At 35.1% G+C, this 72,089-nt stretch overlaps 5 protein-coding genes across 12 annotated transcripts; 2 read left to right on the plus strand and 3 right to left on the minus strand.

The window, feature by feature from the left end:
• The first annotated feature begins 3,961 nt into the window (after positions 1-3,961).
• Positions 3,962-4,480, plus strand: LOC104909083 (uncharacterized). Its single transcript, XM_010698272.1, has one exon. It carries the CDS (start codon positions 3,962-3,964, stop codon positions 4,478-4,480), a length of 519 nt encoding a protein of 172 aa, XP_010696574.1.
• A 5,555-nt stretch (positions 4,481-10,035) lies between these two features.
• LOC125492318 (uncharacterized) lies at positions 10,036-13,943 on the minus strand. 4 transcript variants are annotated; one of them, XM_057391164.1, is made up of 4 exons: positions 13,667-13,943; positions 13,069-13,582; positions 11,925-12,018; positions 10,036-10,325 (listed from the first exon to the last, which is right to left on the minus strand). In XM_057391164.1, the coding sequence occupies exons 2-4, from the start codon at positions 13,310-13,312 to the stop codon at positions 10,220-10,222; spliced, it is 444 nt and encodes a 147-aa protein (XP_057247147.1). In that variant the 5' UTR covers positions 13,313-13,582; positions 13,667-13,943; the 3' UTR covers positions 10,036-10,219. The 4 variants fall into 4 exon arrangements, 2 of the variants coding, with proteins under 2 accessions (XP_057247147.1, XP_057247146.1); XM_057391163.1 differs by having other exon boundaries at positions 13,069-13,943; XR_007268887.2 differs by lacking the exon at positions 11,925-12,018 and having other exon boundaries at positions 13,069-13,943.
• Positions 13,944-31,873: 17,930 nt separating this feature from the next.
• Positions 31,874-39,558, plus strand: LOC104909058 (U-box domain-containing protein 34). Of its 3 annotated transcripts, none has more exons than XM_010698241.3 (9): positions 31,874-32,212; positions 34,592-34,713; positions 34,845-34,966; positions 35,146-35,267; positions 35,357-35,658; positions 36,568-36,672; positions 36,837-37,265; positions 37,789-38,538; positions 39,072-39,558. In XM_010698241.3, exons 1-9 carry the CDS (start codon positions 32,056-32,058, stop codon positions 39,264-39,266), a joined length of 2,304 nt encoding a protein of 767 aa, XP_010696543.1. In that variant the 5' UTR covers positions 31,874-32,055; the 3' UTR covers positions 39,267-39,558. The 3 variants fall into 3 exon arrangements, with proteins under 3 accessions (XP_010696543.1, XP_010696544.1, XP_010696545.1); XM_010698242.3 differs by having other exon boundaries at positions 36,571-36,672; XM_010698243.4 differs by lacking the exon at positions 31,874-32,212 and adding an exon at positions 34,298-34,489.
• A 2,589-nt stretch (positions 39,559-42,147) lies between these two features.
• LOC104909059 (hypothetical protein) lies at positions 42,148-46,562 on the minus strand. Of its 3 annotated transcripts, none has more exons than XM_010698246.4 (3): positions 46,346-46,562; positions 43,154-43,519; positions 42,148-43,040 (listed from the first exon to the last, which is right to left on the minus strand). In XM_010698246.4, exons 2-3 carry the CDS (start codon positions 43,517-43,519, stop codon positions 42,336-42,338), a joined length of 1,071 nt encoding a protein of 356 aa, XP_010696548.1. In that variant the 5' UTR covers positions 46,346-46,562; the 3' UTR covers positions 42,148-42,335. The 3 variants fall into 3 exon arrangements, with proteins under 3 accessions (XP_010696548.1, XP_048490620.1, XP_010696546.1); XM_048634663.2 differs by having other exon boundaries at positions 43,154-43,523; positions 43,915-46,562; XM_010698244.4 differs by having other exon boundaries at positions 43,154-43,523; positions 46,346-46,560.
• A 17,870-nt stretch (positions 46,563-64,432) lies between these two features.
• Positions 64,433-69,372, minus strand: LOC104909084 (fructan 6-exohydrolase; the record flags this gene model as incomplete). The annotated part of the gene is made up of 5 exons (XM_019247180.3): positions 64,433-65,088; positions 65,185-65,275; positions 66,049-66,287; positions 66,643-66,801; positions 68,485-69,372. Coding segments are annotated over 5 exons (1,581 nt in total), but the record flags the coding sequence as incomplete, so codon positions are not given.
• Between the last annotated feature and the right edge of the window lie 2,717 nt (positions 69,373-72,089).

The following is a 72,089-nucleotide window of genomic DNA, read 5'->3' on the forward strand; positions in this document are numbered from 1 at the left end:
AATGGTGATAAGGGAAAGGAGAGTACAGAAGAGAACAGAACGAAGGGAGATGTGCTAGAAAAGGATAATGAGGAGATTAATGCTACGAAATCCGAAGGAGAGGTGAAGGAAGGAAGTATCACCCAGACTAATGTGGCTAGCCAAGGAATTGTCAAAACCTTGGCTAAGAAAAAGAAATGGACGAAAATTCTCAAAGATGGATATATGTTCTCAGAAGGCGAAAACACAATATCAGGGGCAGTTAGGAAGGGAAGGGATGGTGATGACAGTGGGGGTGTGGAACAGACCCCAAAAAGAACTAGGAAACGAGGTGCGAGTGATAATAATGATACTCTAGAAGATATGCAGGTTGATGAATCGGAAAAAGTGGCGGGCCCCACATCATGGGCCCTCGGTGATCAATGTTGAATGTCCTCTCATGGAACTGCAGAGGTTTAGGGAGCTCCTTTGCAGTCAATGCGCTTAGGCGTATTGTATTTACTGAAAACCCTTCTTTAATTTTTCTCCAGGAAACTAAATTGAACTCTAGTGAAATGGAGAAGATTAAAGTGAAATTGAAATGCTCTGGAATGATAGCTGTGAGTTGTGTTGGGACGGGAAGAAAGCGAAGTGGGGGTTCAGCCATGTTGTGGAAAAACGGGTGGGAGGTCACATTGAAATCTTTCTCGCAAAACCATATGGATACCATAATCCATGCTACGGGTCATGATGAGTGGCGTTTTACTGGCTTTTATAGGCACCCGGAAGACGAAAATAAGAGCAAAACGGGGGAGTTGATGGAGGCACTAAGGGAGGAGCAAGTGATACCGTGGTTATGGGGTGGAGACTTCAACCTTATGGTGTGGTCGACGGAGAAAAAGGGGGGGTAATGACTTCAAATTTGAGGAAGCAGCCATATTCCAAAACGCGACTCACTTGTGCCAAATGCTTGATCTCGGTTATGTTGGCTATGATTTTACGTGGTCTAATAATAGAGGAGGTGAGGATAATGTGCAAGAAAGGTTAGATCGATTTATGGCAAACCAAGAATGGAAGGACCTCTTCATGGGGTCATATGTAACGCATTTAGAGAAGAGAAAGTCGGACCACCTTCCTATCCTCCTTATTATAAGAACCTCCATTGAAGAGACAATGGAGAGATGAAGGAAAAGATGTACCGTTTTGAGGAGATGTGGTGTAAAGATGCGGAGTGTGGATAAACTATAAAAACTGCATGGGAGAGTGGTGATAACGTGACGGTAAATTTGACGAGGGTAGCACAAAAACTTACATCATGGAGCAGGAGGAAATATGGTGACGCTGCGAAGGAACTACGTGAATGTCGGCAAACAATGGGGAGGCTTATGGAGGAAGAACAATCTGCCGAAGTAATTGCAGAGATGAGAAATGTAGATGCCCGTATGAATGAGATAGAGAGTAGAGAAGAAGTGTATTGGAAACAGAGAAGTAGACAAGAATGACTTAAAAGCGGGGACAAAAATACGAGATTTTTCCATGAAAAAGCTAAGCAAAGGCGTGAAAGGAATTATATAAACATCATAAGGGATGAAGCATGTAATACTTATAAAGACGAGCAACATATTACTGAACTTTTCGTTACACATTTTGAGGCTCTCTTTGGTACGTCTAATGATGTTGACCCGGACCCAGTGATTGATAAAGTGCAAAAAATGATCCCGACGGAGATGATGGAGATGTTAGCTGCGCCATTTAATGGGGAAGAAGTCTCAGACGCACTGTCCCAAATGCATCCAACGAAGTCCCCGGGCCCTGATGGTATGTGTGCTTTGTTTTATCAAAAATATTGGCCCATTGTTGGCCCTGATATTGTTAAAAGAGTGTTGGGCATACTAAATCATGGTGAGGAGATAGAGTCTATAAATCAGACACACATTGTTTTAATTCCGGAAAAGAAAAAATGTGAGTCCCCTGGTGATTATAGACCTATTAGTTTGTGTAATGTGTTGTATAAATTGGTTGCTAAAGTCCTTGCAAATCGAATGAAAAAAATCCTCCCTGATATAATTCATGAGTCCCAGAGTGGTTTTGTGCCGGGTCGATTAATAATTGATAACATTTTAGTTGCTTATGAGTGTTTCCACTATCTGAGGAAAAAAAAGAAAAGGCAAGAATGGTTTCTTGGGTTTAAAGCTAGACATGAGCAAAGCGTATGACAGGGTGGAGTGGTGTTTTTTGGAAAAAATGATGACCAAGTTGGGTTTCCCAACATCGTTTGTGGAGTGCTTGATGAAATGTGTAAGTTCCGCAGTGTTTTCTATATTGATTAACGGACAACCGTCCCGATAGTTCTCACCTTCTAGGGGGCTACGTCAGGGGGACCCTTTTTCTCCCTTTCTTTTCATTATATGTGCAGAAGGGCTGTCTACTTTACTGAGAGATGCTGAAGAAAAAAAGTTGATTCATGGAGTTAAAATTGGAAATAAGGTAGATCCCATAACCCACCTGTTCTTTGCAGATGATAGCTTGTTGTTCACCAGGGCCAATGAAGAAGAAGTCGAGAAAATCCTGGAAGTTTTATCTATTTATGAAGCTGCTTCAGGGCAGAAATTGAATATGTAAAAATCGGAGGTGTCTTTTAGCCGAAATTTGGAACAACAAAAGAAGGATATGCTTCAGATGAAGTTGTCATTTAAGGCTGTTGAAGGGCATGAAAAATATTTAGGTCTCCCAACCCATCTTGGAAGCTCTAAAAAACGAGTGTTCCAAAATATTCAGGATAGAATATGGAAAAAACTGAAAGGATGGAAAGAAGGCTACCTATCTCAAGCGGGACGAGAATTCCTTTTAAAGTCCATAGCACAAGCAATCCCGACTTGCAGTGCTTTAATATACCTGTGAGCATTTTGGATGAAGTGGAGCGTATGTGCAGGAATTTTTATTGGGGGCAGAAGCAAAATGAAAGGCGTATGGCATGGGTGGCATGGCATAAGACTCAACAGTCCAAGAAGGCAGGAGGGCTGGGAATGCGTGACTTGCGAACTTTCAACAAAGCGCTTCTCGCGAAGCAAGCATGGAGGATATTAACAAATAAGAAATCCTTGTTGGGCCGCATTTTGAAGATGAAATACTTCCCCAATACTGACTTTATGAAAGCAAAAGTAAGTCCGAATGCGAGCTTCACTTGGCGCTCGATATGTTCAGCCAGAGACATAATTGAGAAGGGGGCCATGAAGGTAGTTGGGAAAGGCAACACAATCAGCATCTGGAAGGATCCGTGGGTACCAACTCTACCAAACTTTCGGGTGCTTCAAACACAGAATACCGAGAACGAGGATTTAAGAGTAGTTTATGACTTGATGCAAGGGGACAGATGGAATGTTGAGCTGCTGAACTCAACCTTTTCGACATGGGAAGCACAAGCTATCATGTGTATTCCAGTGACGAGATACGCGGAAGAAGATGGGTGGACTTGGCATCTCACAAAACATGGGGATTTCACTGTTAGAAGCGCTTATTACAAGGAGATGGAGACACGAAAAAAAAACAAAGCCTCATCCTTGAATCAACACAGGGAATGTAAGTGGAAGCGACTATGGCAAGCACGAGTTCCACCAAAAATTAAAAATTTTGGGTGGAAGGTATTACATAACGCAATCCCTGTCAAACAGAATTTGTGTGCCAGGGGAATAGAGGTTGACAAGATGTGTTCGATGTGCGGAAGCGAGGAAGAAGAGATAAGCCATGCCCTGATGAGATGTGAAGAAGTGAGGATTGTGTGGTACACCTCCCCCCTTCGGCCGGAAGTCTCGAGCGAGGGTATGAGGGATTTCAAAGAGTGGTATGAGCAAGTACACTGAGAGTTCATGGTGGAATATATTCTGGAGCCTCCTATGGGGGATTTGGTTAAAAAGAAACGTTTGGGTTTTCAACAACCACAAAATGCAGCTGGTAGAGGTAGTAGCAAAAGCGGTGAGCATTGTTGGCGAATATGATGTAGCAAATGAGACGCTACAAGGTGCCCAAGTTCCTAACTCAAAGGTGGGAGCCGCCCCTGAGGGACTATTGTAAGATAAACTCAGATGCAGCCTGTTTTGAGGATGGAAGGTATGGTTTGGGTGGAATTATGCGAGACGAAGTGGGCGATATTATGGTGGCAACATGTACGGTTGTTAATGGAAACAAAAATGCTGAAATTGCTGAAGCTTTGGCGGCCCGACACGCACTCACAACGGCCATTGAAGCAGGTTTATCTAGAGTGATATTAGAGGTGGACAACATGAAAGTCTACGCTCATCTGAAGAATGGAACGAAGGAACAGTCGTGCTTTGGTTTCATTATGAACGATATCCGAGCACTGGCAAGGCAATGCAGTGACATTAAGTTCTCTCATGTTGGTCGTAACGGAAATGTAGCAGCCCATGAACTAGCAAAGATGAGTTGTAATTTTGAGGGGTTGCGTGTTTGGATTGAAGAAGCCCCTCATGAGATTATTAGGACTGTAATTGATGATTGTGCCTAGTTGTTATTAATAAAGCTCATTTCCCTTTCAAAAAAAAAAAAAGAAATCATATGGACTGCCCTCGCACAGTGCCCCATCCACATTCGAAACAAATACTTGGGATAAGAATGAAACCCTAAACTTTGCTAGAAAGATGGAAAAGCTCAGCACGTACTTGAGTGAACACAAATTGCTAATTAAATGTCAAAAGATACATTGATAGAATTATTGCGATAAAATTTTGTGCATAAAGTGTGTATAAAGTTTTATGGTACGCATAAAGTTTTATGTAGTACCAACTCTAGTATAATTATGTATCATTAAAGATTACACCATATATGCTTTAAAATAAGATTTATTTATCATCATGTAGTTACTGAACATATAAAAATATTATGTCATTAGATGAACAGTAAAATAATTTAACTTTTCATTTTTAACCCTCTCACTGGATTATATAACAATAAATTAATTAATAATTATGAAATATAGTAGGTTTATTAGGGTCAGACAAAGTATTATTATAACACTAACATATTTTTACTATTAACCCGTGCATAATATGAGTTTAATAGATAGCTGGTTATCTTATTATGATTATTTCTATACAACCAAAGATTAGCCCGGCTTACGTGGGCATTTTCCATCAATAGAATTTTCCTTCTAGGGTTTTTCTTTGAAAGAGTTTTTTCTTTCTAGGCTTTCTCTTTGGGGTTTTTTTTCTTAGCCTTCATCGCTAGGTTTTTCTTCTTCTTTTTTTTGAAGGTTTTTCCTTCATTGTTTAACCTTCTTTCTCTTTCTCTTTCATCTCTTTTCTTCTTGTCCTCAATTACGAATCTTTATAGGGGTTTTACTGGTGTTCGTACCCGTGGTAAATTCCAAAAACTCCTTTAATTGTTTCCAATAAGTATATCCCATCCTTAAGATGGTATTTATTTTAGAGTGTTTCTTTTTCTGTTCGTCTAATGGATGAGGAATATCCAACAATATCTATTCTCTATAAGAATCTAGAAGACCACGTAAATATTTTCACTAAAACGACTATGCATTAGCGGAAGTTAAGCCGAATCAGAGCGAACTCACAAATTGTATTGCTTCAGATGAATTTTTTTATTAAGGTTATTTTTAATCAAATATGTGATCTATCTAATTCTATGGTGTTAGAAATTTGTATTGGACTTTTCGATTTTTCAAGATTTGATTGTAAGTGCCATTTGACTATCATTTATAAATGAAATCTTTTTTTTTCTTGTCTTAAAAAGCATAGGTTCACAGTAGACCATACCCATATAAAGTTTTCTTTACAAAAAACTGATGTGCGTCGTCATTGTGTTCTAAAGACAATTTGCATTGCAAGAGACCTGTTAACTTCGTAATGGGGTGAATAACATATAAAGGATTGATATTTTTCGTGACTCGAAGTCAAGTCAAATCAATTCGAAGACAATATTGTTCGATGCTCTTATCTACGTAACTTATTGTAAATGATGTGTATTATACTTTCTCTCACCTATTCAATTACAACACCTTTTAATTTAGCACAATTTACAATCATTTATATAACCCGCCCTTGTATTTCATATACATGGAAAAATATAATCACGTAAGATTGTTTAATTCGTCTCAATATATGTTTTATTAATAACTTTTATAGTTTTTACTAACACATAATTACAGTATTAATATATAGTGTAAATTGTACAATAATAATGAGTGTGAAAATAAAAATGTTGCATTTAAATAGAAGTGCAGAAAGTATGTAACAAGAACTAGGCCGTGTCATATTTAAGACACTACTATTGAATGTAGACTAGAATTAGCTGGTGATCCTCTTAATTTCTTCTAGTAAATAGATTCCTTTTCTCAATAAACAACGATCATGATTGTATGAATAGGGTAAAATAGAATTTTCTTGGGTGAAAATAAAGGCCACCTTTATTCATGTATTCTCTTTATATTTTTTCGAAGTAAAAAGCAAAAGAAAAAAAATTCAAGTCCTCATCATACAAATCCGCCCGGAAGTTCTGATTCCGCCATGGTCGAAGCATATGAAATTCTCGGTTCTACTATGGTAAAACCTCCCGAAAATTTTAGTTTCACCATGATGAACCAAAAATTTTATCCGAGCGCTTCCAGGTGAACTGTAAAATACTCCCTCTGTATTTTTTTTTATCTTTCCTACTTTGACTTTGTACGTTTGCCAATGCACTTATTCTACATTAAGGTTGCGTTCTGTTCAACTTAAAAAATTAAGTTCCAGGTTCAATAAGTTCAGATAAGTTCAGTTAAGTTCAGATAAGTTGCAATAAGGTCTAATAAGGGCAATAAGTTCCAATAAGGTCTAATAAGGTCCAATAAGTTCCAATCAGGTGTAATAAGTTCCAATCAGGTGCAATAAGTTCCAATCAGATTTAATAAGGTATAATAAATTCCAATCAGGTCTAATAAGGTCCAATAAGGTCCAAATAGTCAATGTATTGTCCATTATTTTGTTATTCATAATTTCATATCACTATTAGCTGATTATGTTATTATTAGAATTTTAATTAAAGTACCACAATGATTATATAGTATTATACTTGTATTAGTGTCTATTATTTTATTATTTATTTGTATTATGTCTATTATTTTATTATTCATATTACTATTAGCTGATTATGTTATTATTAATTTTTTTTATTAAAGTACCACAATGTATAGTATTATACTTGTATTATTGTCTATTATTTGATTATTCATATTGCTATTAAATAATATTATAATCATGGTCAAATAATTAAGGTTAACAATAATAATAATAATAATAATAATAATAATAATAATAATAATAATAATAATAATAATAATAATAATAATAATAATAATAATAATAATAATTACAATATTTTGCAATTTGTCTTTAAATAACTAGAGATAACATGTTTTCCTTACTAATAATAACAATGAAAGATATAGATGTTATCAATTGGTTGCTTCATTATCATCACTGGAGTATCTTTCTTCATCTTCTACACCATCCTCTTCAATCAATACGTTTTCTTCACCAACATCCAACCATATTTCATCTGCAATTTTCGCCCGAGTTATCTCCATATTCTTTGTTCTCGTCTTGTCAGTCAGATTTAAATCAGCAAAATTGATGGGTGATTATGATTGGTGAGTTCGTGTTTGTGTCTCTAATGGAGTATTGGAGAAAAGCAAAAAAAAAAGAAAAAACAAAAATAAGAAAGGAGAAGAAATGAATGAAGCAATGTCATGCAAAGCTACGGTGATTTTGACCATTTTTTTCTCTTTCTTTTTGTTTTCTTTTTATCTTCTAGTGCATTCACATAAATGAAAGGAGAAGAAAGGAGAAGAAATGAAGGAAGGAGTTAATGCTATCTACTTACCTTCACATTAATGAAAGTGAAGTGAAATTTTTTTATATGTGCCAATTTTAACTTTTTAGCAATAAATGTTAATTAATTTTTGATTTTCTACTAGTGTTTTATAAAATCAAAACAAGACTATTAGATATATTAGTGGTGAAAGTTATGTATAGGCAAATATATAAATAGTAATTTTTTTTGTTAAATTAATTATCATAAGAGATAATTAATATAATTATTTTTTAAAGGACGAATTATAATAATTATTGCTCCATAAAAAAATTTGAGGGGTAGTATTTACGTTAGTGGTAATATTTATGTTATTCATGGTCAATGTTTTTGTCTAATAAGGTCAAATAAGTTTCAATCAGGTCCAATAAGGTCTAATAAGGGCCTGTTCTCTTCGGCATAAAACAGCTGAACTGAACTGAACTGAACTGAATTGAACTGAACTGAACTGAATTGAACTGAACTGAATTGAACTGAACTGATCTGAACTGAACTGATCTGAACTGAACTGAACTGAACTGAATTGAACTGAACTGAACTGAAATGAATAGTGATATGTGAGAGTAAAAGTATTGTCAAGAGCTGAACTGAACTGAACTGAACTGAACTGGTCTGAACTGAACTGAATTGAACTGAACTGAACTGAACTGAATTGAACTGAACTGAACTGAATTGAATTGAACTGAACTGAACTGAACTGAAAATAAGCTGGGGAGAACAGGCCCTAAGTTTCAATCAGGTCCAATAAGGTCTAATAAGTTTCAATCAGGGCCAATAAGGTCTAATAAGTTTCCATAAGGTCAATAAGTTCCAATAAGGTCCAATAAGTTCCAATCAGGTTCAATCAGGTCCGATAAGTTGAATCAGGTCCAATCAAGTTTAATAAGTTCCAATAAGTTCAGTTCAGGTTCAATAAGTTCAGTTCAGATAAGATCCAATAAGTTCAGGGCCAATAGGTTGAATAGAACGCACCCTAAATATCTTTCATTACATATTAGTAAAAATTATAATAATTGAATATTAATAAAGTACTCATTGAGACGAATCAAATAAGATTTCACATGACTATATTTTTTCTTATATATTGAGAAAAATCTAAAAGATTCTCTCTAATTGTGAATAGTGTCAAGATTCTAAGTGATGAGAAAGATAAAAAAAATACTGAGGGAGTAATATTTAGCCTTTCAACTTGAAAATGGTGGGGGGAAAGAAAAAAAAAAGAAAGAGGAAGAAGATCAAGAAAAAGGAGGAAAGAGGACTAAGATGAGATAGGAGAGTGGAGCAAGAAGAAGAAAAAGGAGGATGAAAGAGGGAGAAGAAGAGGAGGAGGGTGGAGGAGAGAGAAGAAGAAAAGTAACAGTGAAGTTGGATTAGACTTTAGAGACAGGGGAAGAAAGATGAAATATACGGAATATAAAATACATACGAGCGATTATAGTTAAAAGGAAAGGTACTGCTTTTACACTTTCCTTTTTTATCTGTCCCGTAATACTCTTTACATTTTTATTTTAGAATATTACTGACTATTATTTTAATTATTCTACTTTTTTAACTATTGGTTCACACTTTCTCTCCTCCAAATAAAATAATATCACTCTTATTACCTACCAACTCTAACCATGGCCCACATTCTCTCTCCTTAAAATAAAATAATAGTACTTTTACTAACTACTAACTTATATCACATCTACTTTTCAATAAAATAACAATTGATAACCAAACAATAACACTACTAGAAAAGGAGTGTTGTGAAGACGCTTTTTGGCCCAATTGGCGACGCTTAAAAGCGTCGCGAAATTTGCTCTCGACGCTGCCAAAAAGCGTTGAGCAGAATCAGTCGGCAATTTGCGTCTCCAAAAAGCGTCGCCATTGGCGACGCTGTACAACGTCCCCCTTACCTATATAGGCGTCGCCACATTGGTTAGTGGGGGTGCCATCAATTAATTTATAAACGCTTTAAAGTGTCCTAATTCGAGACGCTTTTTGTCGACTACAATTAGTCACGACGCTTTTTAGTGTTGAGAGAAATTTGGCTGGAAAATTATTCTTATATTTGTCATAAGTTTTTGACAAGGAAAAGCGTCTAGATTTTGTATGGACTCTTTTGATACGTTTTTCATAATTAATTAATTAACAAATAATTATATATAATAATACAATAATAATATAATATATATATACACACACACTAAGGTATAAAAAAAAAAACTTTGATCAATATATTATAAATATATACTAAGATAATTAAAATCCCTACAAATATTGCATATTCACCAAAATCCTAGCCATATATGTATTTTTCTATAAACATAATTGCAAATTGTATGTCGTAGTTAAGTCTAATTAATAAAAATATCCAAAGTGAAATAACCTTGAAAATAATCTAACTAATAAGATCTAGCGCGCTAGCAAAATAGATGACGATACGATGGTAGCTACTTTGAAGCCATCCGTTCTTGATCTGTTGCACCTTCATTATTTTCGAGTACCTTCAAAAGGAGATAAAAAAGACAAAAAAATATAATCAATAATGATAATATATATAAAAGTTTAGATTAGCAAGCTAAGAAAAATGGCTACAATTATGCACCAGCACGCATGAAACTTTTTAAAACAAACGAAATTTCATTATGTTAAGAAAGATAATCATAGCAATAATTCAATAAATAGCAATCAACATTCTATGTATTAGAATTACTCCTAATCATGATGATCAGTAAAAGCACAGTAGACATTACCATAGGAGCAATGAAGAGAAAAGACTATAATCAACATATTTCCAAAGAAAACCATTAAAGCTAATTAGAAGCACCTAAGCTATCACAGAAAGAAAGTATTCAGCCCGATCACCCCTCCTTTCTCCAGTTTCATGAGTACCAGACATCTTCTGCCTCTGATGAGTAATGCCATAACCAACAAAATCGAGACGTGAAAGAAATTTAAATACCTTTCTACCATCTCCCAACAGGAGCCTTGACACTGTGACCCAAGTAATTTTCTCTGTGTTTATCAACCTTTACATCATCCCAAGTGAATTCTGAAAATGAAAGATGATTATCAAAAGATACCCATAAAATATGAGAAAGGAAAATGAACACAAGCCAAACAATAACAGAAATTTACAACATTCCTAATACCAAATCACAATTCCGGAGAAGAAAATGCAATAAACCATAATTCTATCACAGCATACCAAGAATTATACAATTAGAAAGAGAGTTCAGAGAAGAGAATGCATTAAATTATAAGCTAATCACATCATTCCAAGAATTATACCTTGATTGTGTCTTGTACAGTCACTCTTAGCAAGAATAGTTTGTACAGTCACTCCTAATCATGATGATCAGTAAAAGCACAGTAGACATTACCATAGGAGCAATGAAGAGAAAAAAAACACATAGCATCCTCAAACCAAACCCAGTAATATCATGTTATCTCATATATTCTCCCCATATGTTAGACAAAGGAGCTAAATAACATGAGAAGCTAACTGCTCTTTCATTAATCACCCAAGCCCACAATCAATCTATTACAGCTCCCTAATGATGTAAATGGCTGACCCTAACGATCAAAATCTTCAGACTACTACAATAGATTATGCTGTGATATTCTTTCATCCTTGCTCAATGGTTCTAATAAACACTGTCTTATCAATATCAGGATCAAAATTAGCTGGTCCTGACCTTTGGTCATAAGCACTTGAGAGCCTAAATCTATTTTAAAGACTAATAGCTGCAAAAACTTCTCAGAAACATCAAACACCTGTACCAGGCACTTTGTTTGCCCTCATTCTAGATTTGAGACTTAAAGCAACCTGTCCGAGTAGTTCTATTGAAATAAAATGCAATACAAGAATAATAAACCTCGGCACAAATATAAACTTTTCAAAAAAGATTCAAATTGCAGAATCATCAGTTTCCAAAAACTGGCCCTATTGTAAATCATAATGCAATGACTAGCTAGAAAATAATCATCAATACCATTCTTTGAAATTCGTCGAAACAATCTCATCAACAATACTGAAAACTGATATGCATAATGGACGGAAATTAACTGAATAAAAAAAGAGAATTGCAACAGAAACTGACCGCGAGAATAACAACTCATATCTAGCTTCGCATACATATAATGTTATGTTCATTGAACTCAATGAACCACGACATAAAGTTTCTGCCAGCATCTCTGTGATGTTAGGTCAAATAATTAGAAGGCACTTTATAAGGGACAGGTAAAGTAGGTGTCTCGATTAAATGATGTGAAAACTTCACCAGAACAGTGTACTTGATAATTCAAACCCGAGGTGGGTTGTGTTTGCATCATTGTTCTGGGTGGTTTTTGTATAGGGCAGCAAAAATAGAATGTATGTCTAAATTTAAGCTGTTCATCGTTGTACAAGGGTATATTAGAATAAGCATAGATGCCATATGAACATAAAAATTGCTAAGATTTTGAGATCATCCAGGAATAACATACTTTATGCTTATTTAAGTACAAAAAATAGACAGCCAAGTCAAAACCAACTGCTGATTATTCAAAAGAAAATAGCAGATGCAAATTTTTCTAGATGCATCTATAGCACATTAATAAATATATAATTGTATATAGCTAAATTAAGTTGTTGGGTTTTTAAGCAAGTGATTCATACATATATCTGGGTTATGAACACTGATTTTAGGCTTGATAAACACTAATTCATTATTGTACATTTTTACTGTGATGCTGTTGAGATTATCCGGGTTTGTTGAAGAAGGATGCAGAATACACAGCTCTTTGGCAGATTAGGATCTATAACAGCTGCTCACCACATTAATCTTCCAAAAGAAATAGTGACACTTTTAGCAGGCCTAATCCCATCCTTATGCAGCAAATACTTTATATTTCTACTATCTAGTTAATTGTTTCTATTTCCTAAAATATTGCTTCGTAAACTCTTAACACTTATTACACATAATTTCCATTTTGTCCTTAGTTTAACTTGGACATACCATTCTAAATATAACTCATACAATATAAAAAACTTTAGTGAATACTTATTGTCTATAGTGGGCATTAGCTAAAGTTTTGTTACTAGTTGGTTAGAAACGAAATAAGAGTTGAGCTTAGTTAAAGAAAGAAAAAGTCACATTTAACAAGTTTACCTTCTAGCTACAATTACTCTATTACCAAGCACTTTACTACATCTAAATATAACTACAATCTATAGAAATAAGAGAATTTTCAGGTGGTAATTACCTAAACTGAACCTTGTTACGAACTCTGAATGATCACTAGAACAATGGGTGCCATTTTTCAGACTGTTGCCATGATGTCCTTTTGGGCAAGAGCACTTGTAACCACCAGGGGAGTTGGTACATGTATGAGAGCAAGGGTTGTTTGGCCCAGCACACTCATCAACATCTGCCAGAGAAAAGATATGAGAGAATAGAGATGATCTCATTATAGTAGTTACTGAGTAAAAGAAAGCTACCAAAAGCATTAGTGTAAAAACAGATTAAATTAGATACTTATATATGGAAACAAGAAATCACTCGCTCGACTATGTTAAATACTGCATGGAAATTTCAAGAAAATTCGATGTCAAATTGCAGAATTTTTATGGAAATTAGAAAATCGGATGAGAATGTTACAGAATTGCAGAAAAAAGGCAATCATTCGAGACAAACCTGCTGACGACTTGCATTGAAATTTCCATAAATTCGTTGTCAAATATTTCAATTTCGCGAAAATCTTCGCAATTGCTTTAAGACTGATAGGAGGTTGAAGATGAACAATTTAATGAAGAAATCGAAGAAATGAAAAAAAAAAAAAACGGTAAGAATTGGAGACATACCCGCTGGGCGCACGAACTGGAGAGTGAATTAGGCTAGATTTGAGACTGAGATTGAATTGTGAAGAATTAGGGTTCGTGTGTGCGTGGAGTACTGAAGTGGGAAGTTAGGCGGTTTCACTTCTTGACTTCTTGTATAGCGTTCCTAGAAGGTGAAGCGCTATTTAACATAACACGTGAACTGCACGTGTCCTGAACGACGCCTAAAAGCAATGAAGCATCTTGACGACGCTTTTAAGCATTGAGGATAGGCGGGAATTTGCAAACCCCCCAACGCCTATATCCACGCGTCGAGGATAAAGCGTCTCGAACGTATGGCTTTTGTAGTAGTGTAACTTATCATCTAAAACTACGTGTCTTGATAAGTGTCAAGAATATTTTGCCACGGGGGGAGTATTTAGTTTTAGGATAATTTGCCAAAAGGGATCTTCGAATTTTTTGTTTTTGCGAGAAGGGACCTTAAAAAAAAGTTGGCATTTAAAGGCCAAACCGCAAAAAAATTGTCGATCACGAAGGACCTTACCACCGGTTTCCGACATTGACCAATCTTTTCAGGCATTAACTTGCCTCAATTTCTAAATGGCACTCATATTCTAATTTTTCCCTTTTTTTTGCCCTACTTTGACAAATTGCAACAAAATTTAAACCCTAACTGTTGATCAAATTTAATACCACAAATTCTAGAATTGACAACGAAAAAAATGCGAAATTACCTTGAATTTTGGATTATTTTGTAGTTGGGAATCCTCCTTCTTGCTCTGCTTTTCCCCATTTTCGAACAGTTTTGTGTTAGTGCAATGAAGAGATTAAAGATGAAAACTTTAATAAAGGATAGTACAGTGAACTTACCAGTTGCAATTAATCAGTTGGATGGCTTTCAATATTTAGCAGCACACCATCATTAATGGTGGTTTTCAAATTTTGGAGAGAGAAAGAGAGAGGGAGAAATAAAGGAGTTCAAGTGACAAGGAGTTGGGTCTGTTTTTGGTATTTAGATGGAGTGCAGTTATAAAGTTAGGGAGTGTCATTTAGCAATTGAGGCAAGTCAATACCTGAAAAGATTGGTCAACGTCGGAAACCGGTGGTAAGGTCCTTCGTGACAATATTTTTTGCTGTTTGGCCTTTAAATGCCAACTTTTTTTTAAGGTCCCTTCTTGCAAAAATGAAAAATTCTAAGGTCCCTTTTGGCAAATAATCCTTAGTTTTATACAATTTTTTTTGAGAATTTTTCTTTTTCTAATATAGGATAGGACCCACCAAGAACCCTTAGGTTCGATGGTATAGCTTCCTATCTCCCACATGGGAGACCAAGGTTCAAATCTTGGTGGAAGCAAAATTTCAATATTGTTGGGAGGAGGGGGATTTGCAGGTTGTTGGACCTCTGAGTGTGGCCTTGTGCGATGACTGTTTATGTTAAATTCTGCACAGGCAAAACTTAGATGAGGATCTACAGCTAGACGGTATACAACTAGCAATAGGAAGGATGGCTAGCTGCGGAAAGGTAATGCAATCCCAGGAATAAGGGTGAAAAACCGCAGGTGACAACGAGTCCACCAATCCACTATTTCAAAGTGTTACAACTTAGTCTAAATACTTTTGTAATGTTAAAGAGAGCAAGAATAATGCTGAATGTAAACTTGTGTATGTCTTTCTTAGATATTCCCCTCTATATTTATACAAGTGAATTTCTACTTAACGTTACTAGACTTGCCCGATGGGAACTAACTCCTTCTCTTTCGCCATGTTCTCCTAGAATCAAGGGAGTAGTTCCTTCTTCTACTCGGTCATGGGCTCCGTCCTATTTTATAGACTTGACTTGTTACAACATAACATCTTTTTGACTCAGTCTTCTTTAATAAGTGCGTGCTTCTTTGAAATATTTGCTAGACTTCTTTATGTATCCATGATCGCCATCTGACTTTCCTTAGCTGTCCTCCCGGTAGCTGCAATAGAGGTCTTACATGCGATCACTAGCTTAGGCAAATATTAGGACATAACAATGACAGCCCACAGAAAATTCATCTTACTACGGGTTCTCGAAAAAGGGCCAATATATATATATAGGATAGGACCCTAATTAGACTAGGTAACTCAGTTATCTTGACTATACATACATTTGTAATCTTATATAATTAGATAAACTATTTCACAATTAGGGCATTTTTATAATTTAGTGTTTTCTTATCTTTTAAGTAAATCTAGTACCCTTGGACAAGAAATATATTAGTGTTGACATGTAGTACATATTTTTTTTTTTATCTTTTGTTTATGAAATAAAATTAATAAGTATTATACTAGGTCTATTGTGAGTTTGTGACCACATTATCATCACATTCATGAATGAAAATAATGATTTTGTTTCCAGCTATATATTAAGCTAGCTAGATGCCAGTTTTGCAATTATTGATTCGTAAATCTTCATTGCCTCACAACAGTATCTGTCTGACAGAATGGAGACAGAAAATAACGGAAGCTGTAAGTAAACCCTATTGACCAGGTCACCTTAATAATCACATAAAAGATACTCTTATTTGTTCTTTTCGTGCACACTTCATGCCTGATGCAACGAGTCTACGACTCTATGCAGTTGAGTAGTTGACATTAAACATATATTATTAATCCACATTATTATATCAAGCTTAAGAATAATTTTATCCTCTTCTATCAAAATATGGAGATAAAATCTTCTCCTAAGTCCAGGAAATGTAGATTAAGTCGCAGAACTAAGGGCCTTAAGAAGGTGTCGTTATCGTATAATCATATGGCGTAAGCATACACAATTATATAAAACAAATGACACCATTATTTCATTTCTGGCATCCATATTGCAAAAGCAATTTTTATTTCTCGTTTTGCTTCAAAGTTGAACTTAATTTCTTGCATACTTGTTGAAACTAATTGAAAATCCACTTATGACACATTGGAAAAAGAGGAGAGAATAAACCACTTTATAAGATTAGGAGTTACTCCTCCTATCACCAATTGGTTTTAGAATGGAATCTCCTAACTTGTAAGTGGGCTAAACTCTCCTCCTCCTTATTGGGTTACCCAGACCCATTTTCATATAGTCTACAAATTAACATGGTATCAGAGTCCGGGTTGTGGGTCTCGTCTAAACTGGGTATTTGATCATTATTGGATAAGGATTTATCTCGATAGGATGTCCAGCCCCTGAGAGGATTATTGCTCTGACCTTTCCTGTTAGCTCTGAATTTCTAAGGACACTCACAAGTGAGGGGGTGTGTTGAAACCCATTGAAAACTCACTTATGACACATTGGAGAAAGAGGAGAGAATAAACCACTTTATAAGATTAGGAGTTACTCCTCCTATCACCAATTGATTTTAGGATGTAATCTCCTAGCTTGTAATAAGTGGGCTAAACTCTCCTACTCCTTATTAAGTTACCCAGACCCATTTTCATATAACCTACAAATTGACAATACTCCATGGAGGACTTGATGCAAGAAGAATTTTTTTTAATAATCGCTAAAGTAAAACGTTAACACGAGTGTTATGAGCAGTTAACTATACATAAAGCCACTACTGTTATTAGCAGTTAAAGAGGGTGAATCGCTACAGTGATTAGCCGTCAACCACATATAACCGCTAATAACAATAGCGGTTTAGTGCTGCTACATTTTGCTGCTTGTTTCTCATTTTTCAGCATGGCTACCGCTACTTTGAGTTGCGGTTTCAGTCATCAGTTATTTTATGTTTTGCGAAAATTAGGAGCCAACTACTGCTGGGGGATATAATAAAACGCTACTCAGCCGGTTATGTTTAGTGAAACTGGATGTAGCAGTTTATTTTCGACTTAATTACCGCTAATAACATTAGCAATTATCTAAGGTGAACCGTTAGTCTAAACAACAGTTTTAGTTAAAGAAATTTTTTTAAAAAATTGCGTCCAATCCTACATGGATGGTATGCAAGGAATTAAGTTGAACTTTGACGCAAATGAGAAATAAGAGTTGCTTTTGCAATATTTGATTAAAAGTGCAACATATTACTTCATCTGTTTCGTTTTCAGTGACCATGTATCCTTCTAAGAAAATGTCACAATAAGGGACACATAGATCAAAATGGTAAAAAAAGTTCAAATTTATTACATTATTGATGTTACTTAATTTTCTTACCTCTTTAATTCATTCAATAACTCCCATACTAATTGTGGATGGGTCTAGGTGGCCTTGGATTTGGTCCAACTAGGTGAAGGAGCTCCCGATACTGGGTCGGGTGGTGGTTGCATTGGGTGAATTTGAATCAGAATGGAATAATTGTAAAATCGACGAAATCAGCTCTCTGGTGGACTTTGGTCGGAACAAATTGACTTTTGGAAGGACTTGGGTCGGAACAAATCGCCTTTCGAAAGAGTTTGGGTCGGCTCTAGTTGGTGCCGGATGGACTTGGGTCTGAACATATTGGCTCTCGTAAGGACTTAGGTCGTCTCAAGCCAGCGCTGAATGAACTTGGGCTGGAACAAATCGGTTATCAAAAGGACTTGGGTTGGCTGAAGCTGGCGTCGAATGGACTTGGGTTGGCTCAAACTGTCTTTTCGAAGGATTTTGGTCGGTTCAAGCCGACATTGGGTGGAGTTGGGTCGGATTAAGTTAGCTTTCGGAATAACTTAGGTCAAAACAAATCGATATCGGGTGGACTTGGCCGCTTGGGTCTGTTGAAGTCGACTCTCGAGAGGGATTGGGTCAGGTTTGAACTTTGATAAACCTGGGTCTCTTCTATACCGGAGTTTAGTTTTTATATTATTGCAAACGGTTTATATAAATTATAAATTTTGTTAAAGAATTATCGATAAAATCATAAAATACAATTGTAATTAGTTTTCATGTATATTAAATTACAAAATTGGAAGTTATGATTAACATGTGATTGGAATATTGGATAATTTGATAATAGAATATACATTGATACATATATTACTAATTTTAAAAGTTACCAAACTGAAATAAGACTTAACTTAACTTGACTTAACTTAACTTATATTATTGGCTAATGGCTATTGGGTTATTGACTTTACTGCATATATGCTTTCATACATATACATTAAGGATTTATATATCAAAGTGATTTATCATTAATGAATAATCTTATAATTTTGACTTTTGGAGTTTGGACATTTGATAATCGAAATAAAAATACTTTTGTTCTTTACTTCCTTGTGAACACTAAAGACTTAAAAATTAACAACCATAATCTATAAGTCCACTCTCCATATTGATTAATGATTATTAGACTATTAATAAAATCATTAAACTTAGCTACTTAGTTAATTACTGACTTACTCACTCTCACTGGTCATTATATAACAACAAAAAGAGTGAAACTGTTAAAGATGAGAATCGAAGAATTAAAGATGAAGAACATGAGAATATGAGATTAGAGTATGATTGTATCAAGATGGAGACATCGAGACTGCGAGACATGAAGTAGTGAAGTATGAACTTATGAAATTATAAATAGGAAAGCATGAAAAGTATGAAGTTTATAATTGGAAAAATTGACAAGAATAATCCAAACTATCACTGTTCCGCTCAAAATGATCCCAACTATGGGTTATTCTAGAATAATCCAAACTATTGGGAGTACTTTCTCAAAACAATCTAAACTTTTATAAAAAATGAAATGAAAATGAAAATTTTATAAAAAGTCAAACAAAAAAGGGAAAAAAAGGAAATAATTAGAAAATCATTAAACAGATCACGTGAAAGTCATGTGATCTCATTTTACCTGTTATAACAGGTTACCAGGTAATTAGAACCATTTTTGAAATATTGATGCAATGGTTGGGATCGTTCTTGGATTTTCAATAGTTGAGACTTTTTATGGAAGATGGTCCATAGTTGGGACTGTTAGTATTCATTTTTGCTATTAATCAATTGAAGTTGTTTTATATATTTTTTTGTAAAAAGTATTTGTAACATATCATATAAATCTGTAGTAAGCTGTGTTGTAATCGTATTTTAAATATCTGACTTTTCCAAAAATAAAATATTTTTTAACCTACACTTTTTGCTGCGGTTTTGGGACACAACTTATTGTTGCGGTTTTAAAACCGCAATGATAAATTTATCTATTATTGTGCCTTGATTTGCAGCGGTGCAAAAAACACCCCAATATACCAATTAGAAATCGCAACAATATAAAAATTTTCTACTAGTTCCCTAAGCCCTAATCCTAGACCTAACCATAGACCTAATCCTAACATTGAATGATATTCAATGATCATAAATGCAAATTTGTTTTTCAGTTAAAATGACATTGGACTCAATTATATATTGGGTCCAATTTTGTTAATGACGAAACCCTTTCTTCCCAAACCCACGACCCTGCTGTGTTTGGGAGACATACTGTCAAGGTTTGGCAACACTTCCACTTGTATAAGAAGGATGATATTATACTTTTAAGCATTGCAATGGTAAGGCTGAGGGAACTCAAGCTAATAATAACCAAAATAAGCATTTAGAAAAATGTGGAGCTTACATGAAAATCAGATGTGCTCAACTTGGGGTCATTTGTGTAAAAAAAACTTTATGTCGTATGTTTGTTGAAGCTATTATAGGTCATGCATATCCACTGTTGATGTTTGAGCATAGTAATATACTAGGGCTTTACTTTCTTACTTGAATCTAATGTGAAGCATATTACTAGGAATTAGAAGTGATCAAGATTAATCTGGCTCGTTGGCTTGGCCCGATTTTGAACGGGTTTTAGGAAAGTTTTTTCGGCATGCGGTCGGGCTCGACTCGATTTTTTGGGAAAAAAATTCGGGCTACAAGCAACCTGGATTTGGAAAAATAGGCCAATTTCGGGCCGACCTGAAAATATTCCAAAAAGCCCGCTAGGCCCGACCCGAAATACCGAGCTTTAATGCAGATTCTTTGGCCCGAACCTTGGCCCGGCCCGGCTTGCGGCTTTGGTCCGAAACGGGAACTTTTTTTTGGCCAAAGCACATCCTGTCCCGACCCATGATCACCTTTACTAGGAATACCATGCTTAAGCATACACTAATCTGTTTGTTGCTTTCAAAGCTCAATTAAGAAAACTTTAGGTAGTATAGAAGGGAAAATCTGCTTTACTTGTGATTTGTGGTCTGCAATTAATCATCATAGTTTCTTTGTTTTGACTGACTATTATGTTGATCCCTCTTAGAAGTTGCGTTATAAAATTCTTGTGTTTAGAAATTTTCTTGGGTCCCACAATGGTAGGAATTGAGTAAATTCTATTGGTTTGCTTGATGAGTGGAATGTTGGAGAAAGTATTTTCTTTGACTTGTGATAATGCTACTACAAATGATGTGATGGTTCAAGTGATGGTTAGGGATTTGAATAGAAGTAATGTGTTTTCTTTTTTCGCTAAGTTCTTTTATGTTAGATGTGTTGCCTATATATTAAATCTGATTGTTGAAGTTGGTTTTAAGTTTTTTGATAAAACAGTTTTGAAGTTGCGAGAAGTTGTTACCTATATTTCCTTTTCAAACCCTAGGCTTGAGAGGTTTGAAGAAAGTACGTTAACACCGTTTTTTCCTGGATTTCATTGCTTGGTGATGTTCGTACGCGTTGGAATTCTACTTATCTTATACTATGTAGATGTTTGGAGGCTATTGATAGGTTTGTTTTACTTAATCATGTTTAGATGTGTACTTAATCGCTGATGAATGGAAACTCTCCAAAATGTTTGTGATTTTCTCGAACCTTTTTATGAAATCACTTCTCTTTATTCTGGATCTAAGTACCCCACTTTCAATTTATATGCCGCGAACATTGTTTTGATCGAAAGCTATCTATTTCATGTTTAAAAAAATTCCAACTGATTTTATTCATCTTATGGCTTCTCCTATGTATGAAAATTTTAATAAGTATTGGGAGAATTATTCTTTGATTCTTCAATTGCTATCAATGCTTGATCCCCGTTACAAAAAAAAAAACTTCGTTTATGAGTTGTTTGCTACTGTTTATGAGCCTTAAGATTGTGATGTTAAGGTCAAAGAGGTTGTCGATGCCTTACGGAATTGTATACATACTATGCTATTCTTGTTCGCATGTCCAACCCAGTTCTACTACATCTTCTATGACTATCGAATCTGATTCAACTCCAAGTACTTCAAAGTCGATAGACCGTCCTTAAAAACCTTGGCTTTTTTCTATTATGTTTTATTGGACATATTTTTTTGTGTTGGTTACCTACTTTGCGATGCTAGTTTTGTAGTTTGTATTTTAGTATTTTGGTGCCAATGTTGCTGCTAGTAAGGGCAGTTAATGTGATATTGAATCATATTTCTCATCCCCTCTTGCTCCAGCTGACGAAGATGACCACTTTGATTTTATTGCCTATTGGGAAAACCATGCGTTTCTGGGTTTGTGTTTTTCAGTTTATGTTTTGGGTTTATGTTTCTGGATTTGTTTGTGTTTTGGGTTTGTTGGTTTAGGGTTTAACCCTAACCCTAACTCTAATCCTAACCCTAACCCTAATCCTGCACAATAAACCCTAAACAGAACTTTTGGGGTTGGTTTAGTTGTGCTATATCCTTTTGCTTGATAATTGTCTCTTGTGTAAAGATCGTTGGTTGTTTGGGACTCTTTTTGATTGGCATTTACCTTATACATATATGGTTTGCCTAAGTGTCATGATGCGGAGTTACTTGTATTTTGTCTAAATGAACATGATATGCACTTCATTGTTTTTGGTACTTTTAGAAAGACAAACAATTGTGGATGCACGTATCACTTTTGTTGGCTTTTTTGCTTGTATAATTGTGTTGTCGATGATGAGGTGAAATGATTTAATTTTTTTTGAAAGAAGAGATATGAAGAAAAGGGTGCATGGTATGCTAAATGTGGTTGTTTGTTTTGTTTAATAAATGTCCCTAGTGCAAAGATTATTGGTTGTTTGCTATTCTTTTTATTGGCATTTAACTTTACGCATATGGTTTGTTCCAAGTGTCACAATACAGAGCTACTTTTCTTTTTTCTAAATGAACATGATATGCACTTGATTGTTTTTGGTACTTTTAGAAAGACAAACAATTGAGATGCACATGTCACTTTTGATGGCTTTCTTGTTTATATAGCTTGTTGTTAATTTGAGTCGAGTGCTCGATGATGAGGTCAAATTTGTACATGAGAGCCATATAGTTTTAAAAATAAAATTTCTTTTGTCTTTTTTGTTGCCTTGCTTTGTTTAAAATTGACACTTATAAAATGAAAATTTAGTACTTATAAATTGCTAATTTCAAATTTTATTTATATTTTTCTTTGTGAGATTCTTGGTGTTTTCTACCATCTCCTGTTGTTTTGTTGTTGTGCTGCCTGGTCCTCTCATGGCCTATCCCTTGCCTTCCCTCCCAACACATCCAAATCTCTCTTTGCCTTTCCCTCACTGTTAGGGGTGTAAGTTATTTGGTTAAAAACCGAAAACCAAACCAAACCAAACCGAATTAGTAATTTGGTTTGGTTTTTTTGGAAATTCGGTTTGGTTTGGATTCAAAAAAATTATTTTTTGGTTTTTCGGTTTGGATTGGTTTTGGTTTTGGAAAACCGAAAAAACCGAATTATTGTCACTTAACATACGAATGTTGTCTATTTTTTTTTGTGTTTCTTTTTTTTAATATTAATTACGAAAATACAAAAATATTGTCACTTAAAATACAAATTATCAGAAAGTTTGGTTTAAATTCGGTTTGGTTTTTATCTTGGTTTGATTTAATTTCATTTCGGTTTGGTTTGGATTTTGGAATATGAAAAAAAATTGGTTTGTTTTGGTTTAGATTTTGAAAGATAAAAAAAATCCGGTTTGGTTTGGTTTGGTTTGGTTTTTTGGTTTCATATTTTGGTTTGGTTTGGTTTGGATTGAGTCGAATTTCGGTTTGGATTTGGTTTGAAAATTTCAAAACCGAATTTATTTCGGTTTGGTTTGGTTTTGACCTAAAACCAAACCAAAAACCGAACTTGCACCCCTACTCACTGTCTCCAACCAGTTTCGACTTCTCACTTCGTTTTTCTGCCCCCTCCTTGATCTTCTTCCCAAAACCACTTGGCAAAAAAGAGTATCATCATCTTCCTCCCTCGAACTCAACCCACTCTCATTATCAGGCCTCTTACTCCACAAACCAACTCTTACACTCGGCCCAACACCAAGGTCGAGCTAAGGCTTAAACCATTAACACCATCCTCCTGAACTTTATCTTCAAGATTAGGGAAAAAACCATAAGATTTGAAATTTAAGGGTTTCGAGTAATCAACCTTCATAATAACTTCCCCTTTTTCTCATCTTCTTCTTTTTCCCAGAAAAGGGGTCATCATTTATATCAGAATCTGAGCTATCAAATGCAAATACACTATACAATATATCATCTCTAGATTGAACTGCCTTTTCTTTACGTTTTTTGTAGAAAAATTCATTCCCAATATACTGACCACCCTTGAAATCTTTATCCCTACTTGTTGTTGTCGTCGTCTTTGCTGAGGTGGTGGTGGATGTATTGTGGTGGTCATGATGGTGGTGGTTGTAATAGTGGTAATGGTCGTTGTTACAGTGGGCGAGATGGGGGCAGGGGGCACATTTGGGTTGTGGGAGGCGGAGACGGGGAGTGGAGTGAATAGGGGATTAAGAGCGAGTGGTAAAACAGGAAGGAGAGAGGAAAGTAAGAGGAAAAGTAGAAGTTATGTTGGTGAGTCTGGGTAGGAGAGAGGTTAAGGAGGTGGCGATGGTGGTGGGGTGAGAGAGAATGGAGAAGATGAAGTGATGAAATAAAAGGAGGAGAGAGAGAATACTTTTGGTTGGTGAGGTTTTGGGGTGGGTTTTGTAATTTGGGTGTTTTCTTGGGGTGGGTATTTAGTTTTGGGCGGGTCTATGGGTTTAGTAGAACTCTATAGAAGTGAAACTTGCACCTAATTAAATGGTAATCTAGCCTAATTAAAGTTAACCAAGTTACAAAGTGAACTTGTATAGAAATAATCAAAAGATAGACTTAAAATGGAAAGACCACACCAATGTTGGCTTAAACTAATCTTATATGCCCATTATGCGTGCGTTAATTTTAAAACTTATTCTTCATTATATACTTATCCATACTATAGTTATGATGACACTTAAAATGTGAAAGATTAATAGCTAAATGAATTTAGATTTATTAGTTCGCTAATGTAAAAAACTAAAAAAAGTTGTGAGTGATTTTTAATATTAAATTTTTCTAAATAATTTCTTTTTTTGAAAAATAGACACGATGAGTTGGTTTATCTGTGTAAACTTGGTGTTAAGTACACAATAGGGTACTGAACTTTGCCTTTTATTTCAGTTTGGGTACTGAACTTTAAAAAGTTCCAGTTTGGATACTCAAAACTATCATCTGTTAGTTTGATACTGAACTTTGATAACTTATCGTTATCAGCACCCAAAAAAAGGAAAAAGGTGACGTGGCTTAAATTACATTGCTTAATTTTATAATTTTTAAATAACTTTTATGGAAATTTGAGAACACATAAGCATCAAATTGAACATAGTAACATATACATCAGCAAATCTAAATTCCAAAGTAAACAGCGGAAATTAAGTTAAATTAACAAAAAAAAAGAACAAAAAATTTGCTTGTTAACTAAAAAAAAGAGAGATTTTCAAGTGATTACCTAAAAATCAAATCACTGGAACATTTCCTTGAAGAAATCGCCGCAATGGAAGTAGATGCAACATATGAGCATCTTCTGCCCACTTTTGGTAGAGTATGGTAGAGTAAACAACGACAAAGAAGCAGACATAATCATGAATTATATAACTAGTACAAAACAAAGATTCTCCAATTTACAATGAAAATTAGCGTAAAAATCGAGTCAAATTTCAGTAATCAATTTATAGAAAAAAAAGAGAATCATGCGATTTCGGCGAATTTTCTGAAAAAAGTTCCGAAGAAAGAGAGAGAATCAAACAAAATGTTACAATTGTCACAAGAAGAAGAATGCGAAAATTCATGAAAACAATCAGCAACAACAAACAAAGATTAAGAAGAAGATGACGATACAAAAGAAAAAGAAAAAGGTGATAATGATGATGATATTGATAGAAAGCTCAATTCCATTATACAAATACAGTAAAAATAAGAAATTCTGAATTTGATTTCTTGTGATTTGAGTCAAAGAGAAAACATTCAAAATGAATTTGAAGAAGAGAGAGAAAGTGAGAAGATTAGTCAAAGATCCTTTTGTTCACGGTTTGATTTTAATTTTAATTTTTCAATTGCCCATCTCCTTTTGACAATGTTTTTTCATTAAAGATCCTTTCTTGCTATGGGATATGACTTCATTCATTGTTTGATACTAACTCTTGTAGGGTACACAAACTGTAAAATTAAAATTGCCCAAACCTGAAGTGTAAGTCTTGAGTTTCAAACCCAAAAATTTAGAGATTGATATCTACACACAGAAATTCAGAGATTGAAGAAATATAAGATGACATTTTAGAAACAAACAAAAAAGAAGAAATGGCAACTGAGTTTGAGTAGGGAAAGAGAGATAATAGAGGGGAGATGAATTAGAGAGAGAAAAAAGTTTGTCATGTCACCTTTTTCCTTTTTTTGGATGTTGATAATGGTAAGTTATCAAAGTTCAGTCCAAACGAACAGATGTTAGTTTTGAATAATCAAATCTATACAAATATATTAAAAGGCATGCGAAAACAAGAAACTGTGCCACGTGAAAACCTCAAGTACATATGCTAAAGTTGTAACCACTAGGCTAAGTTGTATTTAGTGTTATTATCATAAAGTATTAATTAATAAAAGAATTTTTTTTTCTTATGCGGGTATAACCCGAGCCTATAACTAGTTAAAACTTTTAAAAGTTGAGTGTACAAATTGAAACAAAAAACAAAATTTAGTACCTAATTGTGTACTTAACTCTGTAAACTTGTGTGTAGTATTAAAAGAGATGGTCGCTGTCGCGGATAGTCTCCGCGGCATATTCTTGCATTCTCGATTTTTGATTCTATGCAGCCAAAATAGCATCACAAGCGCTATTTGACGTAGTGTAAAATATATTCTTGGACCCACCTTTTCATTCATGTTTATTGGCTTCTTTTTTTTTTAATGATTTTTTAGAGAATGTTTATTGCTTTATAATAACTATTATGGACGTTGTTTGTAGAACTTATCAGGGGAGAGGGGGAGAGAACCAAAAGAAACTTAAAAAATGGTTATTTTTATCCCATAAGTAATATATTAATGTAAAAAGCTATTTTACAAAAGGTGAATATAGGAGAAGATATCCCCTCAAAAAATATATAGGAGAAGATAATCAGCGTTAGTTTTTATCAAATTTTTCATTATTAAATAATCTTTAGCCTCTAAAAGGAGATTTAATTAGGTGTAACCCATTTATTAACCTTTCTCTTGTATCTCTCTTAGAACACCTTGACTTTAAAGTCCTTGATACATTCTCGAATGTTATTATACATATTAATGGATAAAATAATACACTGAATTCAATATTATATTTCAAGTGAATAATTCGTTAGACTTAAGAACTATACTTAGAGAGTAGCAGGTGATAGTTTAGTGGTATTGACATTACCCGATTTCAAATATTTAGGGATTGAGTCTCACCCCTGTAAGAAGGGAACTCCAATTAAGGGACTTCATCTACCTTTAAAAAAAGAATTATAATTTGAAAGTTGTGAAAGTAAAATAGCAATAATATATCGTCAAAAAAGGAGATAATATACATGTTAGAACTTGTTTACAACAGTTTTATAGTGTCTCGTCATAAAAGCTTATATATATGTTTAATAATTACATATATATACTTCATGTAACATTATATTATGAATTTTTATATAAAAAAGTACCTTAATAATGTATATTTTGATGAGCTGCTAATTTTATTTTTGTCAATTAATACTTTAACTTTGAACTCTTTTATAAACTACTGTTGTACCTTAATTTATATTTTTGTCAAATACTACCATAAAATCTACCTCTTGATTAGATTCCACATTTTTTGAATCTCAGGAATTCGTCTTTCGTTTGTCCCTGATTTTTTGTTGTGTCTTGCGTGTTTGTCAGATTTTTTTTTTTTTTTTTTGAATTATATCACCTTTTTTCTTTGGAAAAATTGACAAAATTAAGCCAACCTTTACCCGGTCTTCCACATTTAAGTCAACCTTTTGAAAATCCAGAGATAATACAACCTTTGCATCATTTAAGCCAAATTTAGGTCAGATTACCTGTAACTTGTTCGTAACCGGTGACAAATATTTTTATTTTTTTCCTTTTTTCTTTAATTAATCTCCTCCCCCTCTCTCTCTCTCCTCCTCCCACTTCATTCGACATCACCACCACTTCTTAATCTCCTCCCTCTTTGTCTCTTCTCCTCCCACTTCATTCACCGACACCACCACCAACCACTGCCATCAATTTATTCTCTCTCTTCTACCTCAACCACCATCATCACTGACTTCTCCTTTGTAATTTTGGCTTGGTGCAGTGGGTGGAAAATGGTGGTTTCGGGCTAGGGGTTTGGGAGGTTATGGTGGATTCCAGATTTGGGTTTGTGTTGGGTTTTGGTGGTTTTGGGCTGGGGTTTGGATGGTTTCCGGGTGGGGGTTTTAGGGTTTAGGGTGGTTTTGGGATGGTTGACAATGGTGGTGGGACTGAATTGACAGGGTGGTGGGGCTGAGTTTGGTGCTGGTGGGGCTGGTTTGTGGTGGTGATGATGGGGTTGGGTTAATAGTGGTGGTGCGACTGGGTTGGTGGTAGTGGGGTTAGGTTCAATGGTGGTGGGGCTAGGTTAGTGGTGGTGGGGCTGGGTTATATGGTTGGCGGTGGTTGGTGGTGGGGTTGGGTTAATGGTGGTAAGTGGTGAGGTTGGGTTAGTGGTGTTAATTAATCATATGAAAAAAAGGAAAAAAAAAATAATTACAATAAACCTGCTGCAACCTGTGTTAGCAGGTAACAAGAGTCCCCTGTCCTAATATTGGTTTAAATGATATAAAGGTTGTATTAACTCTGGATTATCAAATGGTTGGCTTAAATGTGGAAGACCGGGTAAAGGTTGGCTTATTTTTGTCAATTTTTCCTTTTTCTTTCTCATTTTTGACATTCATCTGACGGTCATCTCTGTATAGAGATGGCAGTGGGTAATGGACCCTACCCGGATCCGTGGATCCAGATCCATTTTTGACGGATCTGGATCCTCAAATTTTGGACCCTATGGATCCGGGTAGGATCTGGATCCTCCTTGAAAAATATGGATCTGAACCGGGTCCTAAATAATTACGCAGATCCAGATCCGTTTACCCGTTTTTATAATATTATTATAATTTAATATTATATTTTGATAAAATTAGTTATTACATGTAAAACGGATTTTCGCTTGAATTTTGGATTTGTTCCAATTAATGTGCGATTTTTGTGCGAATTCACTGGATAGTTAAGTTCGAAAATTGGGTTGATAACTAATCTACATTTTGATACTTGAATAATTATAAGTAATTACAATGGTTATTTTTCAAAAATAAAATGTATTTTTTGGTTTATATTAGATGACTTTATTGTTTAAAATCTTTAATTATTGTGAAAATTAGGATAGTTTGAAGACAATAAGCAAGGATCCGTTTTGGATCCATTTAGGACCCGGATTCGTAGGATCCATACGGATATGGATCTGGATCCTCATTCTTATTACCCAGCCGATCCGGGTAGGATATGAATCTTTGCCTAAAAAACGGATCCGGATCTGGATCCTAGAGGACCCTGTCCAGATCCTACCCATTGCCATCTCTATCTCTGTATCATTATTTTTGCCTTCTCTTCATTCTTGTTTTTTTTAATGATCTGGCTTTCACTCTCCTGGTTACTTTGTAAATTGTATGTATAGTGGTTGGTATGTTGCTACTTTTAGCAATGCACTTACTTGCAAGCAGCTTTTTGCAAAGATTTGAGAACCAAGTCAAACTTGTTCTAGCACAAAGGATTGCGTTTTTTTGGAAGTTCAATTCTTACTGGAGACATTATGGGAGGGGATTTAACATACTCATCGGAGTTGGGTTGACCTACGAGATATTTCGGCTAGATAGAACCCTTCAGTTTACCTCTTTAACAAAATTCTAAAATATGAGAGGTTTCACTACTTACATGGTATTACTATTTCACTAGAAAGTTCATATGAGATAACTAGATAAGGATCCTATCTAAATTTATACTTCGGTTCCCTCCTAATTGCTAATTGTACGACCTCATAAATAATAACACTCTATTTATCGATTAAATTAATTTGAAAATTGATATTGGTTTTTTGTTTGAATGTATAAGAACTTTCATATATATTAGTTAGAAAATCAAGTAAATTGGATATTACCTAAATACCTAATTGACAATTAACTAAATTCCTTAAGGGCAAATATAATTTTTTTTTACTAGAGTTTGGATCCAAAGATGGGCAAGTGAATCATGAAATCAGATAGAATCCTGATCGAAGCTATTCCCTTTCACAATTAAAATAAAAATTTCGAAGCACTTACGTTATCACTCATGTCATAGTTTTAGTTTCGATCTTTTGATTTAGAAATTTAGTAATTTGAAGTATGATAGTAGTTATATGATGGAGTTAAAATTAATCAAACTTTTAATGATCGTGTTTGTTTAGAAATTTTCAACATAAAACAAGAAATCACTTTTTAAGATTTTACACACACATATATAGGATTTTTTAAACTATAATAATACAAATTTTTAGCCGTCGCTCACAATAATACAAACTTTTGATTATTATGTAATATGTCAAACTTTTTTTAAAAAATTTTCCATTATAGGTCAATAACGATTGTTAACTTGTTGTAGCAGGTTACTATGACATGCACGTGTCATATTGTATTGGTTGATTTTTAAATTTTTATTTCAATTTGAAAAACCAAAAAACCAACATTTTCCTTTTTTCTTTCTTTTGTTGGTCCCCTCCACTCTTTTTCCTCACCCCTCCCATAACCAGACCCTCCCTCAATTGTTGCTCTCTCTTCCTCCTGCTCTCCAGCCCCTCCCTCAATTGTTGCTCTCTCTTCCTCCTGCTCTCCAGCCCCTCATCAACCACGAACCATTTCCCCAGTCCGTCCGCCCATCCCAAAACCACTTCCCCAGTATCTCCCCTAGCCCATAACCACTTCCCCAACCCCTCCCCTTCCGAAACCACTTCCCCGGTAGCTGCAGACTCTCTTCCTCTCAGTCATTCTCCCTTCCGCCATCGCATTTTCGAATGTCGAAAACCCTTGGCCTAATTAGTTGAGCATGAGTGATACTTTCGCGGTTTCGTGTGGTTGGGGGAGAGGAAGGAGAGAGAAAGAGGAGATGGAGATTACTGAAGGTTAGAATTTGTGGGAGGCAACAAATTCGTGGGGTGGGGTATTGGTGGTGAGGAAGGAGTTGCATGTTATGGTGGTCATAAGGTGAGGGGTGGTTTCTTGGTGGGAGGGGCTGGTGGGATCAGGATGCTGGTGGCAGTGAAGAAGAGTGGCGATTGATAGGGTCATGAGGTATTGGTTAGGGTGGTTTGGGTGGCTTCGGGATTAGGGTGGGGTTACGGGTGATTTTTAGGTGATTGGGGGTGGCTTTGGTATTCGGGGTTGCCTGTTATATATGGTGGTCGTGGGGTAGGGTGGTTTCTTGGTGGGAGGGGCCGGTGAGTTAAGGGTGGTCCAACTGGTTGGGGGAGGGGGAGGAGAGAGACAAAGATTTTGGTTTTCTTTTAAAAAGAGTTAACTTGTTTTATAGGTTACAAGTCACATTGACCTACTCTAGTAATTTTGATATAAAGTTTTTTATATTACATAATAATCAAAAATATTATTGCAAAAAAACGACCAAAACTTTGTATTATTCTAGTTAAAAAACACCATATACTTTTTGCTCATTATACTTTTTGCTCATTTTACAATATTTTGTACATTTTATGCTTTTTTGCTCATTTTATAATTTTTTGCTCATCTTAAGAAACTTTTATTCATTTTAGAACAAACATCCATAAGAATTATATTTTATAATATCTTACAATAAATTATTGTAAATCACGGTTCTCAGCATAAAAAAAATTCTCGTTAAAACTCAATCCTATATGTTATAACACACAATACAACATTATCCTGCTAACTTATTAAAAAAATCAGCCTTATATAAGATTTTATGTTTTCGCATATATGTCAATTCCTAAAAGTCAAACTACTCTTATTGCAATATTACGTGCTCCTCTCTTCGCTTTTTTCCTCTCAAAATAAAAGTTGTTCATTGCATTTGGCAAAGTTGGCATAGTGAGCTCTTGCAGGATCACCTCACCTGAGAGATAGCAAGCCGGCCATACACAGCCGTCCGCCTGCAGTACGAGACGAGCTAGCAAGGCGGCGATGACCATCGTTGCGGTGGCGGTGAATATAGGCGGGAACAGCCGCGGCAACGGAAGCAAACGTGCCGTGAAATGGGCTGTTGAAAATTTGTTACCACAAGCTGATCACTTTGTCTTAGTTCATGTCATGCCCATCATCACCCACATTCCTACCCCATGTAATTCCCCTCTCTTATTCCCTCTTTTTTTGTGCCCTTTTCTTTTTCTTTTAAGGAATTTTGTGCCCTTTTTTTATTATGTAATGAAACATCATCATCTTATAATTTATATCTACTCATCTTTAATTCTTTATATAGCTTTTTTTGGTGGGGTGTTTAGATCCTGCAAAAAAAGTAACAACATATAATTGGGCATATTATTTTTCTAAGGGTCTAGTCATACTTCTCAGAATTACTATACGAAGTATATTCATTAAAAAGAAATTTGGATATACAAGGCTTGATCATATATATTGGAATAATGAAGAATATATGGAGGGGATTGAGAGATAATAATGAACTAAATTAGAAAAAATGGGTTTTTTGCGCGTCAATGTGATCCTAAATTAATTTATGTTCCAACAATAATTCGTTCGAAATGTCAGCTAAACATTTTTTTTATTCTCGATTCTTTTATCATATGAGATTTTGATGAGAAAAACCCAAAATTCTTAGTTTTATTGACTGTTTCTAATCCTTGACATTCTCTTCCTTGGCTAGTTTTTGATGAGTGACTAGACAGTTGTACATATACGACAATTATACTACTTCTTCTATCCTATTTTATAGTTCCCATATTTATTTTAGGTGTCCCAAAATATTGTTCCCCATTTCCGTTATTTCCATTTCTGAATATTACTTTTTACTCTCTCTATACTTTTTCACATGGATTTTTGACTCCATTTAATGTTCTTTCAACCTTATTAGTCGGTATAAAAAAACACATTTTTTAACTTTCTCTCTCCTCTTTTCACATGCCCACCTTTTAATGTGTTTTTTTCTTCATTTTTTTTATGACAATAATTTCAAAAAACACAACTCCTAATACATGTACATAATAATCATCTATACAAATATATTAAAAGGCGTGCGAAAACAAGAAACTGTGCCACGTGTCGCTCTCCATCGGGAGTTTTAGTTCATGTAATCCATGTACAATAAAAAAATTAAGAAATTGCGTAGTATAAGGTTTGATCTCGAGACCTCAAGTACATATAATAAAATTCTAACCACTAGGCTAAGTTGTATTTAGTGTTATTATATTAATAAATGAAATTTTTTCTTACCCGGGGCATTGCCCGGGCCTAATAACTAGTTTTTTTTTCTTAATTCCCGTGCCCAAAATGAAACAAGAACTATAATAGGAAAGGAGTATTTGTCTATTTCCATCCTCAAATAATTTTCTTATACAATATTTCAGTTACCTTACGTGAAAATCTTACCTCACTTAACCTACTCAACACATGTGATGTGCGCATATCATAAAATTGACTTACGATATGTCACACTCTCTCTTTATATCCCATAATTCCCATGTGATATGACCCATTTTTATGAATCGGTATACATAGGAATTTAATTTCCATGGAAAGTTGAAGTTATTTCCCTTATATAATTCCTTGAAAATAGACTAATATGTTTGGTTGACATCAAGGAATTTATACTTATCATTTGAATGACTAAAGGGAGTGGGTGAATAAATTTCCACGTTTTGTGAGAATCTCAACTTCCTAGAAATTTTCAATTCCCTCATTTTCCCCACTACTTGTCAACCAATACCCAAATCAAGAAATCATGGGAATTTCTATTGCCTACATAATTTCTTGTATACCAAAAATCTACCACTACTTGCTTTTAATATGTACTCTCTCCGTATTCTTTTATATTTCTCATTTGGAATCATGACAATGGTCACAATTAGAGAGAATCTTATACTTTTTTCTCAATATATAAGGAAAAAGATAGTCATGTGAGGTTTCGTTTGATTCGTTCCACTAAGTACTTTATTAGTATCCAATCATTATAATTTTTACTAATATGTAATGAAAGATACTTAAGGTCCGATAAATGCAATTGGCAAACATACACGGTTAAAGTAAGAAAGATAAAAAAAAACTACAAAGAAGTATGTCCAAACTTATCAGTACAATTACTCATGACATGAGTATGTTAATTTTTTTTTAAGATAGTATTTACAAATGATCTTGATGTAGTACCACATGTTGAGTTCACAGGAGAGGCATACATAACTCTATAAAAAGGCCTGCAATATTTAGAAGTTCAAGGGTTTTTCAAAGTAAGAGTGGAAGTGCTAAGGGGAATTTGGGAAGGAAAATACATGTTTGGAGATGAAGTTTCATAACCTAAGTATTGGCATGAGAGTTTATTTATTCACAAAATTATATATAAATACATTATGGTTGATGCAACTTTTGTTTTGAGCATCATATCTTTAAGGTTGTATTGTTTGTTCTGTTTTTTTTGGAATGAAATATAATTTGATTTGCCAAAAAAATGAATTAATTTTGCATGATGCTCACTATTTATATTATGTTTCAGCTGGTAATAGTATCCCCATCACAGAATTAGACAAAAAAGTTGTGGCAAAGTATATGGAGGATGTTAGAGAGAAAACTCAAGCTCTCTTCCTACAGTATAAAAGACTTTATAGACCAGGGGAGGTAATACTAGTAGTACTCTTGAATCTCCCTCTTTACCTCTATTCTTTTTGTCATATCATTTCAACTCAGTATAAGCTCATGTTTTTTTCGTTTTTGTTAATATGTAATGTAAACTATCTCTTATCTTTCAGTTGATGTTCGAGACCTTGCTGCTTGAATATGATAATATTGCTGCTGGACTTGTAGATTATATAAGAAAGTCGAATGTCAGAAGCTTAATTCTGGGTTCTGAATCATTGAACCGCTTTTGGAGGTAAATGTGGTCTTATGATAGAGTATTAAACTATTCGTGGGACTCCAATCATCAGCTTAAGCTTTTGGTTGAGTTGGTCCTTTGACATCTTAGAACTTCCTAATCATGAGCTATGAATTCATGTAACTTGGTTCACTTGCATGTTCTTTGAGCTAACTTTTAAGCATTTCAATTACCAGGAAGATCAAAGGTCATGGAGTACCACAGTTCGTGTTAAAAGCTGCACCTGATACTTGTGACATATTCATTGTATCTAAACGAAGAGTAAAGACAAAGCTCGCTAGTTCGATGATCTCAAACAGTATGTCTAGAATCCTGTTACTTGTGACTGTTTGCTTTTGCTTCATTATGTTGATTGGATAATATAATTGATTTTTAATCCTCTGTCAGTGATCTTAACTGATAGAGAGACCTCGTCAACAGAAACTGATAGTGATAAGCTGCCTATAGTAGTGACAACAGGCCAGACACCCGTGCACTCTTCTTCTTCAATTGAACCAAGTACTGGAGTTTCACCGATTTCAGATCATTTGAATCTATCAAATTCATCAGCAGATACACAGGAAGGGTCTAACAATGATGATTATAATGCTAAAAGCAATGCGAGTCATAGTTCTATGGCTTCTACCTACACTGATCTTTCTTCATTCGGCCAAGCGTCCATAACTGAGACTCAAGTGTCCTATGAGCAGGTGTGTTATTGTTGTTTCTTCTTAGAGTTCTTATAAAGTCTTTTGTTCCCTAGATGACTTTCTAAACTTCTTACTTGATGCGGAGTCTTCTATGTCAAACTGAATGTCATCTTTGGCTTTTTGCAATTTTTCAGACTATAATTTACACCAATTTATCAAATATTTTCTTTCTCAATAATAATACTTTGACAATCAAGCATGTTAGAGCAAGTTTCAACACATAGAGGTAGTTTATGGTTGAAAAGAAATCACAGTAAAACATAAAACAGTATTTTTTTTCAAAATTTTCTACACCTTGTGTAGTTATGGAGTACTGTACATAGGTCTTGAAATCATGTATACTTGTTTGTTTACTCTCGCAGAAAAACTTCAGAGAATTGCATGTAGATCTAGGTATGTTGAACCTATTCATCATCAACCATGCATCATTTTAAATACAAATACTGTGTAAAAAAAATCTCATTTCATTCCTAACTAAAGCCATTTGACCATCCTCATCACATCAGTTAAGTTTCAATCTACAGCACCTTTCGTATGAATTAGGAATCATACCTCAACCTAGAAGTCCTGGCTTGGCTGATAGCCATGTATCAGTTGCTTGACAACAAAAGTCACAACAACTATACATATCCTCTTCTAGTAGTTTCTTCATTCGTACAACTGTGTAACCTTCCTCCATCCTCTCTTAAGGTTGTTCTGCACCACTACGAGCCTGTATCTGTAGTATGTTTCACTATAATTACTCATCACATATAGTGGAAATCTATAGATATTATGTGTTTTTGACTTGTTAATGATTTGAGTGAATTGGTTATTTATGCGTCAACAGAAGCATGATAGATGGTGTATAATATCAAAATTGGATCAAGTTCTTTCCTTCTTATAAGTTTGCAACTGTTCTTTTGTTAGCAGTTCGACTTGCAGAATGATGTAGAACTACTGCGCCTAGAGTTGCAAACTACCCTTGCTTTGTATAATCGAGCTTGTGAAGATCTAGTCTATGCTCAAAAGAAGGTATGACTTTGAATTTTAATAGTACAACTGCATAGTTAAATTCTCCATCATGTCAATATGTAAAGAGGCATGTAGTCATAAGCTATGCTGCAAGAGTAAAAGGAAGGAGTCTTGGTATTGAGTATATCAGAGGAGATTGATTGATTATGTGTTGAAAATTGTAGGTGCGGATTCTATCTTCAGAATGCGTTGTAGAAGCTGAGAAGGTAAATGCTGCTACAGAACGTGAAGAAACTCTACGAAAAATTGCAGAGCAAGAGAAATTAAAGCATCTGCAAGCTGCCAAAGATGCCCAAGTAGCTAAAAATTTACTTGCTAAAGAATCCTATGAAAGACAGATAGCAGAACTTAATGCTTTAAAAGAGTTCAAGGAGAGACAAAAAATTGTTGATGCACTCATCTCAAATGAAAGGAGAATTAGAAGGTACACCCCAGATGAGGTTAAAGTGGCTACAGATAACCTTTCCGAGAAAAAGATTATTGGTGAAGGTGGCTACGGTAAAGTTTATAGAGGTACGCTTGATCATACGCCCGTTGCAATAAAGGTGCTTGAGCATGATGCAACTGACAAAAAGGAGGAGTTTCTTAGAGAGGTACGCCTCCACATTAGTTGAGCCTCATGCCGTATCTCTGTTATGCACATATGAGTTATCCTATATTGGACAAGAAGGGAAAGTAACCACCTTACAATCTTAGAAAATTATTGCCTATCGGTTTAATTATGAAACCTTACTTACGCTTGTCAGTGGTTCAACTATTCTCCTATTCCATGAGTTGCTGAGGTCCAATATTTCGACTTCATGCTCTATGAACTTGGGAATATAGAGAGTTGACATATCGAAAATATACTTTGAGATGAATCCAACATTATCTTGCGACTTGCATACTATAATAATTGAGTCAAGTTAGCATATGAATAGTGTAAAGTCAAAGTGTTGCAGTTAATAAAAAGAAACCGAGGATGTATCTTCTAAAAAAACAATTTCATTTTCAACTCTTATCATCCTTCGAAATTTCAATTGATTTTACATAAAGAATTTGTTATTGACCTACCCCCTGCAAAACACTAATCTTCTGAATTAACTATATCCTCTGCTGTCCATTTATCTTCTGCAGATTAGAATCTTGAGCCAATTATGCCATCCAAATATCGTGTTACTACTTGGGGTATGTTCTGAAATGGGTTGTCTTGTATATGAGTACATGGAAAATGGAAGCTTAGAAGAACATATTTTCCGCCATCATGGAAGAGCACCTCTTCCTTGGTTTGCTAGGTTCCGCATAGCCTTTGAAGTTGCTTGTGGTCTTGCATTCTTACATCGCAGAAAACCTGAACCAATTGTGCATCGTGATCTTAAACCTGGGAATATTTTGTTAGGAAGAAATTATGTAACCAAAATCAGTGATGTTGGGTTAGCCAAGCTCGTATCAGATAACATTCCAGATTCAGTTACCATGTTCGGAAACTCCTTGCTTGCTGGAACTTTATACTATATAGACCCAGAATATCAAAGAACTGGTACTGTCAGACCAAAATCAGATTTGTATTCTTTTGGTATTATACTATTACAGTTATTAACAGCTCGTCGTCCAAACGGCCTTTTACTGGTCATGGAGAACGCGATTGCCAGTGGTTCATTGCCGTATATATTAGATGATTCAATCAAAGATTGGCCACTTGCTGAAGTAGAGGAGTTAACTAAGCTTGCATTAGACTGCTGTAAGCTCAGATGCAGAGATAGACCAGACCTTGAAACAGGAGTTCTTCCAGTTCTGAAAAAACTTGCTGATGTTGCAGATGCTAGTATGAAAGTCGAACGTAACAGCATCTTTGCACCTAGCCACTACTTCTGCCCTATCCTACATGTGAGTTTCATTCTCACTATTCATCTGCTATTGACAAGAGGAAACTGTTTGCTATTAGTTGATTGCATCAAATATTTTTCAATTAAACTGATTTAAGGCGTTGTTCTCTTATCCCGAATATTATTAAGCTGAACTGATTGAAACTGATTGAAACTGATAATTGATAAACAATGATTAGAAATGATTTTTAGAGATTAAATACCGAATTTACAGAATATAACCTTTTTAAAGTAGAAGAGAACATGACTTAAAACACTGTTTTGCTGATTCATTAGTGTTTTTGTCCTATGTAATCATTAATTAAAACAATTTTTAGGGATCACAATTGAACTTCACTTCTGTTTTTTTACTGAAATCTGCTTCATAAGCTGAGGAGAAATAGGATCTAAAGATATAGTAAGTATGAACAAAACAGAAACTAGCTGTGCCAACGATCTACCTGAAAGAGAAACATTTTCAAGCTCTTGTAAACATTGTAGCAATGAGAACAACCATATATTAGATTACCACTGAGCCTTTAAGATATGTTGCAGGAAGTTATGGATGATCCACATGTAGCAGCAGATGGTTTTACATACGAGCGTAGAGCAATAGAAGCATGGCTCGAACGATACGACGTATCACCAGTGACAAAGCAAAGAATGACTCATTTTAATCTGACTCCCAACATGACCTTGATTACAGCCATACAAGAGTGGAAATCTCGTTTGGCTTCTAAACATTCTTGAAGGTGAACCCAAAAAAGATTGTATAGTTTCATGCAGAATTCAGTTTATTTTCTGGGTATCCTTTACCTTCTGTCAACCTTTAAAAACTTCCCTCCTACATTTATACGCACACCCTTCTGTATATATAAGCAGGAGGGCTAGTGAGTTTATCACTGAGATAAACTTAATTTGGATGTCACTATTCGCTTTCGAATGTATATCAACAACTTTAAGTGTATATTAAATCACATCGATTGTATATTGAAATGAGGGGTCTCACCATAGTTAAATGAACAAAATGAGATGAGAAAAACTGTGTATGTAAAATTTCTGTCATGATTGTTCTGTTTATAAAGTGAGAATTACCCTGTGAGTAGCAAAGGCAAATGGTATCGGTGGCTGAAAAATGTCCATAACTATTGTTTTTCACTAAAAGTTATTTTTTTTTTAATCTATATGAGCTGCGAAGGCAATACAAAGTATAAAGAAGGGGGAGGGGGATTCGAACTTGTGACTTCACTAAAAGTTATGATCTTACATAAATTATGGTCAAAGTTCATTCTTGGAGACTGTACAAGTCAAAGTAGAAACAATAATAAAGAATAGAAGGAGTAATAAATTTCCTTTCAGTAGTAAAGTTATGAGTTATAAACCTTACATTTAGAACAAGTTTTGCTTGGTTGCATTAGTCCGAATTGTGCATGTATATTACATAATGAAGGCATAACCTAACACTCAAACCACCAACTCCTAAAATTCATTGTTATCTCTACCCTATTAGGAACTCCATTGCGTGTAAGGATGTCACTTGGGTGGGTTCTCTCGAAATACTCGGGATTTGCTATTTGACGCCCTAATATTTTCTACTAATGCTCTAAATACAATATTTTTATGCTGTATATTTATACCTCCATTTCTTTCTCCCTTCTTCCCTTTTCTTCTCTTTCCCCTTCCTCTTTTCCTACCACCACCAACACTGGAGCCGCCGCCACCAACACCACCGCCACCACGGGCCACTTCCTCCCCTTCCCCTTCCCCTTCCCCTTCCCCTGCTTCCACACCACCACTAGCGTCCACCACCAAAAAAAAATTAAACATGTATACAGAGCAGACTAAAAGTAAAAACCCAAAGAACTAGAACATTCACCTACTGTTTAGCCATAAGTGCAGTAGATTGCTCAGCTTCCTTCTTCTTTTACATGGTTGGGTTGGGAAGGACACTTTTAATTTATTTATAAAAAAAAACATGGGAGGGGTCCATCATGGACGCCGGCGGAGGCGTTTATGACAGGCACCTCACCCTGTGGTAGAGCGCCTGCCATAGACGCTTTCACTGGTGGTAGGGAATCCATGGTAGACACCTCCTTTATTTTGAATTTTTTTTAAAAAAATATGGAGAGGCGTCCATGACAGGTGCATCACCCTGTGATGGAGCGCTTTTCATGGATGCCTCCTTTTTTTTGAATTTTTTTTAAATAAAAAAACTGAGGAGAGGAGGAGAAAAAGGATGGTGATGGGAGTGAAGATGGTGATGGTGGGCAACCATTGTTAAAGATGGTGGTTGTGATGGGAGTGAAGATGGTGGTGATTGGAAGGAGAAACAAAGAAGATGGTGGTGATTGGAAGGAGAAACAAAGAAGATGGTGGTGGTGATGGGCCTCCATTTAATTCTCAAGGGTGGAAAAGTACTCTTATGAGCATTATGAAAGGTGGTGGTGGTAGTGGTGTGGAAGAAGAAAGGGGAGGGGGAGGGGGAGGGGGAGGGGGAGGGGGAGTGATGCCTTGAGGGAAGAGGGATAAAGTGAGAAAAAAAAAAGTATAAAAATTTAGGGCGTTAATAGGAAATTATAGGGCGTCATTTACCAACCCAGAAATACTCCTTGCATTTGCCTCAGTTAGATGGGTGGATGTTTGATTAGAGGTGGGATGGTAATAACAAATATAATCGATGCAAATAATGGGAGATGTGACTGTATGAGGGTCTCCACTTTCAATTTCGAAGAAAAATATGGTTAAAATCCAGCGAATAATCTCAATTTTCACCCATCTTTTCAAAATAATTTCAAATTCAAATATTGCAGAATAATCCCAATATGCGACGAGACCTTCTCAAAATAAGCCAAATTATCATTTTTTTTTTGTCTACACTAATCTATTTTAAGTCTATAATATATTGAAAACTAATAGTTCGAATTATTTTGATAAAATATCCCATAAAGTTAAAATTATTCTAAAATAATTCAAAGTTTATATTATATTGAGAAAATTGGTAAAAGTTAGGATTATTTATGTTAATATTTCCAAATGTAAAACTTATTTGAAGCTAATATTTGTATGTAGATTTATATAACATAAAACTTTAGTTTTGTATTCTGATATATTAATTGATTAATTTTCATATTTTTGATGGTGACCCCACATATTCTGAGTTTTATTCTTTTCCAAGTTTTTCTTCAAAATTCATTATTTATTTGTTCAAATGGGTCATCGCCTTATCAGGCTATACTAGATGGTGGGGCATTTATACCCATCTTAAGTGATAAGACGGGATCACGGGGATGAGGATGGGGATTGGGGATGAAGGAGCACTCTTTGCATTTACTTCCCTTAATAATATTAGTATTGCATGTAGCACACAGGTGTTTGCATACGACTTACAAGTAACAACATAACATCACACGACGGTTTCCTACGCGAGGTTGAGGTGGTGGATAATGGTATCACTTCCTATTTCATATCCCCAAAGCGTAGGGATCAAACCTCTTGGGACTCATGTGAGAAATTCCCTTTATCCTCCTCAAGTGAAGTTCCTCCATCCTACCTTAAAAAAATGACGTTTTCCTACACTAGAATTACATCCCGAAAAAAAAAAAAAAAAAAAAAAAAAACAGTTGTCGCATGCTCTATACAATGCAATTTCATCATATTGCAAAGACCTAAATAATATTATAATACCACACTACAGAAAGCTGTCTGCTAAATGCCTAAATCAGATTTACAATCTGATAGTAATACAACTTTAGATGCACTGATTGCAATCAGACAATACTCTGATTTCATACTTCCTCAAGTCAAGCTATATTCAGATTTTCATTTATTCCCATGCTTCGCATACAAGAACTTTATCCATTGAAGTCTCGAGTAATCATCTGGTATGCCATGAAGTATTGTCCTCTTTTGGGGATCCTCAATCAAGGTGCATGCAAAACAGAATTCAGGACTACCATGGATTAAGTCGGGCATGGCCACTACCTTTGCTAAAGATTCAACAAGTGTAGGAGAAGAAACAGCAAGTGTACTTGCTCCAAGATTCATGGACTCCATCTCTTTATTGTTCCTCTCAATGACAACTCTCATAATAGCATCAAGTTTCTCCATTATGGCAAATTCAGTCTTACATCTCTTAGTATTCTGTGAAGCATCATTCTCTGAAACTCTTTTGCTTTCCCTTCCTCTGATACCATGTTCAGCACATCTTAAAGGAGTGGGGCAAAGAATTGGGCTGCAATCATTCGAAACTTCTTGCCATTTCATATTAGCCTCGCTGGGGGCTTGAACATTATTCTCGCTAATTTCTTCATCAAAATCGTGTGGTTCATTGTCAACAGTTACATTACGAGGTGGGGAAGAGGTAAAAATTGTTTCCTTTCCACAGTGAGCAAGTTGCGCACAATCTGTGACCGGAGTGAACTTGTGCACCCTTTGAGCAAGTGAACCTCCAAAAAGTTGTTCCATCTTGATGTCAAGTTCGGGTTCAACCCCTTCATCTTGAAATGCTTTAAAATGCATATTTTCCTATAAAAAAATCTAGAAAAAATCAAATTGGTTTTCTAAGAGCTCAAATGAACTTTATTTTATTTCATTATCTAGCAATAAGGTAAGAAATTAGTATGGGTAAATGAGCTAACCTCAATCTTTTTCTTCCACCACTCTTGACTAGCGCTTATTGTTCCTTTCTCATGATCCCAACCTAAGTCTGTTTCATTTCCTTTCAACGTTCTCCAAAGGATCCATTTATTTCTCATCCAATCCCACTTATTTTTAAGCTTGTTTCTGTCATACGCTAAGTTTGTCCTTTTATGGAACTCCACTTCAAGTATCTTCCATGGCATTCTTTGTGCGACCAATGCACCACGTTTTCCCTTGTTTTTTTCAGCATATTCTATACACAAATCACAAAATAGGTGTAGAATTTCTTTGGACCAATTAGCCCGATTTGAATCTTTCACCCCACCTTCACTTTCTTTATTCTGCCTTCCGTTGTTTTGTGCCATCTAACTATCAATACCAGAAAATAAATCACATCCTTCAATATTTGGCCTTTGTAGGAAAACATAAATCATGAGATGTTATCCGCCACATAGCCACATAAACAATTCTATGGTCATGAGATACTAGCACTGGAAATACAAACAGCTAATGAAGCAAAATGGAAATAATATAAGGTCGATATTACTACAAAGCATCACACTTAGTAAAGAAGAAAAAAGTCCAGATACTCAGCAATATTCATTCAAGTCCACTGATAATATCAAACTATTCGAGTAAATCATTATTCTTAGAAACAAATGAGCCACTAGGCCTTGGAGCTAACAAAGAAGTAAAGATTTCCAACTAACAGTACATGTACATCAATATAGGGAAGGCAGAAAGTCACATTTGTATGTACCTGCAAATGTCCAACTGACAGTATACCCCTTTCTGTTTTTTGGAAATTTCTACCACTTAGCCAATTGGTAAGTACCAGCACGAGGTGGGAAAATCCCTGCTGGAAATTAATCCTGGCATGGCTAAACTAATCCAAAGTACAGAACCGATGGAATTATAACAGGTGATGCCAAAGAGTTAAGTGACAGGTTCTGCTAAGAATCAACTTAGCTTGGACATATTTGAGTGCTAAAATGGAGAAAATAAGGGAAGAAGATGAACTTTGATTGATTAATAACAGAAAATATAGCAAAATGTAAAGATATTCAAGCTTCCGAGAGGCTTGAGTCTCTCCCAATTGAACTCTTAGAAGCTCACCCAAATTTTCATCTATTTTCAACATGCTTTTCACATTCTATGTAAATCTACATTTATACTACTTTCCTAATAAACAATCCTTATTCCCCAAGTAAACTAAAGTGATAATTTCTAAAATACCCTCCACCCTACAATATTAGTACTTAGCAGGTTCACAAAAGTAGACACTTCAGTTCATGATGACAAAATATATCAATAACGTCCATTCTAAGGACGTACTTATTGGAATTAATAGTTTAATAATGTAGTATGGCTTTACCCTTAGTTTCGAAAAGAACCTACTACTTCACAAGCAGGATTTCAGATTACGCATTCTGCAACACTTACATGCTAAATCATACTATTCACTATGTCGAGAAGCTGAACTCTTGTAAGAAAGTTCTCAATTGTAGTCATAAGGATAAAAGAGAGACTAACGGCCTGTTTGGTAGACGATAATAAATGGCAGTAATGATAATAAATTTTTGTACAATTAGTTAAAAAAAATCGCATGCCAATGTCCATGGTATGGGAACCCATCCTCAAACTTGTGTTTCTCTTTATAAATTTTCAATATCATCCACTACCAATTAAGAGGTGATATTGCATGGGAATGGAAATTTTTGATCAAAATCACATGTTTAGGGATGAAATTTCATTATCATGGTGATGAATAGGTGATATTCCTTACAGATTACATATGAATATATGATGTCATTGCTATCACCCCCATTTAGTGCCACCTACAAAACGGGCTCTAACAGCCCGTTTGGTAGTTGGTTATAAATGGTGGTAATGAAAATGAATTTGTGTGTAAATTTGTGAAGAATATCATTGTCCATTCCCATGGTAATGCTAATTATCCTAAAGTGTCCACTCTTGAATTTTCATTCCCATCCAATACCACCTTGTAGGTGGTAATGAAAATTGCTTCCCCTTGGAGACAAAAACACAAGTTTAGGGGTTATATTGCTTGCCCATGGAGAAAAAATGTCTCACTATGAAGATTTTAAGGGTGCTTCCCTAATAAAATTACACTTAAAATTCATTCCCATTACCGCAATTTATTAACGACTACCAAACGGGCCATAGGGGTAATATTGAAGAAACTTAAATTAATATGATGAGTTTGATATATTTAAGAGGCTGAAATTCAGATAGTTTTGTAGAGCTAAAAAAAGGGTTACACCACAATCAAAGATCCCATCACCTAGACACATGAGTCTTTAACCACAGAAAACAAAATCATATGGGATTACAGCCGGAACAGTTTAGCTAAACATCTTAGAAGCTAAACATATATTCATATCAGTGTCCATGATTATGCTTGTCCATCTCCAAATACATCTTTTTTTCACAGGTTTGCATTATCAATCATTACCAATATAGCAGTGATAACACAAAACCATGAAGGTGAACACATGCTTGGCAATGATGTCACATTACAATAAGCATTCGCAAAGGACTATCTATACGAAATTACATACGAATTCACTTTCATTACCACCCTTTATTACCGACTAGCAAGAAAGTAACAACATAATTACATGTAAGTTTAAACCAATACCCAAGTCTTAAACTTTCTAACAGCCTTAACCACTCTTATGAAAAAGACCCAAAAGAGGTTACTGTAGTCTGCTATAGAACCCATATAACATAATTTCATCAGGAAAAAGTTTAAGAATTTCTTATTTGGTAAGAATAGCATTAATTTTACACTAGCAACCTAAATAAATCATAAAAAAAACCTTTCCTCCCTCAAAACAAACCAACATACATTGAGGAATTTCATCAAGCATATTGAAAGGTGTAACATAATGATCCAGAAGATTAAATTTTTCCAATTTTATGGTTATGCAATTTTCTACCAAAACAAACCACAATCAATGGTACAAAATACAAAATTAATGTTCCTAAATAAATAAAAAAAACGAGTATAAGTCAATATTTAACATAAAAGATACAAAACACAATATTAAGAAGACAAGAAGGAGGGAGATGAGTCTCGGTCGTCGGGCCCAATAATTGATAACGTTTAACGAGTTTCTCAATTGAACCCAATTTTGCGAAAATTGCAGAAAAAATTGAAATCATACCTAAACCAAATTGTAGATTAGTGCAAAGTTTCAGTAAATTGAAGTTCAATTCTTGAATGTGAGCGTGTGTATGGAGGAGTAGCGAGGAGTGAGAAAGGGGGTCCAGGAGAATCGAATATAATTTTAATAAAACAGGAAAATCATAGGGAGGGTGGACTAACTGTAAGGAATTTTGGGAACAAACTTAGGGGAAAATAGGGAGGGAAGAGTCTAGATCTCTATAATTTTAATAAAACTATACCCCCTCTAGTTTTTTAATGCCCGTTTTGACTTTTAATACTATTCACATATGTAACTTCTATTATCTTTTGCAATTTATATTTAAGAAAAAAATAAAATTATGTGGTATCTTGTTAGATTTGTAGAAATTCATATTTTCATAATATCGACTTTTTGTAATTTTTGCTTATTGATAATTAGATGTATAAAGGTTTAAAATAGTATATTGGCATATGTACCAAATGAAAATGAGTCAACTAAAAAATCAGAGGTAGTATAAGGTAGAGTTGTATCTGAACTATACATTTTAAAATTAAGGGCTTATATTGATGGGGAGGGGAAAATTAGGGGGTAAGGTATGTGAGTGTTTGTGTGCATTATAAATTTATAATAAACTTCATTCGTTCCATAATATGTAGAACATAAAATTTGGGTACAAGATTTAATAAACATCACTTTCAAAAGCCCAAAAGTCATAAATACCCTTTACAATATCAAAAGGATGAGAGAAATGTTGTAAAATAATAAGTGTTTCACTTATTATGTAACGGATGAAGTATAAATTATCAAAGTTATAAATTTTGAATTTTTTAAGTGGGGTTAGGATTGTGTTAATGACTATCTATGAGGTTTTTTTTGGGTAACCGAACAATGTTGGTTTCTGTATATGTGGGTGATGGAAAAATCGACTTGTACCTCGATCAAGATTTATGTAAGGGTGAGTTTTATTCAATTAACTGTAAATTTTTTTGTTAGAAAGATGTTATTCTTCTCGTATTCTTTTTACATATTAAAATATTTATTGGTGAAAATAATAAATGTTTAAAGAAGATAAAAACATTTTTTTGGAAGACAAGCTCACCCATTAACCTAATCTATCTAATATGGTCATGCATGATGGAAGGAAGGATGCAAAGACGGTTCATGTGGGTGTAGCATATATCGATTGGAGCGGATAAAAACGGGTGACGGATGCGGGTAATAAAAGATAAAATGAATCACCCGATCAATCTTCCTCCTTTCAAAATCTCAACTTGGTATCATAGAGGAACTTCCTCCTTCCAATATAAATCTCATAAACATATCTCAACTCTTTCAATAAAAATATCGAGAATAATATAAACACTAGTGGAAAAATGAAGAAGGGTTGCGCTGAAAATGGCCTGTAGGGCTGCGCTTTTTGACAGCAGCCCTTCGCTTTTTAGTAAAAGCACAGCCCTTCTTAAGCTTGAAGGGCTGTGCTTTTTTCAACAAGCGCAACCCATCTAAGCTTGAAGGGCTGCGCTTTTTTCAACAAGCGCAGCCCTTCTAAGTTTGAAGGGCTGCAGCCTTCAGGAGCCCTCCTACTATGAAGGGTTGCGCTAGTTGAAAAAGCGCAGCCCTTCTAAGCAAAAAGGGTTGCGCTTTTTGAACTAGCGCAGCCCTTCTACTCTAATCTATGAAGGTAATGATTCAAACAACTTGTAGATTTCATATATAGCTAAATCATATTGCGTTTTCATACAATCTCATATCAATAAATTATAATATACATTATAAAAAATACATATATACATCAATAAATTATCAACTTTGTCTACATGTTAAACTATCTAGTTACCTCTTAACACCAACGACGAGCAATAAAGAGAAAAGAGATACATGGGACTTTATTTGCCTTCCTTAGCATCTTCTTCCTACAATTGACAAAACCCACATTGCACATTAATCATTTAATTCAATTAAGAAAAACAAAAGTAACTTAAAAACAAAATTAATTCATACCTAATTAACCACTCAAATGGTGGAGAAGAAAAAAGAAGGGTAGTGGTGATGGTGGAGAAGAGAAGAGAAGGGTTGCATGTGGTGGGTGGCGCACAAGGTGGTGGCGGACCAGTCGAGTTAGGTCGTGCAAACCCACTGTACTCGAAATTGTGGTGGGCGGTAGTGGTGGGCAGCAGTGGTGGTGCACTCGAATTACGTCGCGCAATGTGGTGGTGGTGGTAGTGGTGCACTCGAATAAAGTCGCCAATGTGCAGTGGTGGTGGTGGTGCACTGGAATTAGGTCGCAAAAAATGGTGGTGCACTCGAAATTTTTTCGCTCATAATTACTCTAAGTGAAAGAAAGAGGGAAAGTGCTCTGGATACTGTACATGCACGCACTAAATTCACTCAAAAAAAAATTAAACGAAGGGCTGCGCTAGTAAAAAAAAGCGCAGCCCTACATTACAGAAGGGCTGCGCTTTTTTTTACTAGCGCAGCCCTACTAAGTCAGAAGGGCTGCGCTTTTTTAAAAAGCTCAGCCCTTCACTTAGTAGGGATGCGCTTGTAGAAAAGCGCAGCCCTTCCTTTTTTTCCCCTAGAGGAAAAGCGCAGCCCTTCCTGCACAGCCCTTCCTTTTTTTCCCCTAGTGACATCTCGAAGTATAAACTTCATAAAACAATATCGTTGTTAAAATAAATTTATAAGCAATGTAAAATAATTTATGAACTCATCTGTACAAGCACAGTAAGAAATCTTACCTTATCAGCAACCACAGTTAACAAATCTCAATCTCAAGTCAAAAAGGGTTCTTCTACGAACCTGCGATCTACAATGTAATATAATATGGTATAAATCACTTGACTACAACATTTACATAGTTTACACATAAACGACATAACCTAGTTAATGAGCCTTGACTACCTTTAAAAACAATTCACTTTAAATTTAATCCAAAAAAAATACACCAAAGTCAAACTGGTCAACAAAAGTCAAACTGTAAATACTAGTAACTACATGAAGATAACATGCATTATATTTAATTTCAGCAGAAACTTAAAATAGGGATAACTTTCTCCTATGAAGTCCAAATGAAACGTTTATTGAGCCTATCTTGGGTGAAATTTCGATACGAACAACTTTTTTGAAATGGTATTTTGGCTAAAGACGCCCATAAACTGACGAAAAATACAAATTACGAATCTGACCTGTAATTCCTACGAGTTATAGTTCTTGTTGATAAACTTATTATTAATAAGCAAAATTCCTTTCAATCAAGCTATACCCGACACTCATAATCAAAACCCCCAATTCAATTTAACTCAAGAAACCTAAACTAACAAAACTTCAAATTCAGAAAAATTAACACATACTAAAATTAAAATATGGAAAAGATCCTTACTTGATTAATAACGCAATTAGAAAGTAGAAGAGTGTAAAAAGACCCAAAATCCCGTCTCCGTGACCCGATTTTTGACCCAAAAATTGCAGATATAAAACCCGATTCTCTCTCTTCAAAATACCCACAAAAACTGAGAAACTATTGAAGAAAGATGAACAACAATTGAAGTGATGATGGTTGATAAAGAAATTAGTAGTTTTAATGGAGTTGAAGGTTGGATGAAAAAGGAAGGAAGATGGAGTTTAGAAGGAAACTAAAAAGTGTCGTGGTTTCTACTGCTTCCCCTTCTAATTTTTTTTTCTTTTTCCTTTTTTTTTTCTTTTATAAGTTGGTTTAGCTAACTTAATTGTACTTAACCTAGTCAAAATAGGAATTAACTTTTGACCCTTCTAAGGTACGGTCAATAAGTGGGAAATAAAATATATAGTTTTTTCACCAAATACCCCTGACAAAAAAATTTATTCACCAAACACCCCAACTTTTTTCAAAATTCACCAGATACCCCTAACTTTTAAAAATATTCACCAAATGCCCCCAAAGTTGACGGACGTTAGTCTCCGTTAGTGTTTATTTACAAGTTTGCCCCAATTCAACCTAATTAGCCCTAAGTCAACCTAATTAACCCTAACCTAACTAACCCTAACCTCTTTCTCCCCTAACCCACCAGCCCCCACCCCCCCCCCCTTAACAACCCCAGCCCACCACCAATCCCGGCACCACCAACACCACCAGCCCACCAACCCCCTTCCTTTCCCGGCAGCCTCCCTCCCCTCGCCTCCCTCGCGCCTCCCTTCCCCCTCCTTCCACGCGCTCCCCTTCCCCGTCCCTCGCGCCTCCCTCCCTTCCTCACTCTCGCCGGCCTTCCCCCTCCTCGCGCCTCCCCCCCTCCCTCACTTTCGTCGGCCTCCCCTCGCGCAACTCCTCCCTGTGCCTTCTCCTCCTCTTCGCATCTCCTGCACCATAGTGACGAGACACTTTGTTTCTTGAAATGATGCATGTCTCTTCATGTGAAATGATGCATGATTTTAATGTTTACTTCTGTAAATATTCCCTAGTATATATAAAAGGTGTCACATATGAAATGAGGTTAATTTGAAAAACATTCATATATACTTGCTTAAGGAGAGTTATTTCTAGATTTCTCTCCTTGTTCATTGTAAAACACAACCTTCAAACACATTGTAATGTGTGTAGTTTGTCATCAACCAAACTCCATAGTTTCTTCTTTCACTCATGTGGCGGTCATGAAATGGCCTATTGTTGCGGTTTTAGCCACGCAACAATTAGGGGCGCAACAATAGGTAAATTACCTATTGTTGCGGTTCTTACACAAAACCCCGACAACAGGTTTTGTTTTTAATAAAAAAAATTGAAGCTTGTTGCTGCAGATTTTGCCCAAAATCGCAGCAATAGTTCCAGGCCAGGTACAAGTAAATTTATTTATTTTTTGCATTTTGCCATCAAATTCGAGAGGTAAAAATATAGAAAGATAATAAAAACTACAAAATAATCTAACATATACAAAAAAAGAGAAACTCTAACATCAACGGATGCAAAAAATGAGACTGAAAAATCGAAAAAATACTAGTGGAAACTAACTGCAATAGAAATCCAAAAGTACAAAAATCATGTACTCCCTGCGTCCCATAGTACTCTTGACACTTATCAAGACACGTAGTTTTAGATGATAAGTTGTTGTTTGTTCAATTGTTATTTTATTAAAAAGTAGACGGATAGAAGTTAGTACTTAGTAAAAGTAATATTATTTTATTTCAAGGAGAGAGAATGTGGGTCACGGTTAGAGTTGATAGGTAATAAAAGTGGTATTACTTTATTTGGAGGAGAGAGAGTGTGTGCCAATAGTTAAAAGGTAGAATGATTAAAATAATAGTGGGTCATATCCCAAAATATAGTGTAAAAATTATTGTGGGACAAATAAAAAAGGAAAGTGTAAAAAGTATTATGGGATGGAGGGAGTATCAACAATAGATACCAAAAAAAGAGAAATCCAACATATACAAAAATACAAAAAATGAGAAATCCAACGACCTAAGATCACATAACAAAAATTAAAAACTAACTACAATAGACAAAATAACGAATAAAATGAAAATAGAACCAATAAAAATTGACTACAATAGAAAAAAAAAACAAAAAAAATGAAAAATTCACATAAGACTTCTCAAATCTGGTGATTTTGGGCTTCGCGAGCGGTCAAGCGACAGCGCTGGGCTTCGTGAGCGGTCGAGCGACAATGCTGGACTTCGCGAGTGACCAGCACCGGTCGTGTGCGTGATTGGCGACGAAGAAAGAGACGTACAGACGAAGAATGAGGATAACAGAGGAGAGAGATCGCCGGCCAGTTCGATGTTGTTGCCTTCGCAAATATTTTTGGGCGGGTCGAGTGTGAGAGACGGCTTGATGTAATCCCCCACATTTTTAAAGAATTTTCATAAATATATTAAAGTATTTATGTAGTTATATTTAAATCCAAATGAGTTTGGAAAATGATTTGACTTTTAAAAAGGGTTGACTATTTTAAAAGTCAACTAAAAATATTTTTCATAGCTTAATAAAATTTGTAATATTTTAATTAAGCATGTTTTAATAAGAGTTTTAATTATTAAAAGCACATTTGAAAAGAAAGCTTAATGGAATCGAAAGCCCAAAAGTAATAAAAAAGGGAAAGGATTATTTGATGACTAAAGTCCTAATAAGCCTATCTTATTTGTCATCAAAGTTTTAATTATTGAAATCTCTTTTCCTAAGCCCAAAAGGATTAGTCTATTTAAATATCCTAAAAACCCAAATTTTACCCTGCACACTTTATTTCTCTCTCCTTTTCCACGTGACTTTTCTTTTCTCTCTTCACTCGTTTTTTTTTCTCTCACCCGAATCTGATTGGCCAGATTTCTCATAGTTCCGTTTATTTTTAGCCAAAACTTCCTTCTTGAAAGTTGTAGATCTCGAAAAGTTATTGAATTTAGGCTCAAGAATCACTTAATTTCGATTCTTATTCTATTAGTTATGGCCTCTGCAAGTTTCGCAATTCTGCTGCCATATTTCACTCGCGATTTCGGTATTTCATTCTTTTTCTTCCTTTCCTCCTTGTTGTGGTTGTTTTCTTTTCTTCTTCTCTAAGATTCCATTAAAGTATTAGTTTTTATATTATTTTATTATTTATTAGCATGTTTATGATTTAAATTATTATTTTATATGGAAAATATATTTCGGTTGTCATATATGTAAAATAATAAATTTCAGATTTATTATTTTTAGTTTTTATTATGAAAGATATAGTTTTTAGGGTTTTTAATCACTAGAAACTATATATTTAAAGTATAAATATGAGTTTTGGTTAGAATATGATTTTATATGTATTAAATATATTTTCAGAAGATTTATAAATTTTTATAAGTGCTGGAATTTCATAAAGTATGTATTTTAAGGGTTTTTAAATGATTTTTAATCACTAGAATAGTTGTACTATACTAGGGATTAAAAATAACGAAAGTTTAATACATAAAAACGATTTTAAAGACGTTTAAAAGGGTTTGGGACTTTTTAAAGTTGCTGTAAATTTTTAGTTCAAAGTATTTTTTTATTATTTTATTTTCTAGGCGGAGAATTCATAGTAGGAGACTTTTAGAGCGCAAAAGTGGCCTACCGATTCGTTTACACAAGGTACCTACATAGTCTACGTGCTTTATGATTTAGAAACATGCCTTAGGGATGTTTTATTTATTAGTATCATGTATAGGACTATGTTGTTCGTATATATGATTACTGGAATTGTTTTACATGATATTTTGCCTATGTGCTACATGTAAACTAGAAGTATTTATGAGTATGTATGTTTGTATGGAAGTTTGATGCAAGCAGATAAGTTCAGTTCATGTATTAATTCGTGAGTGAATTAATGTAAGTAAGTTGAATCATGTGTTACATAGATTCATGAGTAAATGTAAGTTGAATCTATGTTAAAAATTTATGTTTTAACTTACTTACATTAATTCACTCACGAATCTATGTAACTCATGAATCTATGTAATACATGATTCAACTTACTTACATTAATTCACTCACGAATTAATAATACATGAACTGAACTTATCTGCTTGCATCAAACTTCCATATACAAACATACATACTCATAAATACTTCTAGTTTACATGTAGCACATAGGCAAAATATCATGTAAAACTATTCCAGTAATCATATATACGAACAACATAGTCCTATACATGATACTAATAAATAAAACATCCCTAAGGCATGTTTCTAAATCATAAAGCACGTAGACTATGTACGTACCTTGTGTAAACGAATCGGTAGGCCACTTTTGCGCTCTAAAAGTCTCCTACTATGAATTCTCCGCCTAGAAAATAAAATAATAAAATAAATACTTTGAACTAAAAATTTACAGCAACTTTAAAAACGTCCCAAACCCTTTTAAACGTCTTTAAAATCTTTTTTATGTATTAAACTTTCGTTATTTTTAATCCCTAGTATAGTACAACTATTCTAGTGATTAAAAATTATTTAAAAACCCTTAAAATACATACTTTCTGAAATTCCAGCACTTATAAAAATTTATAAATCTTCTGAAAATATATTTAATACATATAAAATCATATTCTAACCAAAACTCATATTTATACTTTAAATATATAGTTTCTAGTGATTAAAAACCCGAAAAACTATATCTTTCATAATAAAAAACTGAAAATAATAAATCTGAAATTTATTATTTTTACATATATGACAATCGAAATATATTTTCCATATAAAATAATAATTTAAATCATAAACATGCTAATAAACAATAAAATAATATAAAAACTAATACTTTAATGGAATCTTAGAGAAGAAGAAAAGAAAAACAACCACAACAAGGAGGAAAGGAAGAAAAAAAATGAAATACCGAAGTCGCGAGTGAAATATGGCAGCAGAATTGCGAAACTTGCAGAGGCCATAACTAATAGAATAAAAATCGAAATTAAGTGATTCTTAAGCCTAAATTCAATAACTTTTCGAGATCTACAACTTTCAAGAAGGAAGTTTTGGCTAAAAATAAACGGAACTATGAGAAATCTGGCCAATCAGATTCGGGTGAGAGAAAAAAACGAGTGAAGAGAGAAAAGAAAAGTCACGTGGAAGGAGGAGAGAGAAATAAAGTGTGCAGGGTAAAATTTGGGTTTTTAGGATATTTAAATAGACTAATCCTTTTGGGCTTAGGAAAAGAGATTTCAATAATTAAAACTTTGATGACTAATAAGATGGGCTTATTAGGACTTTAGTCATCAAATAATCCTTTCCCTTTTTATTACCTTTGGGCTTTCGATTCCATTAAGCTTTCTTTTCAAATGTGCTTTTAATAATTAAAACTCTTATTAAAACATGCTTAATAAAATATTACTAGGCATACATATGCATGAATATTTTAGTTGACTTTTAAAATAGTCAACCCTTTTTAAAAGTCAAATCATTTTCCAAACTCATTTGGATTTTAATATAACTACATAAATACTTTAATATATTTATGAAAATTCTTTAAAAATGTGGGGGATTACAGTCTACCCCCTTAAAAGAAGTTTCGTCCCGAAACTTAACACAAAACCCTCGTACTTTCAAAAGTTTGAACTAAGCATTTCGAAAACTTTTGGAGAAAAGGTAGTGCCTCTCGTGCACTTTCCCATTTTTAAAACACTTGTGTTACTTATGAACGCTTTTCTTATGCGGAGACTCTACTTCTTTTGCACTAACATGTGCAACTTGCCCAACATAGGCATACATATGCATGAAAATCTCATAAAAATACACAAAAGCGCGAAATTTATAAGAACCGTGGATCTTATTTGGTAAATATGAGTTATATCTATATAAAGATACAGTTGACTGTTGGCTAGGTTCAACAGGCAAGTTAGTAAAGAATAATAAAAGAAGTTAAGGGAGTCTTGAATGATAAGTTGTGAACACTTGTTAATTCTAAGATAAAAAGGAGTTTTAGTGATGTTTATGTGATTATTAGTTATGTGTGTTATGTGCTTGGTTGGTGTCTAACACAAGTATTAAAATGAATGCAACGTAAAGTGAAACGAGAGTAGGTTATAGACTTTAGACTGGTGCACGTCTAGAGTTGGACACTAAGGGTTGGGATACATAGTCCGCCGTGATATGTATTTTCCTAGGATTGGATTGATCACCTTTCCTTTTTAGCTCAAAGGTTCCTCGATATCGCAGGTCAATTGGAATATGTGGTAGCTCCCATATCTCCTACTTCAGTATAGACAACTCGTCCCATAACTATTCCATTTAAAGAAGAAATAAAAGTTTAGAGTCTAGTTTAGTAGGAGTCGTCTGCAGATTGTTATATGTTTAATATTATCTATGACTGCAAATTATATTTTTGTAGTATCATGTTTAGGGTTGTGTATGTCTGATATGTAGTACTCAGTTTTGCTGATTACGTGCTTGTCTGTGTTTGTGATCATGGCTTTGCCTATTGATCCTGTGGTGGTCCTTCGGGGGAGCAGAGTCAAGACAGCATTGACGTTACAGGTTCGAAGATGCATATCATTGGGGAATCTGGAATGGAGAGGCTCTTGTGACATTAGTTTATTTAAGTTGTTTTCTAGGAGTTTATATTTCAGACAATAGTTTAAGTTGGTGTGTTTAATTCTGACATTGTCATTTGGTTTCATAAGTTTTAATAAAGTTGATTTTTAATAAGTTTTCCGCTGCAAAATTCTGAGTAAGCCGAAACGTTATCACACGGGCGATAATGCCTGGGTAATTCTCTAAGGTTTATTATAAAGTTATTTCTAGAAAAAGAGAATTATCGGGGTGTTACACTTGAGGAGACAAAGAGAGACGGCTTGAGAAGACGAAGAGAGAATTTCTAGCGAGTAGGGTGTGAGAGACGAAGGAGAATTTGAAGAAGGGTAAGAATTTCTCGACCAAAGCTTCAAAGGTAAGAGAGAGAGAGAGTGAAGGGGGATGAAAGCGGCGCCTATTGTGTCAAGAATAAATGCACCGACTTACAAGCGAACCCTAGGCACTTTATATTACTAAAATAAACCTATTGTTGCGGTTTCCGTTAGAAACTGCAGCAATAGATGAACATATAATTAATTTTAAATTATATAAATCTATTGATGCGGTTTCTAACAGATGCCGCAACAATAAGTTATTTTTCACATTAATTTTTTTTTTCTCACGCGGTTTAGTGCTGCATATGGCCAAAACTACAGCAATTCGACCGTGTCAATATGTGATTATTCTATTATTTAAATCTATTGATGCAGTTTCTAACATAAATCGCAGCAATATGTTATTTTTCACATTGATTTTTTTCTCACGTGGTATAGTGTTGCGTATGGCCAAAACCGCATCAATTCGACCACAACAATATACGATTATTCTACTAATGTTTGTATCTCACAAGAGTTTACAGTGAACGTTATTGATCCTGGTGGGTCGGTAAAATTCTTGTAGAAAAGTGTATTACTACGTGCTTGGAAGTACCATCTGGTTTCCCACAAGTTACATATCCATAGACACATATATAACACTTACTTCACTGGAATTTTTTATTCTATATATTCTATCACATGATCTTTATGGGATCATGTGCTCATGTGTACAACTATACATTATTTTGTCTGCTTATGATGTAGGGTTGTTTATAGTAGACCTGTATATATATATATATATAGCATCAGAGAGACAGAAAAGGTAAATGAGGAGAATACATTGTAAGAAGGACAACAACAAAAGTTGAAAGTAAATGAGAAAAAACTTAGCATGTGCCAACAAAATTCTTCTAATTTCTCATTAAACATCGTCCCTTTCTCCGACTTTATTAATGGCCTCTGTTGTGCGGAGTTAAGGAATGAACATCTAGTCTAAGAAGTAAAAAGGTCCACATGAATTCAAATTGGCAAAAAACTTATGTGAATCTAAATTTAGTGTGGACCTAATGCTAATACATGTGATTCATATTTGAAAAGGGTAAATATGTTAAAACAATAGATACTCCCTCCGTCCCAAAATATAGTTCCCATTTCCCTTTTTTCACGGTAATTTATGCAAGTAGAATCTTGGAGGGATAGTAAAGATTTTTTGTTTATTTAAATAAATGTTGTATGGGAAAACATGATTTTAAGAGAGAGAGTGGAGAATCATTGGTGAAAGAGCATTAATTGTAACTTTTTGGTTGAATAAACTAAGGAAAAAACAAATTTCAAGAAGAAAATAAATGATGGGACACGGTTTTTCTAGACAAATTACGGAAAAATGTGGAACTAAATATGGAAATGGGAACTATATTTTGGGACACCCAAAATGGAAATGGGAACTATATTTTGGGACAGAGGGAGTATAAAAGAGGAGTAGTTATAGAGTGGCTATGTGAGACTAAAAAAGTTACTATGTTATAAAGTTTAACGTTCATTATAATAAACTAACTAGTTATTAGGCCCGGGCTATGCCTCGGGTAAGAAAAAATTTCATTTATTAATATTGTACTTTGATATGATAACACTAAATACAACTTGGTTTAGTGGTTAAAACTTTAGTACATGAACTTGAGATCACGGGATCAAACCTATACTATGCAATTTCTAATTTTTTTTTGTTGTACATGGATTACATGAACTAAAACTCCTTAGGGAGAGCGCCACGTGGCACCGTTCTTGGTTTATGTACGCCTTTTAATATATTAGTGTAGATGTAAGAAAGGGTTACTACTTACTGCATATATAAAAAATTGTTGCTATATTTGATAATGGTAGCAGGTTAATGTAACTTTAGATTGTAAATGACTATATGAAAAAAATGGTCATGTCACATGCGTAACTTTAGTCCACACTCAGGTCCACACAAGACTAGTTCAACATTAAACTACTTTTCTCAAGAAATTCAAGGCAAGCTATGCAATGTCCACTATTCACTTTTGTATAGCCCTACAAGCCCATAGTACAACCCTAGTTCCTGAATTTAACTCTACATGCCTTAATTTAACTCTACATGCCTGATGTTATAGTTTTATATATACTTTTCTCCCTGCTTCTTTGTTGAAATGCGTGTTAATAGTGCTCTTAGGAGCTATTTTTATACTAACATCTTCCATCTAGTTCAACTTTTATGTTTTATGATAGTTAGTTTTAGGTTTTAGGGAATTATTTCCCAATTTTCTGCTATTATTGATGCCACAATGCATGGATTGGAGAGAGTTAGGAGGTATGTGTATGAGTTCCCAAGGCCCGAAGATACTTACCAAAGCATCGAGTGTGAAGAGATTTGAAGACTTGGCGTCAAATGCCAAGAAAGTACTATTTGAAGGGTCGCCTGATCTAGTCGGGCGACCACTTTTCTCCAAAAAAACCAAATGTCTCGGGCACGATCTGGTGTAACTCGCCCGCTTGCAATTTGCTGAAGGCGCTCGATCGGGTGTTCCCTCCTGGTCTGATCGGGCGCCCTACTTTTCTAGCTGCTGAAAAATTACAAAGCACGAGGCCCGTCCAATGGCATTGGGCGCCTGGCACCAGATCGGGCAGTCGACCCGAAAACAGAAATCCAGACTTTTTTATTTCTTTTTTTGTTCTTTTTAGGAGTACGATAAATAGCCTTGTAAAATTATTTGAGAAGGACCTTTTTTCTGATTTTATTTTACATTCATTAGTTTCCCTAAACTCTAGTTTTCTCTTTAGCCCTAATTATTGCACATTGGAGATTATTCAAGTTCTTCATTTTTCCTTTCATTTGGTAATTGTCTCTTCCATAGTTCTTGTTTACTTACAAGTTTTTGTCTTTTATTATTTTAATTGCTTCAAATTATGGGTATTTCAATAGTTATTGTTTGTGCTTTCTTTGCCATGAGTGAGTAGATTCACCTCTATGGCTTATTAGTGGGGGAATCCATGTTTATGCCATGATTTATTGTTCTTGATTCCGTCAATATATTTTTTTGGGCAATTCAAAGTTGTTATTGACTACCAAAAAAATATGGTAAGATTACAACCAGACACAGACACTCATCTACTGTAGAACAGGCTCTACACAGTGGGCACAACCAATTGTAGAACAAATCTCTACATGAAGGCAAGAGTAAAGCCTCAACAGGAGGCTTAGTAAATTAACAGTTTTCTATCATATTCTTTACACAAACAAGCTACCTTAAAAATGATCTCCTTAACTACTTAATTGTTATCAGCGCATCTCCCATTAAAAATCTTGTGATTCCTTTGTTTCCATACAACATAAATTGTTTCAATAAAGCTCAAAGTATAGATCCTGGCAACTCTAGTACTATCCCTTGCTTTAGCAATGGCTTTGCTACACTCTTGCTCAAAAGTGTTACCCTGACATGTGACATGTAAGATATGACATACACTTCTCCACATAGCTGCAGCATCAGAGCACTCAAAGAACAAGTGTTAGACACTTTCATCAGCACAGTCATAAAGGCTACAAGTGATTCTACAAGGGACATTCCACTTGCTTAGCCTATCAGTGGTAGCAAGTCTATTGTGTAAAGCCAGCCATAGGATAAACTTGCTTTTAGGAGTTCGTTGTCTGGTTATTACAAATTAGCCTCTTCCAGTTAACACTTTGATTCTCCCCCTGCAGCATCTTGTAAGCCTACTTGATAATGAACTTGCCATCTTTACTAATGGCATTCCATCCACCCATAAGGTTCAGTATATCTCTATTGTCAATGATCTTCCTTAGCAACCAAGAAGAGTTGGCAGTGATATTCATAGTAGAGTAGGTTAATCTTTTAATATAATAGGCATGAACCCATTTAACCCACAACCTATCTGTTTTGAGTGCAATAGCCCATAAGAGCTTGAGCATAGCTGCTTTGTTCCTAGACCATGATATAAATTAGCTTCCACATGATTTAGGCTATAGAATTTGCCAAGTTAGGAGCTTTTTTTGAGTCAATAGTATTACCTGTCCACAAAAATCTTCTGCAAATAGCCTCAACAACCTTGATCACCTTCTTTGGTAAAGGAAAGATATGCCCCCAGTAGTTTTGCATACTACTAAGGATACTCCTAACCAATTGAAGTCTTCCCGCATAAGAGAGTAATTTGGCAAATACATCCCTGAGCTCTAGATGTGATTCTCTCAATTAAAGGTTTGTACTGAGAGTATGTGAGCTTCTTTGCACTCAGAGGTATCCCCAGATACCTAAAAGGAAGAGTGCCTAAATTCATATTGCTGGCCTCTGCTAGGTTTGTTACTTCCTCTTGAGTTACTCCAGCCAGATATATATTACTCTTTTCAGGGCTAGCATGAAGTCCTGAAGCAGTAGAAAGTTTCTCAAAAGCATTACAGATCTTAGTAACAGAGCTATCATATGCTCTACAGAATAGGAGCAGGTCATCTGCAAACATCAAATGTGTAAGTTGTAATCTTTCACACTTGGGGTGATAATTGAAGTCTGGATTATTATTGAGCTCACCCAAGCACCTGCTTAGATACTCCATGCTAACGGCAAAGAGGAAGGGGGAAAGAGGGTCCCCTTGCCTCAAACCCTTCTTAGCAGTGAATGGGGTAGATGGCTTGCCATTAACTAAGATAGAGTAGCTCACACTTTGCACACAAGCCATTATCCAGCCATTAAATTTGCTAGGGAAGCCCAGTTTCTCCAGCATACTACTCAAAAAAGGCCGCTCCACTGAATCATAGGCCTTTTTGATGTCTACTTTAAGACAACATCTAGGAGACATACCCTTCTTGTTATAACCCCTGATCAGTTCTGTAGCAAGAAGAATGCTTTCAAAGATGTGTCTATCAGGCATGAATCCTGTTTGTGAATCAGCAACAACTTCATTTATGACTCCTTGTAGTCTTTTTGTAATAATCTTAGAGATTATTTTATACATGACTAACAACAGGCTATAGGTCTAAACTCCTTTACCTTAGTTGCATTCTCTATTTTAGGGATAAGAGTGATAACAGTAGCATTAATAGGCTTATGGAGTTTAGCTTTCTCAAAGAATTCATGCACAACTCTATAAACATCATCTTTGATTATATGCCAACTTTTCTTATAGAAGAAAGAGTTGAAACCATCTATCCCTGGAGCCTTAGTATCTTTGATGTTCTTCAAAGCACTATCAATTTCTTGAGTAGTAATGGACTGAGTCAACATTATACCAGCAGCTGGACTAAGTCTTGGACTTGCTCTTACAGTCTGCAGATCAATAGCTTGTACCCAAGAGGTTTCTATAGAACCCCACAAGTTCCCCATGAATCTCCCTAGGCCTTGTTAACAAGTCTCCCAGATCACTATAAAGCAAGATGATATTATTCTTAGCTTTTCAAACTTTTGATGCAGTGAAAAAAAGCCTAGAATTAGTATCCCCGACCCATGAGCAAGCCAATCAATTCTTGCTTTTTGCTTCAAGATGCTATCATCGATTCTATTCCAGTATTTGTATTGCTTATAGGTCTCCGATCCCTTTCTTCAGTTTGCAACTGCTCATTATACTGGATATCAGGGTGACTTTGTAGGTGAGCTAGGTTTTGTCTATAATCATCAGCTTTTAGCCAGGCACTAGAGAAAGATCTAGAGTGAAGCTCTTTCATTGCCTTCTTAACTGCCATCAGCTTCTTCCAAACCTTCTGCATATGAAACTCTCATGTTGTTGAGTGCCAAGCTGCACTAACTATATCAAGGAACTGATCATGCTCTGCTTAAAATATTCTGGAACTTAAAGGGTCTACCTCCTCCAATGTCATTTCCTCCAAAGTCAAGCAGTAGGGGAGTGTGATTTGATATCCCACTAGGAAGATACTTCACATGAACTTCAGGATATTTAAAGGTCCATCTATCATTCACATAAGCCCTATCAGTCAGGGCCAATACTGTTATTAGACCATGAATAGAAAAATCCACTACTGGGAGCTTCCATCACCTGCCCTTCCATAATAATGTCTATAAGATCTTGTGTTTCATGGTCTGTAATTGGAGCACCATTAAGCCTATCATGAGCATGAGCTACAGCATTAAAGTCTCCTATAAGAATTAGGGGGGGTATTACGCTCAGTAGTGAACTGCAATAGTTCCCTCCAAAACCCCTTCCTATCTAGAATGGTGTGAAGGCCATATACATTAGCTATATGGAATTGGATACTACCTAGCATGTTTTCAACATTCATGAAAATAAGTTGTTTAGATTTAGACACAACAAGAGCTTTAACTTCTCCTGGTTTCCATCCAAACCAAATTCTTCCCCTAGGAGAATAATCATTATTATCCTCCCACTTCCAAGCCAATCCAAACATTTCCCAGACTTTGTCAACATTATTTCTTCTAACTCTGGTTTCATAAAGAGCAATGCAACTAAATGTGATATTTATTTAAGAAGCTTTTAACCTCTTTCTGTTTAATAGGGTCATTCAGCCCTCTCACATTCCAAGTGGCAATTATCATCAGGACAAATAAGGGTTAGGTCTCTTAGCACTCCCAGGAGCACCTGAGTTTTGTCCACTTTGATAGAAGCTTACAGCCCTGGCAGCTTGATAAGCAGTATGTTTCCCTTTGTCCTTGGACTTCCTAGTAACCACTTTCCATACTCCTTCCTCCTCATTCTCTTTATTATATGTATGATGTGTAGTAGGGGTAGTTACAGGGGTAATCTCACTACTTAGATCTACTACAATATTAGGATCACCAGTTACCTCAATAGGTTCACTAGGATCTACTAATACTGGAGGATCACCAATAGGAGTACATTCTGGCGGGTCGAGTGTGAGAGACGGCTTGAGGAGACGAAGAGAGACGGCTTGAGAAGACGAAGAGAGAATTTCTGCGGGTAGGGTGTGAGAGACAGAGGAGAATTTGAAGAAGGGTAAGAATTTCTCGACCAAAGCTTCAGAGGAGAGAGAGAGTGAAGGGGGATGAGAGCGACGCCTATTGTGTCAAGAATAAATGGACTGACTCACAAGCGAACCCTAGGCACTTTATATTACTAAAATAAACCTATTGTTGCGGTTTCCGTTAGAAACTGCAGCAATAGATGAAAATATAATTATTTTTAAATTATTTAAATCTATTGATGCGCGCGGTTTCTAACAGATGCCGCAGCAATAAGTTATTTTTCCCATTGATTTTTTTTTCTCACGCGGTATAGTGATGCGTATGGCCAAAACTACAGCAATTCGACCACGTCAATATGTGATTATTCTATTATTTAAATCTATTGCTGCAGTTTCTAACATAAACCGCAACAATATGTTATTTTTCACATTGATTTTTTTCTCACGCGGTATAGTGTTGCATATGGCCAAAACCGCATCAATTCGATCACAACAATATGCGATTATTCTACTAGTATTTGTATCTCACAAGAGTTCACCGTGAACATTGTTGATCCTGGTGGGTCGGTAAAATTTTTATAGGAAAGCGTATTACTACGTGCTTGGAAGTACCATCTGGTTTCCCACAAGTTACATATCCATATACACATATATGACACTTCCTTCACTGGAATTTTTTATTCTATATATTCTATCACATGATCTTTATGGGATCATGTGCTCATGTGTACAACTATACATTATTTTGTCTGCTTATGATGTAGGGTTGTTTATTTTTATTTTTGGTGGATGATGTAGGGTTGTTTATAGTAGACCTGTACATTTATAGCATCAGTGAGAGAGAAAAGGTAAAAGAGGAGAATACATTGTAAGAAGGACAACAGCAAAAGTTGAAAGTAAATGAGAAAAAAGTTAGCATGTGCCAACAAAATTCTTCTAATTTCTCATTAAACATCAATTTAGCAAAGTCTAAATTTCTTTAAAATGACAAGCACATATTGTACGTGAATGTTGTATATTATGGGGTCATCAATTTCCTCCATACTTAACTTTTACCCGCAATCGAGTAATGAAAAACAAAGTATATAATTATCTACCATAAAAATAGATAATAAAAAATACCTTAGCTTAACTCACTGTCGTAGGAATCACGATTGCACTTAGCATGTGCAACAAGCCCTTTAAACCCCTAGGTTACCCTAGTGGACGAGTATGGTCTCGTAACGATTTACTAAGCAAACAAAAAAATTATGTGACATTCCCTCTAAATATCATATTAGAAAACTCAATCAAAAATAATGAAACAATGACCTGTCACAACAACTCATCTTGTTTCTCTTCGTTATTGTCCTAGTTCATTTGTTGGGAGATTCATTTGAGCCGCTTTCATACTCCAAGCACTCATTTTAGTAAGCTTGACATCTTCTGTTCCATAGTTGAACACATACAATTTTGCATTGCCATTAACCGCCTGTGTGGGATAAACTCTAGCAGTCATGCAACTTTTCCCTTCAGCAACAAAGCTCTCCACTATTGAGTGATCAATCTATATTCAAAAAAAGAACACAAGATTATTGTACGTTAAACTTTTGCATATTTTTGTGATTGAGTTAACTTTTTAAAAATGTTTGTTTTAACTTACCAAAGTCCTTAAAGATAGCTCCTCTTTAACAGGATCCACATCCACAAAAGTTCCATAACTAGGTTTATCAGTAGTTGGATTTAGAGAGGACCTGTGCAATCAAATAAGCAAATGTACAATTGTAAAAGTTGGATAATGTCTAATGTCAATTGATTTAATTTGCAAACACAATCTAAAATTTTGAGTTCTACCGCTCTTGAATTGTTAAAGTCTGAGTGGTTCTATATAATAATTAAGTTCATAATTCACTACTCCCTCCGTCCCAAAATATAGTTCCCATTTCTATTTTGGGAGTCAAATTTTAAAAATTTTGACCAAATATTCTTACTAATGTATACAAAATAACATATTCATGAGGGGCCTTGTTAGATTCGTCTCAATGTATAAATTCGTAAGATCAACTTTTTATATTTTTTACTAATAAGAAATAGAAGATATCGTAGGTCAAAGATACGTCTTGGAGACGGTGTAAAATGAAATGGGAACTATATTTTGGAACGAAGGGAGTATCAATTATGTGGTCAGGTTCTCTCAAACAAATTATTCTCGTGTAGATAAATTCTAGAAAACAATAATTCAAATTGAGAAATCCGTTTAAAATAATAGGTCTCATTTGTTTTCTAAGCTATCCCAAAATAACACAAGTTAACGAAATTTTAGTGAATTGCAATTAAAAGCAATACATAACTCATACAAATGGTTGGTGGTTTAATAGGTGGTGGTGGTCAGATGGCGCGGTGGTTGATGTGGTGGTAAGGAGGGGTGGCACTTTGGTAGTACAGTTGTATACAAAGTTTTACATTGACATGCGTGAAAAGTGTAAGTGTGTAGATTAAAATGAAACTGCGGGAGTAGTTGTGTAACCTGCTTAAGTCATTGCACATTAAGACCACATATTTGTCTTGGGCTTTAAAAATTCTGAAGAAAACAGCAGTGTATTCTTCTAAGCCCGTAGAAGCTAGTGTTAGCAGTCCAAATGGACCAAGTCTCCCCTCAACAGATGCTCCTTTGTTGCTGCACAATTTTTGTGGATTTGTCCATGTTGGATCCAGCTCCTCAGCATTCTTTAAATCTGGTATTTCGAATGAAATTTCCACATCCGCCTTCAAACAAAAAAAATAAAATAAGGATAAGTTATAGTAAGTTCTGATAAGTTTAAATTAATTATAACATTATAAAATAAATTTTAATAAGTTCAAATATATTTTAAAAACTTTTAATAAGTTCATATAAGTTATAATAAATCAAAATAAGTTGAATAGAAAAAGTCCTAAGCCGTTAAAACTATAAACATTATATTTGTATCTGTATATATTGTAGTGGAGTTATTCTTTTATCTTTATTATTGTTGTGCATTTTCCAAATGAGCATCATTTGTAATATTATGTGAAACCATAATTGTGGCAAGATCCTTATGTTGAATAATTTGTATGCATGAAAAGTACAGTAAAATTTAACCTGAGAGTTTGTGATTCCAAATATTTCGATGAGTGATCCTCCTCTAATTATTTGAGAAGGAAAATCTACTTGACTGTGTCGTAGCCTTTCAATTTCCATGATCGGCCATTGCACCAACTGTTTGCCAAATTTATCGAGCACAATAGTCCTTGGGATTCCCTTAAATACAAGAACAAGAAACATTAATCAATTTCTTGCACACATAAAAAGAAAAGATGGTAGGGATCAATGGCCAACACTTTTAAGTTCAACACTGTTAACTTTTATACTATTCACATAACTCACTTTACCATATTTTTTATTCCCTCCGTCCCATAATGCTCACTTCTCATTTTTCACAAGAATTAAGAAAAATGGAAGGAGTTTTAGGATTTCACAAAAATATATATTTAAGTAAATGTTTATGAGTTAGTATTGTGTCGGACTCGTCCGACCAAAGTTGGTCGGACGACTTTCAGGTGGTTTCAATTTTTTTCACTTAGTCTTAATTTTTTTTCAGTTAGTCTTCATTTTTTTCAGTTAGTCTTCATTTTTTTCAGTTAGTCTAAATGAAAGTAAGTTACCTCTAAATGAAAGTAACTTAGGTCTAACTGAAAGTAACTTAGGTCTAAATGAAAGTAACTTAGGTCATTTTTTTTCAGGTAGTCTTCATTTTTTTTCAGGTAGTCTTCTTTTTTTTTTCAGTTGGTTTCAAAATTTTTTAAACACCAACTGAAACATATAAAACACCAACTGAAAGAAATAAAGAACTAACTGAAAGAAATAAAGAACTAACTGAAAGAATAAAAAGACCAACTGAAAGAAATAAAAAATAAACTGAAAGAATACAAAAACTAACTGAAACAATACAAAAACCAACTGAAAGAAAAAAAAGAACTAACTGAAAGATTATAAGCATTAACTGAAAAAAATGTCAAAAAAGCATAATACCTTTCTTAAACCACCGGAATCCCTAACGTAACTCTACATATACTTCATAGTAGTAGTACAAAATGAATGATTTCAAGCAACAGAAAGTAAAATCTAAGTTAAGTTCAAGCAACTCTTGGGTTGAACCAAGCCATATATCTCCCCAACTGCATTATTGCAATATGATTGAGCTTTTTGAAACTCCGGCAAACGACGACTTCGCCGGAGTTCGAGGTTCATCGCCGGAGATTCCGTCAGAAAAATGAGAGAACTTCACGTGCGAAATCGAGAGGGGAAATTGGTGATATTGAGGTGGTCAGAGGAGAGAGAAAGGAGGTGTGCTAGTTTTAAGAAGCAATTAGTGGTAATGGCAACAATAGTACAGAGTGGGGAGAAGAAGAAGAGAAAAGAGAAAGTGGTGCGTACAGAGTTTGAGTTTTGGGCTCAGCCCGTCCGACGGAAGGTATTGGGTCAGACGGTCTGACCCAATACTTTCACAATGTTTATTGGGTATATTTGTCTTGGAACTAGTTTTTTTCTTCTTTTTCCTTTAAAATTAAATGAAAGAGCAATAAATATTTCTTAGAATGGTGTAAAAGAATAAATAGGGGCATATATTTTAAAAAAAAAGTAAGGGTATTTTGGAAAGTTTTATGTAGAAATGAAGGATAATTTAGTCCAAACAAATTGATAAAAAAAAAATATGCACAACATTTTGGGACACCCAAAGAGGAATGCAAGCATGGGACGGAGGGAGTATTATTCCCTCCGTCCCATAATATAATACTTGCATTCTATTTTCATAAGCCACTTTTTACAATTTTTGCAAATACATAATTAGAGATATTAATGGTTAAAGTTGTGCGTTGGTAAGCGTAAAAATAAAACTGTTAGTAGTAATCATTTAGAAACAGAGTTTAGTATATGATATACCTGTAGTCCAGACCATCCCCTTGCTATGGCCTCTTCTTGGGTTGAAGATTCACTAACCCATCCGAATGTTATTCTACGATTAGTCGAACCATCAAAGAACGATTTCGACGCATAATAATTACCATAATCGCATCTCAAACCAAACTCAGTCTCATTCGACCCTTGATCTGGTATATAAATGTCATTACCAATGTCGTACCTTCCAATAGTATAGTGTTCACAATGACTAGGAATCAAACTTACCTTAAGGACATGTTTAACATTGTCACCAATAATAGATGTATCAGCACCTAGTGACTCTCCAACATAAACAGGGAAAAAATCAGGACACTCCCACATCCCAGTACCTTTAGTCGAATATAAAGGATGTCCAACATTAATCCAATTTGTGAAGTCCTCACTTGTGTAAAGAGCTGCTGATCCATTATTATTTCCTTGTTGTGTACCGACGACGATGCGCCATTTACCGTCGGGTAACTGCCAAGCAGTGGATGGATCTCTAAATTCAAAGGGATCAATGTTGGTGTCATTGGATGTGGCAACTATTACTGGATTTTGGGGTACCTTAAACCATTCCTTAAGGTAAGGGTCATTTAAATCTTTAGGAAATGCTAGACTTTGTACTTGGTACTTTTGATTGTTAATACTTGTGTATAAGATAGCAGGTTTGTTACCAGGAAGTATGGTAATAGATCCTGACCAAATTCCCTTAAAATCGTAAGTTTCTGATGGAGAAAGCGCAATAGGCTGTTGTGTCCAATTTATTAGATCAGTTGATGTCGAGTGTCCCCATACTAATCCATCGCCCCAAGTTGGTTTAGATGGATGGTATTGGTAAAACAAATGGTATATTCCCTTGTAAATCACGGGTCCTACAACAAAAGATAATTAAAATGTAGTCAGTTTTTTTTATTGTCGTCAGATTTTGTGTGATATAATCAGTTTAAATTCACAATATATTCTTGTTAATCTGGTCTACCCAAAATTCGTTACTTGTTAGTGTTGATTAATAAAACTCATAAGAATCATTGGTTATCTGAAACACATTATTTCCCCATCTTGAAAATTTATACTATATCAAGTTAGTTTCTAAGAACCCGTCAAAAAAAAAAAAAAAAAGTTAGTTTCTAAGAAACATGTCATCCATTTATGCATGAGCGTGAGTGCGTGACCCTTATATTAAGATGACTATATGCTCAAATTTTTATTCATTTGTGATTTTCTTTTGTAGGGATTTTATACTATAACAATGTGTTTTAGATTATATATATGTTCTTAATAACCCCAATGTATACACATCTTCCTGAGTTAATCCCAAACTTGGAGAATTTCATTATTAAACATAATATTTTTCAATACGATATGAATACAGCAAAGAGTCCTATATAATACTCTTCAAACTAATAATTTTTGTCCAACTATAGAAAATTATTGAAAACATATTCAAACTCGTCACTCTTTGCTTTGTTAATATTTACAAATTCTTACGGATTGTTTACTCGTATTGAAACAATATTTACTCGTATTGATACAATATTTAGTTATCTACATCTTCACAGTTACAATGCAACAAGTTATATCAAAAGAACTTTTAAAAAAGAGAAGGTATTGGGTCAAACGCGTCCGACCATAATATTTGGTCGGATGACTTTCAGTTGGTTTCAATTTGTTTCAAATTTTTTTCAGTTGGTTTCAATTTCTGTACAGAAGACCAAATGAAAGAAAAACAACACAAGCTGAAAGAATTTACACACCAACTGAAAGAACACAGAAGACCAAATGAAAGAAAAACAACACAAGTTGAAAGAATTTACACACCAACTGAAAATAGAGATGGCCAACAGTGCGGGCCAATCCAGCCCATCCAACCCAGCCCACCTCGTGGGTCGGGCCCGCAAAAAGCCCGGTCCAGCCCAACTCGAACCGTGAAATTGTTGGGTGGGCTGTGGGCTAGATTTCTTGAGCTCAACCCACTAAAGCCCGCTACTAAAACCGTCCAGCCCGGACCACGAAACCGGTCCAGCCCAACCCATGAACCAGCCCAGCCAGTCCAAGTTATTATTGAACCAAATTGTGTATATTTTAATCAAATTGTATTATTTTAATCAAATTGCATATATTATAATTCAGTCAAATTTTAAAATAATGAAATTATTCATTAATTTTAATAATTGTATATATTTTTATTCATTTTAAAGATTTTATATAACAATAATGAATAATTTCAATGATTGAATAATTTCAATGATTAAATAATTTTAAAAAAAATCTCATGCCGGCCTGCCAGCCCGGTCCAGCCCACTAGACCTACGAACCACCAGAACCGCTTCTCGAACCGTGAAAACCGGTAACAGACCGGTGTGGGCCAAGACTTTTCAGCCCGCGGACCAGCCCACCCAACCCATGAACTTCACGCTCTGGTCCTGGGCCGTGAAATCTCAGCCCAGCCCGCTCCGGCCCACGGTCCGGCCCGCCCAACCCGCACCAGTGGCCATCACTAACTGAAAGAATACAATAATCAACTGAAAAAAAAAACACACCAATTTCATTCGCTGTTGAGTTTATTCCATTTTCAACAATGAATAATTCCTTATTTTATTCCATCTTCCTCACTAGAAACCTCCAAAAAAGAATCCTCATAAACCCCATCATCATCATCTACTTTCTCGTTGTTATCTTCCAAATCACTATCTTTTCTCTCCATCAGTATATATGCGATATATTTGGATGAAAATCAAGTGCCCAATCGAGCTTTATTACTAAAAGGAACAGAAATTCAATTGAGTTTCATTTAGTAGACTATCGTTCGAAGTTTTTGCTGCAGTTTGTCGGTCGTTGTCGCCGAGCCGTTCTCGCAGCTTCGTCCGACGTACATATTGGATCAGACGGTCTGACCCAATACTTTCACTTAAAAAAAAAAATTAAAAATTATATGGTTATGGCTCTCTTTTTTTGGGGCCAACTCTTCAATGTTATTTTAACCTTCTTAACTTCCCGTAAAAAAAACTTCTTAATTAACTAATATCATTAACAAGGACCCGTTCGTTATCGTTTTTTGTGTTCAGTTTTCAGTTTTTTTGAAAACCAAAAACCATAATATGAACGGTTATTTCACCAAATACCCCTAACAAATCAAAAAATTCACAATATACCCTCAATGTTCCAAATATTCACCATATACCCGACTTCTCGAAAACGTTCACCAAATGTCCTTTTTGTAACTGTCGTCATCTCACTATTTGCATTATTTACGATTTTGTCACAATTTAACCCTAACCCTAAAATCTAACCCTAATCCCTCATCCTAATCTTTAATGATCCCTAACCCTAATCTAACCCTAACCCACCTCCTTCCCTCCACCCCAGCCCAGCCCCCCACCCCATCCCCCACTTCCCACCCCTCTAACCTAGCCCAACCCCCCATCCCCTCTCCTACTGCCGCATACCCCAACCCCCTGCCACCTCAACCCCCATCCCCCTCCCCCCCTCCCCCTCGATTTTTGTTGTGAATCCTCTCCCCTCACTAGCCCTTAATCTCTCTTGTCCTCACTCCCACCGTTAATCTCTCTCGCCTCGCGCGACTCAAGCTTCAGATGTCACGTCTT

The sequence above is a fragment of the Beta vulgaris genome, chromosome 8, assembly GCF_026745355.1.
Source record: "Beta vulgaris subsp. vulgaris cultivar EL10 chromosome 8, EL10.2, whole genome shotgun sequence".
In the NCBI taxonomy this organism is placed as follows: domain Eukaryota; kingdom Viridiplantae; phylum Streptophyta; class Magnoliopsida; order Caryophyllales; family Amaranthaceae; genus Beta; species Beta vulgaris.

Bases quoted from the DNA above. Each gene is read 5' to 3' on its own strand.
- LOC104909059 (XM_010698246.4), bottom strand. From the start codon at position 43,519: ATGGCACAAAACAACGGAAGGCAGAATAAAGAAAGTGAAGGTGGGGTG. The intron at 43,041-43,153 runs GTTAGCTCATTT...ATTTTTTTATAG, and splicing joins GGTGGAAGAAAAAGATTGAG to GAAAATATGCATTTTAAAGC.
- LOC125492318 (XM_057391164.1), bottom strand. From the start codon at position 13,312: ATGCTTTTGGTAGCTTTCTTTTACTCAGTAACTACTATAATGAGATCA. The intron at 12,019-13,068 runs GTAATTACCACC...CTAACATCACAG, and splicing joins CGTAACAAGGTTCAGTTTAG to AGATGCTGGCAGAAACTTTA. The intron at 10,326-11,924 runs GTCAGTTTCTGT...CTCCTTTTGAAG, and splicing joins TATGAGTTGTTATTCTCGCG to GTACTCGAAAATAATGAAGG.
- LOC104909083 (XM_010698272.1), top strand. From the start codon at position 3,962: ATGAGACGCTACAAGGTGCCCAAGTTCCTAACTCAAAGGTGGGAGCCG.
- LOC104909058 (XM_010698241.3), top strand. From the start codon at position 32,056: ATGACCATCGTTGCGGTGGCGGTGAATATAGGCGGGAACAGCCGCGGC. The intron at 37,266-37,788 runs GTACGCCTCCAC...TATCTTCTGCAG, and splicing joins AGGAGGAGTTTCTTAGAGAG to ATTAGAATCTTGAGCCAATT. The intron at 38,539-39,071 runs GTGAGTTTCATT...GATATGTTGCAG, and splicing joins ACTTCTGCCCTATCCTACAT to GAAGTTATGGATGATCCACA.